At 42.6% G+C, this 70398-nt stretch overlaps 7 protein-coding genes across 9 annotated transcripts; 3 read left to right on the forward strand and 4 right to left on the reverse strand.

The window, feature by feature from the left end:
* Positions 1-17054: 17054 nt before the first annotated feature.
* On the reverse strand, positions 17055-27518 carry LOC129580712 (uncharacterized). The gene is made up of 8 exons (XM_055471372.1): positions 27343-27518; positions 26825-27090; positions 24831-25033; positions 24393-24472; positions 24153-24325; positions 19937-20067; positions 18040-18397; positions 17055-17874 (listed from the first exon to the last, which is right to left on the reverse strand). The coding sequence occupies exons 1-8, from the start codon at positions 27450-27452 to the stop codon at positions 17183-17185; spliced, it is 2013 nt and encodes a 670-aa protein (XP_055327347.1). The 5' UTR covers positions 27453-27518; the 3' UTR covers positions 17055-17182.
* Positions 27519-30392: 2874 nt separating this feature from the next.
* Positions 30393-31773, reverse strand: LOC129580630 (uncharacterized). Its single transcript, XM_055471241.1, has 2 exons — positions 31580-31773; positions 30393-31021 (listed from the first exon to the last, which is right to left on the reverse strand). Exons 1-2 carry the CDS (start codon positions 31659-31661, stop codon positions 30576-30578), a joined length of 528 nt encoding a protein of 175 aa, XP_055327216.1. The 5' UTR covers positions 31662-31773; the 3' UTR covers positions 30393-30575.
* Positions 31774-32249: 476 nt separating this feature from the next.
* LOC129581012 (uncharacterized) lies at positions 32250-33487 on the reverse strand. The gene is made up of 2 exons (XM_055471830.1): positions 33265-33487; positions 32250-32968 (listed from the first exon to the last, which is right to left on the reverse strand). Exons 1-2 carry the CDS (start codon positions 33344-33346, stop codon positions 32523-32525), a joined length of 528 nt encoding a protein of 175 aa, XP_055327805.1. The 5' UTR covers positions 33347-33487; the 3' UTR covers positions 32250-32522.
* Positions 33488-34762: 1275 nt separating this feature from the next.
* On the forward strand, positions 34763-40424 carry LOC129602714 (uncharacterized). Of its 2 annotated transcripts, none has more exons than XM_055501828.1 (4): positions 34763-35608; positions 38147-38348; positions 39108-39139; positions 40068-40424. In XM_055501828.1, the coding sequence occupies exons 1-4, from the start codon at positions 35497-35499 to the stop codon at positions 40217-40219; spliced, it is 498 nt and encodes a 165-aa protein (XP_055357803.1). In that variant the 5' UTR covers positions 34763-35496; the 3' UTR covers positions 40220-40424. The 2 variants fall into 2 exon arrangements, with proteins under 2 accessions (XP_055357803.1, XP_055357812.1); XM_055501837.1 differs by having other exon boundaries at positions 34767-35608; positions 39108-39135.
* A 1243-nt stretch (positions 40425-41667) lies between these two features.
* LOC129598261 (uncharacterized) lies at positions 41668-46103 on the forward strand. 2 transcript variants are annotated; one of them, XM_055496118.1, is made up of 13 exons: positions 41668-41798; positions 41997-42029; positions 42684-42899; positions 43004-43015; positions 43075-43203; positions 43278-43478; positions 43713-43844; positions 43905-44117; positions 44436-44552; positions 44622-44831; positions 44917-45030; positions 45104-45283; positions 45402-46103. In XM_055496118.1, the coding sequence occupies exons 1-13, from the start codon at positions 41747-41749 to the stop codon at positions 45956-45958; spliced, it is 2166 nt and encodes a 721-aa protein (XP_055352093.1). In that variant the 5' UTR covers positions 41668-41746; the 3' UTR covers positions 45959-46103. The 2 variants fall into 2 exon arrangements, with proteins under 2 accessions (XP_055352093.1, XP_055352173.1); XM_055496198.1 differs by having other exon boundaries at positions 43078-43203.
* A 3109-nt stretch (positions 46104-49212) lies between these two features.
* On the forward strand, positions 49213-50642 carry LOC129595726 (C-C chemokine receptor type 8-like). Its single transcript, XM_055492851.1, has 2 exons — positions 49213-49907; positions 50375-50642. Exons 1-2 carry the CDS (start codon positions 49213-49215, stop codon positions 50640-50642), a joined length of 963 nt encoding a protein of 320 aa, XP_055348826.1.
* Positions 50643-52684: 2042 nt separating this feature from the next.
* Positions 52685-57043, reverse strand: LOC129580902 (uncharacterized). Its single transcript, XM_055471660.1, has 5 exons — positions 56683-57043; positions 54974-55620; positions 54154-54466; positions 53225-53529; positions 52685-53163 (listed from the first exon to the last, which is right to left on the reverse strand). Exons 1-5 carry the CDS (start codon positions 56884-56886, stop codon positions 52809-52811), a joined length of 1824 nt encoding a protein of 607 aa, XP_055327635.1. The 5' UTR covers positions 56887-57043; the 3' UTR covers positions 52685-52808.
* Between the last annotated feature and the right edge of the window lie 13355 nt (positions 57044-70398).

Here is a 70398-nt window from a genome sequence, read left to right on the forward strand (position 1 = left end):
AAGCAGTCGAAAGAAATGATGCCGCTACCTTGGCATTATTCTTTTACAAAAGGATTTTAACAGTTTTTGGAATGCCGATACACATTACGTCGGATCGTGGCAGTAATTTTATGTCAGAAATGTTTCGAGAGCTTCTCGCTCTCGCAGGTGTTGCTCACGCACCGACAGCGTCAGGACACCAACAAGGTAACGGTCTTGTCGAAAAACGAGTAGGAGAAATCAAAAAGGCGCTAGCGAAATATGTTAACGAGCAACAAAGCGACTGGGATATTTTCCTCCCGGCACTTTGTGCTGCGTTTAATAGCAAAGTCGTGGAACGCACGGGCCGCACACCATTTTTCATGATGCACGGCACTGAGATGCGCTTACCAGTAAATAACTTCCTCCCTTTTGAGGAAGACTTTGTTGTTCCCGCTCACGTTTATGTACAGCAGATGCAGCGCGGCCTTGGAGAGGCTTTGGATTTGGTAAACGCAGAGGAATTTCGCCACAAACTAAAAGATAAAATCGGTTATGATGCGAATGTCTCGCATGTTATTTATAAAACCGGAGATCAGGTCCTTGTGTACGTACTTCACAGAAAGGTGGGTAAAAATCCATCTCTTATGCCCCGTTGGACCGCCGGATGGGAAATTGTTCGCCAGTCAGGACCAGTCCACTATGTAGTTAAAAGTAATCGACGCGGGAATGTCAAAGTTGATACAGTTCACGTTAGTCGTTTAAAGCCCCATAACTTCCGTGATGTTGATATTATTTTACAAGATGAACATTTACCTAAATTGCTTGATTGTGTGGAGAAGGAATGTCCTGATGAAATCGTTGAGGCGCCCGCGCCGCCGCCGGTAATACCTTCACCGGATACGGCATCGTCGCCACTGGATGCGGATTATGCAAAGTACTTGGATGATCAGATGGACAAAGTTCCGTTGTTGAAGACCCGCTCTGGGCGTGTGGTCAAGCCGGTGGAGAGGTTCATTAATGAAAATAACGACAAAAAACGTAAAAGAGATCCATCGGTGGATAATAAAAAGAGAATGACAACTAATGGTCGGGATCCGCTAACTCTGAATGTATCCCAGCCTGGGGAGAATAATCCCATACTGCCTGAAACATCTGCAAGTAATACACTGATTACTTGTAATGCTATGGAAATCGTGCTGGTACAACAAATGGAAATCCTCCAGTACCTGTGGTAACTTCAGAAGAGCCCCGGCTTGGGCGTCATTTCAGCCCCGGCTTGGGCGCGTCCGGTTGAGCAGTTCTGGCCCCAGGGCGTGATCACTGACGATGTTTTGGACAAGCAGGAATTCTGGAAGTATCGGCAAATGGAGTGTAGCGACACCATGTTGTGGGACGCTGTAATTGATGGAGACTGCATCTTGGAGGAATCCCTTTATGCGGCTTGGCATCTTCCTTTGGTGCTGAAAGTAAATGGCATTATTTGCCATTACGGCGAAAAGACTGACATTCCTAAACGAATTTCGAAAATTTTGATTCCCTTTCAGTGGCGTAAAATAGTAGCGGAATCCGTGCATCGCCGACTATTACACAAATACAATAGCTCAATATCGCCATATGATTATCTTTATTCTAAGTTGAGATTCTTTTGGCCAGGAATGAAATCCGATTTAGCGAAATTCAGTCGGAATTGTACCTTGTGTAATTTGGATTAAATGGCTGAGCGGCCGTGTAAACTTGTACATTTATTTTATTTTTAAATTTTAAAGATTGAAATTTTATGCCTCAATCTATTAATTACCTGGAAAACTCCCAAAAATTGTGTGTACGTACAGTTTGAGCGCGCGCACTCGCCATTGGATAGTCTGCGGTGACGTAGCGTCGTTGTTTCCATTTCGAATGCTGCTGGTTGAAGTTGCGGGAAGGTAGTTCAAAGACGAAATTTATCTCTGTAAAGTCAGTGTTATTTAATCGCCGTTCTTGGTCTGGTGCGAGTCTGCTCTTAATCACACTGACTTTACGGCTTACGATTAGTGGCACTCAGTCGAAATGCATCGCCCAAAGGTACCGTCACATCCTTCCTATCAGCATGAGGATACCACCAGTTCCTCGGAGGATTCAGTGCAGGTTTTGGCAGACGTTTCGGCAGATGTTCAACCGCCAATCTATCCTGATCCTCATGTCGGATGGCCAGAACCAACATTTGAATGGTCGACGCGTATGGTGGACTGCGGCATTCCATCGTCTCCACATGACTATGCTCGTGGAGGAAAGAGTTACATCCCTCCGTCTGGATTGATTCACTGCCCCTACAACCCAGACACTGATTACGTCGAGTTACATCCGGAGACTCTACTGCGTTTCCGTAGCAAGATTTATCAAAATGGATCGCAAATGACGCTGGACAAGTATAACCGCTTCGTCCACACCTTGGATCTGTCAAAGGATGCACATTATGCTTTACTCCGTTACCTGCGGGTGGATTTCCGTCAAGGATGGCTCATTGGGCAGATTGTCTGCGAACTTCGTCGGAATTTCGGCATCAATGTTGTGCGCAACCCTGTCGAGTTCCTCACGGCGTTGGACTACGCCCCGGGTGAACTTGGTGATCGCGGTGCTATCGTCACACTCGTGGATGTCTACAATCAACATGCCAATGATCCTGTCTCGGACATTGACTTTGAGTTGCAATTGGAAGCGGAAGAACGCTGGCACTCAGCCCACCGTCGTTCGGATTACCTGCAGCAAGCTCGTTGGCTGACGAAGGGACAGGAGAAACGTGGCCCTGGCAAGTTGGATGACTTGATCGCTAAACGCCACCATCCTGACCATGATGACGATGAAGACATGACTCCTGCGGTTTAACCGTATATGAGTTTTTATCAGCATTATATTCTTCTTATAGAAGGCTGTATAAGCTTCGGTTATTCTAGTTTAAATGATTCGTCCTTTCGTTTGAAGCTTTTGTATAGAATTCGTAGTTCTTAGCTTTAGTCTCGGCCTTTTACCAGCATTTACATGCGTTGTTACAAGGATTCAAATTCTTAGTAGTGTCTTGCGTACCCTTTTTGTATTCGATCGTGAGATCTCTCCGTTGTGAAATAAATCCAATCGCAATCCATTTCAGTCCTGATCTAACAGTATAATTTAACTTATTTTCATGGAAACATCGCAGATATGGTCGAAAAGAATTTACTGGGTTTAGAAAAACAAATTAAACTTTCAGGGTTTCACGTGTAAACACGTTGGATATGGGTGTCGTCTAGCAACCGCCCGTATGTCGTCAAATGTTAGGGCAGTGCCACTTTGGGGCGCTCAGCTGTTTCCGGTTGTTGCAGTGCGTCAGCAGTTTTCTTGCTTTAACTCGTCAACATCATTCATTCTTCCTTATCTGATTCTTATTACCTAATTTTCTTGTTCAATATGGAGATGGAATTTTATAAAAGTGAGCGTGGGCGCATGATCTGTGCGGAGCAGGATGAAAAGAAGCGCCGTAAGTTTGTGGAATTCTCTGATGTGGTGTCGTACTTCACGGTGAACCAGGAACACATCGTGAAGTTTGTTTACTTTTGGCGTTCTCTGGTCGCTCCCTATACCTCTATTAAGGAGCTGTGTAAGCTGTCTAACTCCGAAATCATGGCCTTGAACTTTGCAGAAGTTGAGCCATCGGATTTTGAGGCTCAGGTGGCTTTAGCCATTGCGGATATTCGCGCTTCAGAGATGTTGATGTATTACGTGAAGGTGGGCTTTGTGTTGTTCCCCGACACTCCGGTTCGCCGTGAAGCTGCTGAGCGAATCCGTGCGGAGTTCGGCTTGCCGTCTCTGCTTAATCCACCGGAATCTCCGCGTACGCGTCGCCGTCGGGAACTGGAAGAAGAAAATAAGCGTATCGAACACGATCTCTGCTGTGTGGAATGTGAGAATTATGGGCCAGGTACCTGCGGCCGTATGTTTCGGACTCCATATGAACCACCTGTCCCGAAGCTATGGGGATCTCGCGATAGGGAGGATTCGAAGAAGCCTGCCTCAGATCTTGATGACTGGTGGGAACAGAACAAGCTGGACATTCCAGACCCACTGAAGGTTTGGCCGGAAAATGCGTTGTGGGTGGACGAAAAACTTGGTATTGAGCAGACACCCAAGCAGAAGCGTAAGCTCATCGTTGTGCAGCGTCACTCTTTGCGTGGCATTCCTTATAATTACTGGAAGTGAAGAGGATCGCCGTCTGTCTGCACTTTTTGAACGGCTTAAAATTTAAATTGTACAGGCCTTTTCTCTCTAAATTCCTGCCGTTCTTTCTCTGCGTGTTTAGTTGATCTCCGGATGTGGCATCTTTGACGTGTATAAAGGTAGTGACGCTGCATCTTTAATGTTTAAACGAGTGATGCTCTTTCCCTACAGTGTGATCAAGCTGCATGGTTGTTATGGCTTGTCTTTTTCGTGAATCCTCTTGTGGCCAAATGATTTTGCCCGTCTTCATAGTAATTTTGTAGGTTTTAAATGATACTGGAAAACAAATTGAAATTATTGTTGTAGCGTGCCGTTGGTACATATTACAAACCCTAATTTGACGGGTGTATATTGCTCGAATATACCCACTCTACTGAACATGCTGACAGAATCGGAAAGTGTTGCTGCACCTTCTGCTATATACGCACTCTGCCGTAGAGTCGCGTACGGTAGTTTTCACTGCACTACATTCTCTCGTATACTGAATATCTCCCAGCTCTTGTTCTCCTTGTTTTGGTATTTATTTCCCTTAAATCACACTGAATAAGCTCTTGTTCTGTTTTATTGTCATTTCTGTGACAATCTCGTTCACTATGACTCCCCCTGCATGTGCGCAGAAGGAAGCGGCCAATCAGGCGCTGCAAAACCGTGTTTCGGAATGGACGGCATCTGTTGCACAGAAGATGGCTCTACGCACTGAAGCCCAACATCGCTTCGAGCGGAAGAAGACTGCTGTCAAGGAGGCCGTCTCCAAGCTTCCGCTAAAGAACCCGTAGTGTTTCTTGAACTTAATGGAGTCTCGGACTGGGATTCGGTCCTTCGTTGCTTCAGTATGGCAAACATGTGGATGTTGTGGCTCTAGTTTCTCGAGCTCTTAGTTTTTACGCTAGGTATTCAGTTGTATTCCGGCTGTATATCCCTTTGCGATCTCATGTTTCTCGGGTCTCTTTTAGATATTTATCTTTCGGGTTGTCCATATAGCTTGTGTCAGTTTTTGTTTTGTTATGTGAGTTCCAGCTGTGCTGTTTTCCGTGTAGATAACAATACGGCTCTTGCGTTTTGTTTTTCCGTTCGTTCGAATGGTTGGCTATTATGCGGGTTGCAAATTCAATAAAATCTACGTAGTTGCCGTTTCGGCTGTTGGTCCACGAATTTTAGCTTCTGCAGCATGCAACCACACGATAGACTACTTCCGTTAATGTTCGTGCTAGTTGCACGGAGTATACTACTCGGGCGGGTAACCTACACGCAGATTATGCATTCTTGTTATGAGCAGTGGTACGTTTTAGGCGCTACAATTACCCTATGTTTTGCGTAGAGCGACCCTGCTGGTATAGTACTGGCTCCCGTTATTGGCTTCGTGTTGGTCAGAGGTTCCAATCCATATAAAAACGCGATTTTGTAAATACACTTTCCTTTTTGGTTGTATTATTTTATGCTTTCATATTTTAGGACACGGGATTAAATAATGTGAATTATGGCCTATTCTACATTGAGAGCGACCGTTACAAAGTGGAAACCTTAATGCAGTTAACGGTACGATATTCCGTGGCAGTAGTTTCGTCGATGCCTTGCGTGGCGTAGTGGACTAGACAAGAGGACAATACTAGGCGACTCTCTGCTAGGTCCTGGGTTCTAACCTTCTATAATTCTAAAAGTGTTTTCATAAACCTCCTTTTTTTTGGGTCTATATTTTTCAAACGGATATGCCTTATGTATTTTGTACGTTGGTGCTAATTTTATTGTAAGCATCAGTGAGCGGCGCACAATTGTACAGTCCGTGACGTTCCGTTTTGGCTATTTTTGTCGAACAAAGTGGTAGTGTAGTGGTCGAGTGGCCAATTTCTGTGACCACCCGGTTGATTTAAGGCCTTGGGTTCAAAACCCCCATAATTAATGCACAATTTGTTAGACCTTCTTTTTTCGATTTTATATTTTTATACAGTAACATATCAATGTTTTGGTGCGCTTCCTTTAAATTTTGTCATCATAATGAATGAGCGAAGGAGTCGGATGTACGGCCGCGTAATTATTATATACACGTTGGCGTATTTCCGGTGTCAAGTTATAATGGCGGATATTCTGTGGTGTAGTGCTTAGACCGATTATCCACGCTAATCAGCTGTGGCAAGGTCTAGAGTTCAAATCCCTAAAATTAAGTTCTGTATTTTGAAAATCTTCTTTTTGGGTTTCATATTTTTACAATAGCACAGACCAATGCGTCGCCTATGATAAACCTAATCCTACAATCATTTCCGATGGAAGAATTTAAAAAATTAACACCGTAGAACGCCGTAGTATAGTGCTCCACACTGTTGAACTACAACAATGGGCAAATTTGAAGGTTTCAGGTTCGAAACCCGGCTAAAATTAATTTGCGATTTTATACAACTCACTTTTTGGTTGTTATATTTTTATTCTTGCCTTATCTAAGACCCTGGCAGTCGTAGTTTAAATTCCGTGACTGCTACAAACGTACGGTTTTATAAATCCAGCGGGTATTATGCTGTGGTATTCTGTTGGATGATTTCGTAGTGTGGTGGCCGAGTAAATAATCAAGGAAATTACTTACCGAAATCTCGGGTCCACTTGTAGTGAAGCATTTGTAGTATAGCGGCTCACTTGCAGAGTCACAAGAAGGAGCTACTCCATGCTTTTCAATAGAAATGCTTGAAATTTGTACTTACAAACCACATTTTTCGGTATTTTTGTGCCTGAATACTGAATTCAGCCCTTGACGCTCGATTTTATTTTATACACATTTATTTTATACACGACATAGCGCTTCCGGTGTCAAAGTTAACTGGGCTTCTACGTAGAGTACCTCGTAGCGTAGTGGCTCGGCCGGGAACTCTCGTTCTCCAACTGCTTCACAGGTCTAGAGTTCAAGTCCCTAAAGTTAAAATTGCGAATTTTGAAAACCTTCTTTTTCGGGTTTATATTTTTATGATAATGTAGAATAACGTGTTGGCATTGACGATGATAATTTCGCGATCATTTCGGTTGAGCAACTTACAAGTACCGTCGTGGAATGTCGTAGTGTAGTGCTTTGCACCGTTGAACTACTGCAACGGGGAAACTAAAAGGTATTGGGTATTGGGTAAGTCCCTCACGGTTGATTTGCATTTCCTGGGAAATCTACTTTTTCTTGTCTTATATTTTTATAATCGCTTTGAAAAGTACTGACAATAGTTTCTGGACTTGCAGAATTAAATTGGAAGAGCGGCGCATGTATGCGTATATTCTTGAAGTGACAATGCGCATGCTCGTGTCTTCACTTGCAATCGAATGACTTCGTAGTACGGTGGCTAGGAAAGATGGCCATTCATTATAATTACTACCTCTTTGAAGTCTCAGGTTGCATGTTGCATGTTCAGAACTTACCTTTTTCCGAACTATTTTTATGTATATTTTGGAACGAAACTATTCCAGAGAGAGATACTTAACTCCGCGACTTAACTGGGAAAAACAAACGTATAAGTTGTTCAACGCTTTACTGTAGCGATTATATATACACATGGCGCTTCCGGTGTCTAAATAATTGTTTGGAAATGTGCGTAGTCACGCTAGCGTAGTGGCAAGAACAGGATGTAGCCGTGCAGCTAGTTCTCAGGTTCAACTCCACGTTAAGACCCATTTTGTAACTTATAAAATTTCTTTTTATTTCTTTTTGGTCTTTGCCGACGCTGATTTATGCGGATGTTGTTGTATCTTTGGGAATTAAATTTGTACCGATTACAAGTACGGTTAATTTTCTTATTAATGTACTACAGCCTAGTAATGCACAAGGTCTACGGCTAAAATTCTTTTAATTGATTTCGGCAACATTATTACGACCGGCAATTACACTCTCTTGATAAAAATTCATGTTAAACTCAAGGGCGAGATCTGTACGACCAGCATAATCAGAAATTATATGAGCAAAGTTAGCAAAATTAAAACTCAGATCCAAAAGTTAAAATACAACCAGGATACAGGAAACACCGGCTGAATCACCAACGAATTATTTAGACAGCCACCAGAGATGTATAAAACGCCAGAATCTAATCTAAATCCACGCTTTCCTTGGCATTGTTGATGTTGGCCATGCGTTGTTCCAAAGCCTCCCGTACATACTTCACGTGATTGGCATCGGTGTACACACGCGCCTTTAAGGTGTTCACCAGTGCCTTACAGTTCTTCATGATGACCTGTTCGCTCTCCACCATCTGCAGCAGTTTATCAATGTCGTTGGTGTTGGCAATGCTCTCGTCGCCCGGTTTCTCAGCCTTCACCTTGGGCTTCTCGGTTTTTGCTGCCTTAAGCTGTTCGCCCCTTTTGGCTGCTACATATCGTGGACGGGCATTCATCTCTTTTAGTTGACTCAACGTGATAATTGGCTCTCGCTTGATCCGAGCATCCTTGTTAGAGCGGACAAGCATATTGACTCCGATAGTGTTGTTTTTCGCTGGCTCGATGGCGTCCAAGCGCTCCATCACTCCGTCAATGATTAGCTCGACGTCTTCGCCCACATAGCCGAAACTGGCGTCGGTTACATGTTGTTCCGATTCTGCTCGGCTCTTTTCGATCTTCAGACTGGCCATCTTCACGTCTGCAACTTGGTACAATTATGCAAATGTCCGAAAGTCAGGCTGCGTCTATTCTGCATTTTTGTGTACACGATTGTACACAGCTGACTTACAGTACTATGATCTTGAAATTAAACTAGGAGCTCCTTTTTGTTATCAGTAACCGCGCAAAATACTCACTGATTGTCTGAGCCAAGGTGTCACAGAGACAACATCCGCGAATGCTACGCAGCCACAGATCAATGCAGCTGTGGACATACAGGTTCCCATACACCATCACGATTTGTTTCTTTTCCAGCAGCCGATGTAGACCGCGGTTGAACCAGTACTCGTAGTTTTCGATCTGAAGGTCGTAGGTTCCAGTAGCCCATTGCTGAATTTCTGGTCGGCTCATGGCGTAGCGGGCGTGGTAGAGAATTGCACGAACCATACACCGAAGTTTGCTGTAAGTATCCACGATTTTTACCTTGCGGTTGTTATACACATCTTCTGCGACTTCCAAAACGAAGCGCCCGTCGCGTGCCATTTTCTTCAGTAAAATTCCAGCATTAATCGCATCTTCTAGGAAAATTTCCACACGATCGACAGTAAAGTCCGTGTGCATATCCTGTATGAACTGCTTGATGTTCGCGATATCCACATAGAAACCGGTAATATCCGCTTCGAGAATGCAGGCGTGCGCGGCTGTGTGCATAGCCAGTTGACGACGGCTTTCAGCGGTCTCGTTCTCCACAAAAGGTGCATCCATCGCAAACTGCACGGATTCTCGCGTGCGCCTTTTCCAATACCGAGCGTGTTCAATCGTATCTGTCTCTGCTGATGGTTCTCCGGGTAGTGCAGCCATTACACTATAAGATTGGTTAGAATACGAAATAAAATAAAGAAAGAACAGAAATAAACAAAGAAAACCGTCACCACAGAAGAATAAAATATGGTAGGGTTCTTCACTTTTGGGTTACGGAGTGATGAACAGCTGATATTTCTTGTACTTCCGATGCGGCATTCTGTCGCTTGTCAGCCCCCTCGAGGTGTCAGTTGGCGCGGAAACTATGCAGTTTCCGGTCTATGTTCCGAATATTTCCCAGCCGCGTGTTTTCTCTTTCCGTTTGCATTTTTAACTATTTGTTATGCGGTGCAGATGCATATTGAGGAAAATCCTAGTTTTTATACTTTTATTTTACAAATTCTCGGTCGACAAATCAGTTGAGATTTTTATTCAGTGTAGGCGCCTGAAGTGCTGGAAACTCGGTGAAATTAAGCGTGTCGCCTGTCAACCGCCAACTTGTTGGTTGCCTGAATTTCGCACTTCCGGTGGCGGTGCCGGATTAACCGTATTGCAGCCTGGTCACTTTTTATTGTGGTTTTTCGCCTTGTGCATATTTCTGCATTTTTGCCTTTTTCTGGCATCTTTCGTTCCTCGCGCTAAGAGTTGCAGAAATGTCGTCCACTCCGAAGAAGCTCACTGCGACTGCGCGTAAAACGGTTACACCTGTGGCTCGCTCTCGCAGAGAAGTGTCAAGCTTGTCGTTTGGTTATTCGCCTGACAGCGATGAAGCTCGTTCCTCCAGCAGAGTCACTCGATCACAAGTTTCTCGGCGCACGTTAATGCAGCCAGCGTTTTCTGCCCAGTCGGCTGAGCCATCGGGAAGTCGGACGGCAGCAAAGAGTCCTAAATCTTCAACTAGTAGGACGGAGGCCATAGTTGGTGCGCTAAAGAACCGATATCGCGAAGCAAAGCGACGCACTATTGCTCGACGTAATGCAGTTGTGGTTCGCCGTCGTGATCGCCGCGGATCATTCCCTGCTGATCCTGATGTTGAGATCCGCACGTCAGCTTTGAAGAAAGTGCACAAGAAAGCGGAGAAACAGCTGGGCACTCCAGATCTTACTGAGGAAGAGCCATCATCTTCTGAAACCCCGTCTCTCCGGGCAAAGCGAGGTACTTTCGTAATATGGTATTACTGTGGTTCCGTCTCGGTATGTTAACAGTCGGAATGGTACCCTGTCCAGTTCTTCCTATATTCATCTGCTTCTCATTATCGTCTACGGATTTATGTTGTACGTTTAATTATGATTAGCATTTTCCCCGTGTTGTACATTTGTAGGGTGTTTTTCTACAAATTTTATGGTGTACGATCGTTTAACGTGTGCTTAGGCTAATGGTTCGCCTATGTTATTACTAGATGAAGAACATCTGAGTCGTGGTGGAATCTTGTACGTTCCGTATGATCCTAATGCGCCGCGGCCGGTTTACAAAACCAAGCAGACGGCTCGCAAGCGAGCTCATTCCGGAATATTTCCCAGAATGGCTATGCCGAACAAGAATGGTGAGGATGTGGTTATTTCGCAGGCCTATTTCTCTGGTCTTAATCGCTTCCATCCCCGCTATTCGGAATTGTACCTATCTCACTTTTTATATCCGAATGGAACTTTAATTCATCGTTGTGATCTTTGTTCCGTCACTTCTCGATTACCTACGCCAATTGCACGTGGAGAAAAGCGCAAGTACAAGGAGGTTTCGCCGTCCTCGTCTTCACCGGAAAGCGAAGTCTCGGTTTCGGATGACGGTGTCGACCATGACGATCCATCTGCAGTGTTATCCGCTGATCAGCATGATGACGTCGAGGCCGACGAGAATGCTGATATGATAGTTGATTCCGATGGTGACGGTGGATCTGATTTGGATAAAATGGACGTGGATCCGTTGCCGTCAATGCAGCCAGTCCCACCTATTGTCCACGAAGATTCGCCTGAATTTGCTGAACCGGCAGTTTATGATAAACAGCAGCCACACTCGGAGGAGTTGTAATAATACACGACTTGGAGCTCTGTTACTTTCCGTTGTCGTTGCTCTTTTTATTGGTTTCTACTTTCGTGTTGGTTGACCCATATTATGCACTTATGATCTTTATACCACTATGCTTAGCTTGTTTGTTATTGTTGTCTGTTATTGATTTTGTTCCTGTGTCACTGGTCTTCGAGAATTCGTAAGAATACCAGCCGATTGTTTTTGCGGTCCCGCTTGTTTATTACATACTTCTTAAAACGGCACAGTAGGGGTAATTCATAGTTCGTTTCCTGGATCCTTCGACCTCCGCCCTGCCAAACCCGTGGACTCCCGGATGCCTCTTCGCCAAGGATTCCACACACTAACTCATTCGGAATCGCGGCGTACAGTCACATCGGGCATCGGATGGACACGTGGATTGTGCGGTGGATCGGGATCAGGATGGATGGAAGTGCACAATCGCACTGGGATGTTGCGGGATGGATTGTTTATATTGGCACGGCCAAGCATCGTTCGTGGGGGTGACGTGTGGGAGTAGGATCACACGCCGGGATGTACGTACGGATGCTGACTGTCCGCCTTCCACCTGCAACATAACAGATAATCTAGTCAATCTATGCTGTGATTTGCTGTTCTCTTTTACTAGCGGTGTATGTGATGTCATAACGCGTAGTCTATATAAGTTCTGGTTACTCCTAAAATCGGCAGCAGTCACTGATCAGTAGTCTGGGATTTGCTTCTGAGACTGCTTGCTAGTTACAGTTTCCTTGTGTTGTGGACTACGAAGTGTATTAATAAAGAGACAGCAATACTTGTTCCTACGGAAGTGCATAGTCGTTCCCGGATTATCGCTTAGTATACAGGTTTGCTCCTGACACAATCGTCCTGGCTCTTGTTGATCCTCGTAGAAACTGCGACCGGAGATTGCAGCTGGACTCTTCGTTAGGGATTCCTGAGTTCCTGGGTTCCTGAGTCGTTCGACCTATTTCCACCGTAGTTTATCTGTTACAGTTTGAGATAAGAGTTGCCTACCGACTGAGCATTACAGGCGTGGAAGAGTAAAGATTGTTCATGGAGCCCTAACCGGCGTGAACGCTTATACACGACAATATCAGATAGCACGAGTGAGCATATCGCTTAAATGAATCAGTAAACAGTAGCAACATCATAAAAGTGAATCAGAGCTGTCGCTCAATTATCTATATAAAAATCATTACGTGACAGTATACCAGTTTACACCACTGGTATACCAGTTAATACCACTGGTATTACCAGTAATACCTGGTATTCTAAATATGCTATGGTATTTGGCTTTTTTCGTTGAAATTAAACTTGGTATAAGCTTTAACATGAAAAAACGGTTAACTAATCCTTTCCGCTCTCGAACAAATCACAGAGTATTTAAAACGCGGTCGCTTATTTAATAATTTTCTCACATGCGGGCAAGAATCCAGTGTTCTTGATGCGGGTCAACCCACAACCAGTGAATTAGAACACTGAGACTGATCGTCCGTTTATTCGGACTCGTTATTCAGTCATGCTCGAATATGTCCTGGATTTGCAGCTAGATTTATTACAGGAGCTCTTAGTGATATCGAACGGGTAGTTTTGTTTTTGAAACGAACACAAAATAATGATTTCTCATTACAGTAGAATTTCTGACTGATATACCTCGTAGATGCTGATGCAGAGCGAATGATGGATACTTCTATCAAACTGCATGGTTGTGAACGATAATACTCGTGGCATTAAGCACAGTAAGCGACAGAGACTGATTCTTAGAACACCAAATCGTACCGCTGGCAGTAGATTTACGATTTTCTAAACCTGCTCCTCCATCTCCTGCAGTCCTGCACTGCAAATTAAATTAATTTTTGGAAATACCATACGCATTTTGGTATACCAAACTTTATCTGGTATATCTGGTATTTAATTTCACCATTTGACACCTGCCTGATATACCATTGGTAAGTGGTATACCAGCCGTACCACAATACCAAATACCAAATGGTATCAACAACCCTAACAATAAGTACCCAGGGGGAATCGCTTACGTTATCACAAGCTTAGTGCAAGATGCTGTATGATTTTACTCTGGGCGGGGTGCGCCATTGGCGCAGCGCCAGTGCGGATTAAAGATACGTAAAACACGTTGACATTCGATGAATGCACCGATTATGGAACATTTCTAGGGCATAATGGCTGTCAAGTTAGCATTATCTATCGCCTGAAATCATGGGGACTCGGGTCCCAGCAACGTCGATGCAGCCCACACGGATACTGCTGGAACAAAATACGCAAGAAAGAAAAGCATAAACGGTAAATCAAGTCAGATCTCTAAAGAAAAAGGAAGATCGAACTATTTAATCGTAATGACATGAGAACCGCCTTTAATCGTAACGACTTTGAGATACAACAAGAAACCTGAATTTGTCCTCTAGCTATAGTAAAGAAAGCATCGCTTTGCTCACACGCGTACGGGTTTGATCGTAATTTTAATGTGCGTCCTTGTTAGTTTATGTAGCAGCAATTTCGCGGAACGATAATGGTGCGATAATACTCGTACCTCCCCGTGGAATCTGGATGAGAGCTAAGCAAAGAAAAGCTAAGCTAAGAAAATGTTAAGAAAATGCCTGTAATAGCTAATGAAATGCCCGTGGATGGCTATTCTCCGTTTGGAAAGCAGCTAAGGAACTCAGTCCTTGGAGAATCCAGGCGATCCGCTTAAATGCAGGAGAGACAATAATAAGCATTATTATTTCCTTTGGAGCTGACTTATGGGAATACCGCTAATACTACTAAAACAGACTGAGATACAACGATGGAGAATACTATCCAGAAAGCATGAAAATGCAGCATTGAATTACCAGTCAGTTCGGCGGCTATCATAATTAACGGAATGGAAAGCCCGTGGCCGTTTTCATTTGAAAATCTTCTCCCTTCCAAAAGAGCATCACCATCTTTTGTCTGGGGAATTTCAGACGCAGGTAACAATCATACGGATATGGAATACAAAATACAGCGAAACACTTTGGATAGCCGGTTTTGAATGGTACAGCCTGTAATTATAAGGGTGGTATCGCATGATGCTAACATTAGGGAATCCCACGCTGGAACACGCGTTTCGACTGTGTTGGTTCTCTTCGTCAATACATTGTGCAGCAGGCCATGTTTTCCGGTGTTGTTCCTGCATTCGGAGCTTTGTGAGATGTTGTCTTGATGAACAAAAAAGTCATATATTTTTTATTATTAGTTTTTCGAGGGCGTCCGGTCGACAATTTGATTTGCTTATAATTAACACGCTAAAACTGGAACAAAAGAAATTTTCACCGAGCGCTCTTGGAGACCGTTGAAATCTTTTTCTGACAGCATATTTGGATTCAGCGTTGCCGATTCACCTAGAATAAGTATTCAAAATGCAGAAACAAAGTTTTTCGTCTTTGTCTCCACTGCCACCACCCCAGGCCATTCTGGGGCACTGGGGGGCCGGCAGTCAGCATTTCGTTTTGACCTTTTCTAACTTTGAAGGATGATTTCTAGCTCAGAAAAATGCGCTGATTTTGAATCTGTAGTCGGTTTCGGTTAAAAAACAGAGGTTGGGGGGTAGCGTCAATTTACTAATATCCTTACGAAGTCCATGGATTTAATCAAATCATGCACCAGCAACGTGGCGCATATCAGCAATTATCTCCAGTTCCGTTGGGTTTTCGGCGAGTACTGGTGCTTATTTGTTATCTACTGTGCACAAATTACCAGCGCTGAGCGCGTGTATTGTCTCGGTGCACGTCCTTATCAGCATCAACCGGCTCTGGGCGGTCCACTACAGCTATCGCGTCCGGTACACGCGGAAATTGGCGGCCGGACTGATCACTACAGTAATTGTCATCATCAATGGGTTGTCGTTGCCGGTGTTCCTCGGTCACGATTGCCGCGGCGTGGACCGGGCCTCGGACATTTCTGCATCTACAACTTCGGCTACGACTACTTCTACCGTTCATTTTATGGATACATCACACATCCTTTGCCGCAGGCACTGGTCACCGTTATTTATCCGGTCGTCTTCTGGAAAACGAAAATTCTCCGCAGAACACGTGCCCATAGGGTTGTACAATCACTCCAAGGCGCTGTAGGTTCCATACCACGATATGGCGATGTGACGCATACAGTGATGAGTGAACACTCCTCGAAGCAAAGTACACGTCCAGAACGACAGCCGTGCCCAAAAGCGCAATAAACATTTTGCGGTACTCACCATCCTTTTCGTCAACTCTCTGTTGTTCTGGACGCCGGGTCATATCGTGTTTCCCTTCATGATGACGTCAACCACCTCCTTGAGTGTGACGACATTTGCGATTGTTAATATTTTTGTTTTCGCTGGATTGCACTCTGAATCCGTTGTTGTGCATGTTGGATCGAAGCAATGGCGTCAGGCCGCTGGGCAATGCATCCACCGCCTGCAGATTGAGTCACGGAAAAACTATCAAAGCGATGTCTGAAGAAAGCCACTTAATTTCCTTGCCCATGCACGTGCCATCATGAGGCTTTTTTTTTCTTCACAACACGACTGTTTTTTATGCTATGTCAACATCATGTTAGAGGCTCAAAAGCCCATAGATAAAGTTGTCGCCTCCCGAAATGGTTTGGCCAGTATTAAAATCTTACTATCGCAAGGCTTTCACGGTAGCTTTCATTAGTCGGTACTCAGTACTCAGTAGTAATCAGTCTGTAAAAAACTAGAGGCTGAATGCCGATTTTCGGAAATATTCCTACGGTACATGTTGGTTTTGCTTTTCATCAAAAAATTATGTTCAAGCAAGCAACTTGGCAGTTTTATGTTTGTTTAAAATTGTAAGTTTTTCTAAGTATTTCAGCAGTTTCCCTTTTGTGTAGAAAACAACAGGAGAAAACTAAACATCGGAAATCTGGAGGATAATATTGTTATGATTAGTAAGCATGGGCAACAGCGGTGGTAAACAAATACTGTACTGTAATCCGACTGTTATTACGGACAAACTGGAATTCGATGACGGTAAAACCAAGTGGAAGACTGGAGTGAGGTGAGTAGAGTGAGGCGGGCCTTTAAAATACCGTTTATTCACGGCGCTTGGTTAGTCAAATACGGAAAACGCTCCGCGCCCGCACTGAAAGCGGGAAACCTCTTGCGCCAAACGGGAGTGAGCGAAGGCCAGGGCCCGCAGCTGCTTTTTAGAAAATTTATTTTACACAACTGCTCGAACTTGGCGCGGCACTCCTGTAGTTGCAAAAGCTATGGTTAACTTTAACTTAACAACCATCCGTTGAATTTTTAATTTGGCCGAAATTTGAATTGCTCACCCACATAAAAAAAACGCTTGCACTGACAGGCACTAATTGAAATTATTCAAAATTCGAACACGAAACATATCCGATGAAGCTGAACATGTTTGACGAATGTCGCACCATTGCGGTCATCAGTATGTATGGAATGCTGAGGAATACAATACCTAGATAGGCTAGAATCCAGCGCGACGTATAAATGATAACTGAACGCTACATTAGATGCCACGTGAATATAGCATTTAAAAGTTTTACGGTTAACGTCTTAAAAGCTTCCAGACATCGGAAAGTGTCCTAGAATACTTAACAAGAAGTGCATTCCTCAGACACGACGTCCAATCTTTGAGTTCAACAGCGGCAGCGTATCCGTGTTAGCGGTAGCGGTGGTACTGTCCACCAAGGGAAGAAGGAAGGTTCTCAAAGTCTCTGCTCTGGGTCTAGATTTACTGTTCGAGATGAGGCACGCCTGGAGGATATTTTTGTAACATGGAGCCATGTGTTCGTTTACCACCGGCGCGAAACCTTCCATAATTTTCATGGCGTATGATGCGTCGATCGTATGGTCAAAAACAATAAAATCACTGCAGCCTGCTTTGCCCAGTATTCTCACGGAAATTCCACTGGAGCTGTCAAATAAATCATGCATTATGCAACCAAGGCTCCAGATGTCCGTTGCTCGCCCCGGGGGCGGCGTCTCTTCCTCGCCGAATCGTTTCAGCATTTCGGGAGACATATAGCGAGTTGTGCCACGCAAATGGGTCATGTCGGCAGTGCTAGTGATGTTGCTCTGCATGAGTACCAGGTTGTCAAGGTCGCCGATTAAAACCGTATCATACTGCCCGGCATGATCTTGCAGAAACACATTTCCTGGTTTCAGGTCACCATGGATTAGTCTGCGGCTATGGAGGAATTCGAGTCCGTTGACAATCTGTATAGCATAGCGTAGAGATCGTCCCCATTCTAGGCACGCCTTGTTCTTTCTGATTTTAGACAGCGCTGTCGATAAGTCACCACCTGAAGCGATAGAAGTGGTCTTTGCTTTACCTGGTTCACATACGCAACAGCTTATCAAATTTTACAAGACTGCAAACCGGCAAACAAATTCGTCGGTTTGAATCGCACTTTTGTGCTCTTTGAAAATAACTGCCATTTAGTGAAGCAAAACATAAACCGACATACCGGAACAGTAGTCCATTAAAAATTCAACGGAAACGCCTCTTCTTGCTCGAATGATAGAGACTTTGTGGTACGTCACAACGTTATCGCAGCGTAATTTAATCAGCATTCTCCACCTGGCCAACAGTTTTGCCCACTCTTCATCCTGGACTACAAAATGGTCATTGCGATCGAAGTGGGTGACTTTAACGGCTAATTCCTTTTCACCGGTTGCTGTGATTGGGTCGTTTATTGTCGCAATGTACAATCGGCCATAAGAACCTTTCGCGAAATAATCGCTTGGTCGGTAACTGTAGACGCAATCGCTCCCGAACGATTCGCGGTCAGTATCGTCAGTTTCTAGCCGTAAGTGTTCTGCAGCCTGCATAATATAAAACATATTTTTACTGTGTTGGTTATAGGTTGTTTAATGCTTACCAGTAAAGTTGAAATCAGCGCATATTGACCAAAACATGAGACCTTGTAGTATAAAATCTGCAGTATTTAAATAAGTTTTTTGTTTTCCGGTAAGTATTACTAATTTTGTGTAATAATCATCCAAAGTAAGTATGGGAGAAACGTTCGGTGACGTCTACGCACGCACATCAAATATGCGGGTCGGCCAACTTCGCCTTTGCCGTCCATTTGCCTTTGCCGTTTCAGTTTGCCGTTTGCAACTTTACCTTTACCTTTGCCTTTGTCGTCGGAAAAGCCGTTAGCGTTCCAATTTGCCGTTTCAGAGCGCCGTCTGTAAAAGCCTTTGCCGTTTGGAAAACAAATTACCGTTAGCACATTGCCATTTCTAAACTTTTTCTGCGCGTTTCCGGTTTCACGGCTTTTCACATTATTCTGCATACGTTATGTGCAAAGTCCGCGAAAGTTTTAAAGCTTTTGATATGTTGTTTCGTAAGATAATAAGCTTAAGCTTACAATCTAACATTGTACACTTATAAGTGTGTAGATAATGTTGTTGGTGTGCCGATAATTTTAGCTTAACCATTTTCTGGACTACGGTAATGATTATGCTGTATATATTGTTACGGTATCATTTTCTACCATTGTTGCGCACCTTGAAACTTAATTAGGGCGGTGTATACAGAAACAAAATATCAAAAGCTTTAAAACTTTCGCGGTCTGTGCACCACGTATGCAGAATAATGTGAAAAGCCGTGAAACCGGAAACGCGCAGAAAAAGTTTAGAAATGGCAATGTGCTAACGGTAATTTGTTTTCCAAACGGCAAAGGCTTTTACAGACGGCGTTCTGAAACGGCAAATTGGATCGCTAACGGCTTTTCCGACGGCCAAGGCAAAGGTAAAGGTAAAGTTGCAAACGGGCGAAGTTGGCCGACCCAAATATGCCGCCCATCGCGCACCTTTGATAAGGATCATCTCTAATGCTGATCGCGGATATGCTGCATCGCATGGTTATCTGTTGGCAGATCATATCCGCTGATTCAGTGCGAGCTGAAGTGAAGTCAGCTGTATCTTCTGAGCACTGAACGGCATAATTTTTGATTCTGGTTCGTAGAACCAGAGTAACTGCAATTCGAAGATTTCTAAACTTAAAAACTTGTGAAAATATTATTAATGTGTCGGCGCCCTATGTAAAACGAAAATTAGCGAATAAAAATTATTCTTTTATCGCTAACGCACCTGCCGTATAGGCAGGCCAGCGCTCAAGATCAGAGTGAAGATCGGTATCTCAGGTGCGCGATGGGCGGCATCTTTGATGTGCGCGCGTAGACGTCACCGAACGCTTTCCCATACTTGGTTTAGATGGTTATTACACAAAATTAGTAATACTTACCGGAAAACAAAAAATTTATCCAAATACTGCAGATTTTTTACTACAAGGTGGTATAAGTCTCATATTTTGGTCAATATGCGCTGATTTCAACTTTACTGGTTAGTTATACGTACCTCTTCGGCAAAAGCATCCCTTTGCGTCTGCAGTCTAGAAGCTTTCATTTTAGCCTTTCTGCGACAGTACAAAGACGCCGCAATTATAACTATCAGGAAGACGCCACATCCAAGTGCGACGGGAGCTATCACTGCAATCGTTAACATCGTAAGCACTATTCACTGCAGACTTTTCTCGTTAAAGCAAAAACAGGCAGCACCGTCCGGCCACGCTTGAAATTTCCTGCAATCCCTAAACACATTGTGCTGCTTCGCATGGGCTTCCTTTTAGACAACACACGTCTTATCCGAAGAGTTACCGTATCTGATAAAACGCTTTACATGTGGTATCCGTTACAGGATGCACGCTGGCCGTATATATTTAAGGTAACTGTGAATCGCGTTGTCTGTGCGACGGTCACTGCCATCAAATGTACGTATGCACGGTGGTATTTGTTACCAGATGCACACATGCACGGTAGCCGTATATACTCAAGCCACATGCAAATCTTGGTGTATGTGCGTCGGTCTCCTTCACTACACATTCACGGGAACGTTGGCTAAGGAATTTGTTGTGAATTTTTGTTTTTTATTGCCGGTAACATTTTGTTAAAGGTCACTGACTTCCTTAAAAGCCAGCTTTCGCGTGCAAATAATTTATGTCACTAATACTATTAAAAGATTACCATTTTGGTGCAGTTGTCCGTGGAGCACTGAAAAAACGTCCGGGGGAACGTTTTTACCAGCCCTAGACGATGTTTTTTTCTTACCATTTTTAAAATGGTTAGCACAATCTGCGAGCATCAATACACCTGAGTTTTTCTGAAGATGACAAGGACTGAAGGTGAAATACGGCAATGCTGCTTTTTAGATCCGTCGGTGGCCCTTTAATACTATCAAAGACGTTACGACATCCAGCATTCCGGACCGTATACCTAGCGGCAAACACCGAGCACCGTCCATATGTACCGTGTACAGTTCGTTTCTTATTAAATATTTTTAATACATACATACTGCACTTAAGGGAAGTGGCCCGATACATGGTACCAAATTCGTGTACATGCACGAAATCTTTCACTTTCGCGCACTCCCAAACCCTTTTTTCTCTTGTTTTATGACATTCTGTAGTCAAATGATTTGTATACACAGGCCTGAAGACCGTTTGCGCGCGCAACATCCGGTTCGGGAGTTATGGCTGTAAGAAAATTCCCAAAAGTATAAATGCTTTCAGGTGTACCAAAAGTCTCATTATGTACCGATCTCCTTCAAATTTTGCATGTAAATGCACATGGCCATGAAGATCGTTTTTACACCGATCCAGACTTCCACGGTTTTTTTCAAATTTTAAAATGAATTTTAAAATTTTTGAAATTCATTTTAAAATTTGAAAAACATGCTAGAACAGTGGATCGGTGTAAAAACGTTCTTCGTGGTTATGTGCATTTACGTGCAAAATCTGAAAAAGATCGGTCCATAATGAGACTTTTGGTACACCTGAATGCATTTAACTTTTTGGAATTTTCTAACGGCCATAACTCGCGAACCGGATGTTGCGCGCGCAAACGGTTTTCAGGCCTGTGTATACAAATCATTTGACTACAGATTGTCATAAAACACGAGAAAAAAGGGTTTAGGAGTGCGCGAAAGTGAATGATTTCGTGCATGTACACGAATTTAATGAAGTGTAAAAACGTTCTTCGTGGTTATGTGCATTTACGTGCAAAATCTGAAAGAGATCGGTCCATAATGAGACTTTTGTTCCACTGTTCTAGCATGTTTTTCAAATTTTAAAATCAATTTCAAAAATTTTAAAATTTATTTTAAAATTTGAAAAAAATCGTGTACACGAATTAAGGGAAGTGGCCCGGTACCATGTACCGGGCCACTTCCCTTAATACGTTTTCGCGCCGTGAGTAATTTCGAGCAGCAGTTTGAAAGGTAAATACTGTGAAACTCCTCTTAACATTCACCTTCCTATAACATTCACCCCCTTACTGCATGCATGAGGCTGGGAACCAAACCGTCCGGTAGACTATAACACAGGGGAAGTTCTATGTATAACATTCATCTCTTTACAGCTATAACATACACCTTTTATGGAACCGGTAACATTTTTACCAGCTTATTCAACCCCTGCGTAACATACGGTTGGCTAGGCTGGGGAAACAACCATTTCGGTGTCTCTAAAGAAATTTCCGGCTTCTGTTTTTAATCTGTTTAGTACCGGATCTTCCAACTCCAAGCATACAAAAGGGCAGCAAAACCAACATTCAGACCGCATAATGTCCATACTCTGATATTTTGTTAGTTTTTTTGTTAAGGAACACCCACGGGGGCTGTGTCCCTGAGCCCCTGAGGGCAGTGCCCCTGGGGGTAGTGCTTCTGTATAACATACACCCCTCTGTAACATTCCGAAAGCCTGGAACGGAGGATGCATGTTGGAGAGAAGTTTCACACAAAGAAAAAGCAAATTACAGTACACAACACGTACTACTGAACATCCTTGGGGCGAACAATATTCTCATATTTTTGTTTAGAGGTCAGGGGCTATTCGAGACCACCATCGACCATGTACTATTTTTTTAAGCCGAATCTGACCACGTATTAATGATCAGCGAATTTTTCTGATCTAGAAAGTATTTTTTTAAAATTTTTTTCGGAACAAAAAAATTCTGACTCCCAGGTCCGTAAGCCTCCCACAGTATCCTGGGCGGTAGCAATGGGATCAAGGGAAAAAATTTTACTTTCGTGTTGTTTTCACTGTTTCTAGATAAATCAATAACGCTGAATTCGAATTTGATGTTAAAAAATTGATAGAAACAGTGTGGAAGAACTTTTTGCTGAGAAGGGTGTCGATAATCGATGTTACATCAATTGTGTCAAAACTTGTTTGTTTTACGTAAATCTTTTTATTTTTAGCTCATATTATATTTTTAACATCAAATTCGAATTCAGGATTATTGGTTTACCTAGAAACAGTGAAAAAAACATGAAAGTAAAATTTTTGCCCTCGATCCCATTGCTACCGCCCAGGATACCGTGGGGCGCTCAGGGGGCTGGCAGTCAGAATTTTTTTGCTCCGACAAAAATTTTAAAAAATACTTTCTAGATCAGAAAAATTCGCTGATCATTAATACGTGGTCAGATTCGCCTTAAAAAAATAGTACATGGTCGATGGGGGTCTCGAATAGCCCCTGTTAGAGGTGAAAATAAGGGGTGTGGCTTACACACAGCCTTACAGAGTATGAGAATGTCTCGGCTCTGTGCGTTCACATACAGTACTCTGTACATCCATTTAGATTAAAAATCATCGTGCAGCGGATAGTAGAATGTCTCGGTTGGCAGAATTTTAATGCGAAGACAAGTGGAATCATGGCTTTTGGTTGGGTCAACTTTTACATAGAACTTGTGAATACTTGTTAAGAAGTACAACAAGCACAGTGCGCGTGCAGATACAATCACACTCGCTACAGTAATTGAGCCAAAAATTAAAAAAACGGACTGTACAAATGTACCGTGCATAAGATTTTATGTACCGTGCATGTATATATGTCTACCGTGCATATGTACATTTTTTCGCGGTGAGCAAGCACTGCACTCAAGCCGGAATTAATTTATTCACGAGAAGCCGTATACGACTATACGTTTTGATTTTTTGCCGTTATCTTAACAAGTATTCACAAGTTCTATGTAAATGTTGACTAAACCAAAAGCCATGATTCCACTTGTCTTCGCATTAAAATTCTGCCAACCGGATTGAGAGAAATGAAAAATTGAAGAACCACAGAATAGAATAAAAGGGGGTCTCAGACAACCTTGCCTTTAATATACAATTACACCTATGCTGTCCCGCTACGCTTCGGTCATGCAGTGCCCGCAAAAAGCGAATGCACTTTCCTAGTTATTGCAAGGAGTGCGTTAATAAGTCGGAATAAGTAGGTCCCTATTTTTTTCAATTAATGTCCGTAAACTTGGCTATTATCCAGAATCTCTACTTCGTTGATTTTGCTAAAACATATTTGATGGTATAATTTCATGCGGGTAGGGCAAAAGCGTTCTGCGGAAAGTTTGTTATCCGGACGGTTTTCCCGGGTACACACCCAGCATATATATTTTTTATTATTTCATCTTTTCCAGCAATAAGGATGATTCATATGATAGCATCATCTCTAACTTGGATAGGAATATCCTTGTAATAAACCGTTACTGCTGTGGTTTTCGGTCTGGCATACAGTACCTGCGGAATTATTGATGTGCAGACTGGTTGATATTCCATGGTCGGACATAGTGCCATTCCCCACAACGCGAGCTTTGGTATCATATTCGAGCGCGATTACGTCTGTAATCCAGTCTATATAAAAGCTAATGTTCAGGTTTACACCAAGATGTTCTTGTTCTCCGGTTGGCTCACTGCAAAAACAACATATATACGCCCTCAAACACGATTGGCAACGTGGATGTCAAATTGCCACCGTACTATAATGATCCGGAAATCACTCCGAGCAACATAGGTTCCTTTCCAGGCAGTCTCAATATGACTGGGCCCCCGGAATCACCCTATGACATAAGCTCAAACGTTTTGGAAATTGTCCAAGTTTCCAAAATCCTAGTACGTGCAGCTTGTAGTAGTTACTAAGATGTTTCATAAATCGAACAATGCTGGCGGCGCTTCCATAATTTTCGGATTTTACTAGAATATCTCAAAAAGACCACACTACACCGTGAAACTGATGATGCTTTTGAGCCGGTTCGCATACAGTTATGTCCATAAAATGAATACCTGAAATTTGTTCTTATTTGTGTCGGCATTTTATCACATTGCGAAAGTCACCAATCAGCGCTTGATATCGCTGCATTATCTTTTGTATGTTTGGGTGTGAGTCTAAATTATCCCAAAAGCAGCAGATGTACCAACCTGTGCCGAACCAGCAGGAAGGCCATTCTTCGATCCGTTGTCACAGATTTGTCTTCGCTCATAGTAATTCAGCTCATCAAAATAATCGAAATCGACCTCATCCGACTTTTTTAATTGGTCATTATGAACAGCAATACGGCACTCACTGAGGGGCATCAAATCTACTTTGACTGCACGCAAGGCTGGGCTTCCAGTAGCAATATCTGCGAAGAAGCAAACTTTAAGTTTAAGCCGTAAGGCGATGCTCAACATAATTACTGGCAGACCGAATTATTATGTACATACGATACGTTACTAGCGCATCTAAATAATCCCTGTACTTGCTGCCGTCACCCGCCTGGAGTGGGACTTTACGGCAAATACATACAATGTAGATCTAAATACCGAATAGGCATCTTTAATTTCCATAACGCGATAACAATATCAAGGTTCAATTTCACTTAAACATATGGACTAAATTAATGGTCACATAGCCCCATACCCAGCATTCTGCACGCAAGCGGTGCAGTGCACTTGTACCAAACGGATATTTTGAACTCAGTCGCACAGTGCACTGCACTGCATGCGTAGTGAATGTGGAGAAGTTGGGTATGCGACCAGTTCGTCCTAGCTGTATGGCTAAATCTGGTGCGATACATAAGCATCATGTCTAGCCACAACGTCACAACGTCTAGCCACCAGCCGGCTGACGGCAGCAAGTACAGGGATTATCTAGGTGAGCCAATGACATCCCCCTTATATGTACGTACGCATTCCTGCACCCAGAATTGTTATGTACGTATTTTTTCCGAACGCTATCGTTCTTCTCTTATTCTTACAATTAAGGGTTAGTCCACACTCACCCCCTTTTGCACCATGTTTTGCTATAGGCAGCCTCTTTTTAATAGATACTATAGCCTATAGGCACCCCGCTTTACCGCGGACCACAGGCACCGACTTTTTTATTTTTCACCGAAGACTGACGTATCTCTTGGGAACGTACTTCTTGGATACTGTTTGAAAGCAGGATGGGATACTTATTCTTGGATACTGTTTGAAAGCAGGATGGGATACTTATTACGGAAGTGTCCGACATCATTATTACGTACAGAGCCGTCTCTGCTGCAGAACCCAGATATATTACAAGAGAGAAAATTCTGGAGCCGGTAGTGCAGCGACTATCTGAGAATTCTCTACGGTCAAAAAAATTCGACCTTAAAACACATCAGCGGACATTAAGAGGGTGCCTATACATAGCTTTCGCACGCGACGGGATGCAGGGATTTATTAATCGAAAACGGGTGCCTATAGTCTAATTGGGTGCGACAGGGGTGCCTATAGATATCTGAGGTGAAAGGGGATGCCTATATCAATTTCCTATGTTTAATATTTGAAGGAATAATATAGGATGTTAGCATTAGCGTAGCTGAAATTTCGAGTGAGTTTACCTGGTTCGACAGTGACTATCATAGATATTGCAGGTGGCCCAAAATGTACTGCCACTTTTGAATGCTGGTTACCAGTAGTGTCAGGATATTTCAATACTTCTCTAAAATTGAAATTTTATCACTAGGTAGGATAAAAATCTACTACGCTTCCTGCGCAAACCGTAGCCGAGTGTGGGGGAGCTGGAGAAGCTGACCGGAAGCGCGTGCAAAGTGCGTGAACGCGCGGGCTATCTGACAAGTGAGCACCAGTACAGGGCATCCTGTCCGGATGGGGATTTCCAAAAGTAAATAAAGACCATGAGCACACAAAAATTGATGACGAACCCGGATGCTTCCCTCGTAATTCATATTGCCACGGTATTTCATATTCAATAGCTTTCTGGTACTGAAATATTCAAGAACCTATATTCTAGCTGTAATCTACTGCACCCGCAGAAACTGGCCTGTTTTTTGAAGCGAGTTAGTTTTTCATCTGCAGCATGCAGTGCGGTAATAATAATTATAGAGTTTTACTGCAAGCAACAAAATAATCTACTCAGTTATCTTTTTCCAGATAGTACAGATAACCTATTTTTCCCCATCCCGCCACTTCCACATCCTTGGACGACACGGAGTCCCACGGAACATGTCGGCAGTTTATCGGGTAGCTTATCTCGTTTGGAATAGGGGCAGCTAGCTCCAGTAACGCAACGTTATCGACTGGTACTCCGTAAATGGAGCTGTCACAGCTAAATCCTGGATGGAAGTGCACCTGTGATATCGCACGCAGTTGTTCGACGTTCACATCTGTCCCGCGCCATGCATAATATGCCGGGGCTATAGATATTTTCTTTCTAGAACCCACAACATTAGGATGTTTCAGCATTTTCAAAAAAGTAACTTTTCCACCTTAAGAATTCGAAGTATGCCGCTTAGTAAACAACGAACTGGATATCGAGTATTCAGCAGTATTTAAAGTTAAAAATTTAATGTGTTACTTAGAATCATTTGACATTCGCACCGAATGTACAGGTTATAGGACTCCTCTTAGTGTTAAGCTATTGCATCTTAAGCAACAGTCAGCTGCTGTATAAATCATAGCTTACCGCATGGGGAACGTTCGATCACACAAGCACTGAGCAGCCGTAAGCACAAAAGACGGATCAATAATAATTCCACTACATTTAAAAGACATGTTTGCAAACAACTTAGCCATGAAGGAATATTCTTTCCATGACTGAACCTCATAGCCTCCAATGATGCAGAAGACATAAGGAAAAAATGTCAAAAGAACGAAACTTCGCAACATCGCACTACTCATAATTTAAGAACAGATCATTCAAAAATTACGAAAATAAATAACAAAATCTGAAACTTTCACCAAAAACCATGCGATTCACTATTTAACACTAAACGAATCCGTGCTCCTGATGGTGTATTGCAGTTATGCTAGATTCTGACTCGCTGCTAAGCGCTGGGCCGCTACTAATCACTGTTAAAATTGTGCTACAATTACTTGATGTTTGTAAAATGCGTTATCTAACTGCATTCCAGGGTTTGCTCCTGTTTTGTTTACTCACGAACCATATGCATGATATGAACTCCACGATGGCAATAATTCAAATAAAACCAGCGATAACATTACCGCACGGACGAGATTCCATTGGTATGCCTTCATTATCATCTTATTATAGCAATCAAGCAAGCATGACCGCATCAGAATACAAAAATGAATTTTTTGTCTTTTGCTTCACCACCCCAGATGATATTAGAGCTCTGGGGGCTGGCAGTCAGAATTAGGTGACCTTTTCCAAGTCTTGGTTAGTTTTTGTGGGGACAACATCGCCAATAAAGTCGATGTTTCCGGATCGTTTCGTCGATGGTGCGTATGGCGCCAGTAAGGGCTTGCCCAAACAAAATTCTACAGTTATAGACACGCTATGCTATAGCCAATGCATTTCTGCGTACGTTATTGAGTATGTAAACGATATAGGGCGGGTCTTAGGGTTCCAAACAAATACACTTAGGCGCGATTCAAGTATTACGTAACGGCTCAGGGGGTGGGGGGTGGGTCGGCTGGCGTTACCCGCCCATAAGTAATACATGGATAAAGGTCACAAAAGGGTGGGGGGTGGTCGAAAAAGTGGAAAATTTCCGCTACGTAATACTTGAATCGCGCCTTACGATGAAGCACTAACTCCTCGAGAGGTGGCAACGCGTATCGTATACCCCCTCGTGCGGTTCAGCAACCATACCAAAGCCAAATTCGCTTAGAACTTGAGCAGCTACTTCGTATGCTATTGTACGAGCCTTATGTGCGTTTAATATTAATTGTTTCTCTTCACACGTTTCTGAGGCGGGCTTGTAAATACTTCGGTTCCCCTTGCAAATTGGACTTCACTTGTGCTTTACGGTTCAGCACATTCAGCACACTAATCACCCAACATACAATATAAATCAATCAGCATGTATGTAGTGCGCCACATGGGGCGGCTGGTGATCCATTGGCTGATCCGCACTTTTTACTATGCGGCTCACCTAACCGAGCAAACCACCCTTGTGCCGCATTACGTATCTGTCGACCTGGCGTCTTTGTTGAGTTCGTAGTTGAGCCTTTGTAAGTATTTGTTGAGTGAGTAGATTGTTGTCGCCACACCGCCACGATATACGGTCCGGTAAACGATACGGTGGAACACCGTATCGTGACCATATCGTCAGCACAGTACAGTGATCGCAGTCATCGTAGCCCACAAACGGTATACGATACGGTCGATTCTTGCCTTCGTAGTGAAACGTGTGAAGTTTCAATCAGCATTGGAAGTTCTGTATGTAATAAACTGCGTTCCACTGTAAGTCAAATGAAAACTAAAATTCCAAATTTTTTTTTTGATACCAAAACGTTTACATTTGAGCGCCAATGAACCTTTCTATCAGCATTTGTAATTAACACAGGAATCTACGGAGTCTGAGTGAGCAGCTCGCGCAGAGTACTCCAACTGCTCCGTAAGCTTAGCATGGTAAACGCAAATGGCTGCAGAATCGTGAATCTTTTGACAAACCGCTTCCACTTAGTATCAAAAAACTTCAAATAATTTTGTCCTTCTTTTGATTTACTGTGCTGGTTAATCAAGAATACTTAGAGCTTACTCTAGCTATTCAAAACTTTCGAGTTTTGGCAACTGCAGCCGTAGTTATGGAGGCCACCGCCACCGCGAGTGGTTGCTATATCGCAGAGCACAACGGTATGCTTGACGATATCTGAGCCTTTTACCGTCAATCCTATCGTCAAACGGTCCGGTAAGGGTACGCTCTGATGACGTGAAAGAGCCTATCGTATATCGTACCGTCTATCGTAAGCCTTTTTCGGCGTGCGACTACAATCTACTAATTTGCTGAACACGGTAAAGTGCAAGGACACTCCGCTCGAAAATTGGGCCGAATTTTCGAGCGGAGGCGATTAACCTGTTAAATATAGGTCACCCTGACCTCGAATTTCGTGAAAGCAGCATTTATCTTACGAGCCGATAGCACGAAAGAAATGGAAATATTAGCAACAGAAGCAACAGATGAAACGGAAGTACTGGAAGTTTCACCTAAGTGTAAAAAGTCTTTGTTTACTGAGTTTGGCTACTGTTGTTGCAATAATAATACCAATAATAACACAACATGTTAACTCACGCCCAAGGTGAGGTGTGTTTGCTCGCACTCGTGATGCCCGTTCATCCGTCATCGCCAAACGGGTTATTGAAATACTGAAAGCCTGTGGACTATACTTCTACCATTACGAAGTTTGAATTCATGGTGCTATCTGCACAGTCTCACAGTGGACTGATGAAACGCTTGGCCCTTGGGGAGCGGCGGCCATCGCCATCATCAAGGAGCTGGCTAAAAGACTGCGACAATAAACAGGAGAAGTACGCTCGCACGAATTTCATCGACAGCGCTTGTCGATTGAGATCGATTGAGATTCAACGGGGGAACGCGGCGTCAGTACTGGGCACCATGGATGGAGTGGATAAGCTTACAGAGATTTTTTGTTATCGTCTGAGCGGTTCTGTTTTATATTACCCACAGTGTAACCAGCAACGAAATCATAAAAACTATAGAAGTATTGATGAATAGTTTTTTTCTCAATGCTACAACATTTGACGAAAACCTAAGCTACACGTCTTTACTCACGGAATTGGGGAATTCTACCAGGAGATATAACTGGAAATGAATAATGCTCGTATTTTCCGTGCATGGTCAAAATTCAAAGCGATGGTAAACTGTTCGTATACACAGATCAAAGCACACAATTAGAACCCAGTTCGCTCCCACAAAACATTCATCTTATCGGTCAAATTTTGTTCCTCTCCTGTGCATTATTGACCATGCGCACCAGTACCAACCCGGCCAAGCAGGTGATAAGGTCAGCCATGGCGAGCCCCAATGTTAACCACATAATGTGCGCCTTGATCCAGTAGGCGCTGCAGTGGGGCGGTCGGTTCCACAGATAGTAGCGCGGCCACATGGGCATGTTGTGGCAGTCCGTGAAGTTGTCGGAAAAATCCGGGTCGTCAACGAACCAGCTGAAGCGGATGGCCAGGTAGCAGACGATCAGCAGCGCGTAGAATATGGTCACGAACAGTTCCGCCACGCGCAGACCGCGGCTGTCTTTGTCCCGGCAGTATATAACCAGGGTGATCACCGCCAAAATCCAGTCAAGCGCACCCAACGCGAAACCGGCTTTGAAGAAGTCCTCGGCGGTGTTCTTCGTGTAAAATGCGGAGCTGGCAACCTCCGCTGTGAAAATTAATTTATTATACATCAGTGTTTTGCGTACTGGAAGCGTAATTCCTGTTTCGCTTTATTAAAAAAAACGTTCATCACACAAAATTATTATCCGCACTGGTGCACATAATTAAAGAATGTATTAGCAAACTTCAATAATTTAACCGTGGAGAAATTTTATTCCAGAGCTCAGCACACGGAAGCTGGATTACTAATAATAGTACAGTAAAATAATAATGAAATAAAAAATGACTGAATGCAACTGGTGCCTTTCGTCACCGGGCGTTATTCAGGTAGCCACGTGCTATGTTGCAGCAGCTGAGTGTTTCTAACGTACTGCATGCAGCAAAAGCATTTCAACTGCGAAGCAAATTGAATTAATTTATTAGCTTCCAAGTACTCAGCTGTTGCAACTTTGCATAAAACTAAATGTTCGTGGGCGTCAAAGCATACGAAAAGCAGCAAACGGCCGTAAAAGAATAAATTTTAAAAAAAACTGACCAAATTAGTGATTGTTTTCTGCATATTTTTTCTGGATTTTTGGGCCTCTAACGCTTCATAGTACCTTACCGATTATCTGCAAGGAGATGAAGCAAAATCCAAAAATAATATGCAGAGGTCCCAGAACCATGCGCATTCGATCGGTCTTCATTTTCGTAATATTGTAGAAAAACAGGACGCTGCAAGTAAATATTAAGCCTGTGCAATTCACAATAATTAGAGCAGAAATCCTCGACTGCTGAACAGTACAAACGAGCAGGCTTTGCATATAACCGATCACAGCCGGCACGGGTGCTGATTAGTGTTGATCAACACCGGGCGAACAAGCGTATCGCACGGCGTTAGCACGAAAGTCTAATAATGACCAGACTGATAAACGGTGTTGCAAGAGAGATAACGCTGCACGGAATATCGAGTGTTTGATTTTCTCCATTAAATGCCCGCTATTAAGTACGAAGCCAGTAAATCACCGTAAGCGTTCGTTTAAACCGCGCTCTCGCAATATGAATAATGCCGATTTAGATAATTAATTAAAATATAAAATCAGCCATTAATATTATACGAGTACGAACAATTTAATTTGGGCAATGCCGCAATAGCCAGTACGCCTATCGATACGCTTGCGTATCTAGATTTAAGCTAATTAGATCGATAGAAATTTAATCACGGAAAAAATGTCAAAATTGCGGCAATTATAAATAAAAACTCGATAAAATTTAGCGGTAAGTTTTTTGTGATTTTTAATAGATTTTGTAAACAGTCTGATCTACAAGCAAAATCAAACGCAAATGCAACTCAGTTAACGGCAACCTTGCAATCACATCAACAACACTGCAAAAAAACCCCACTTTTGAGGTTTATAAAACGGTTCAATAAAAGCTGCACGGTAACGATTTACCCAATTAAAATAAAATTACAGTACAATATTACGTCAGATCTTGATTAGAGATTTCGCTTATTGCATACAACCGCAATTATTTGATCGATAGGGCGGCTTGGTTAGACCAATTGCTTAGATTTTATTGCGCTCCTGAGCGTTGCTGACCACCCGCACCATGACCAGCCCGGCAAAGCATGTGATCAGATCGGCCAGTGCAATCCCGATGGTGATCCACATGATATGCGCTTTAATCCAGTAGGCACTGCAGTGGGGCGGCCGGTTCCACAGGTAGTACTTGGGCCATGTCGGCATAAAGTGGCAGTCCGTGAAATTGTCCGTCCAATCGGGATCCTCCACAAACCATTGAAACCGAATGCCCAAGTAGCAGATGAGGAGCAACGTGTACAAAATAGTCAGGATCATCTCGGCCACCCGCAGACCGCGGCTGTCTTTATCCCGACAGAATATCACCAAGGTAACCGCGGCCAGGATCCAGTCCATGCCGCCCAACGCGAAGCCGGCTTTGAAAAAGTCCTCGGCCGTGTTCTGCGTGTAAAACGCCGCGCTGGTAATTTCCACTGCGAAAAAGATGTTTTTCTTAAAGGTTCGGATTTCATTAGAAATGTTTTCCCGAATATTATGACTAAATCAACGGTAAAAACCAAAGCCGGGAGCGAGAAAGTCGCCTTTAGTCTACGTTTATAAAGGTCACTTTTGAAATTATTCATTTTTGGATTTTTAGTTTAGTCAATTTGGTAACTACGCTTGATTACCGTTTTTTTCGTTTTGTTTTGTTAAGGGTGACCTTAATCTTAACATTATTTTTTTTTAAATCATGCGTCCACAAAAATGCTGTACTTTACATCTTTCTTACCAATAATCTGCAGCGCAATAAAGCAAAACCCGTAAATAATATGTACTGCCCCCAATATCATCCGTATTCGATCGCTCCGCATTTTCGGGATGAAGCAAATCGTTGTATATCTCGCAGTTCTCGAAAAATGCCTACAAACGACGTGGTCCACTAGGAAAATACTCTGCAGATGACGGTTTATGTGGATATGACAAATAATAAGAAGGCAGCAGTCTTTTGCGTATTGACAGATTTCACAACGTTTTGAATGAGCAGGATTTGTGCTTGACCAAACACCAACTGCCACAGAAGGCATCGCGCGCCGTAACCGAAAAACAAACAACACCCAGACTGATAAAGCGTTCTCATGTCAAACATTGTAAACGTACAGAGTAACTGATTCTTCTGTTCATCACGGATTATGCAAGGTAGCCTATCGCATACTGTAGACATAGGCAGTTTAATATACCGCGTTTACAGTCAAAGTTTAAACAGTGTTTTTAATGTTGCTGTGCATTCAGTGGCCATCCTCGACAAAATGTTTTACGTACTCTGTACATTTGCTCATTAGCGTGATAAATTGTCATGTGTGGTACCGTTGATAATTAAAGACATAATTCCTTTCCGCGACATGTGATTTTGGGTTATTGTACTTAGAAAAGCTTACACTGTCCCAGTCAATTATTTTTTGTTAGTGAGGCGGAATATTTGTGCATTACCAAAAAGGCAAAAACTGTATCGGTATTGTAGAAATGTCAGGCGGAATGAAGCAAAACTGACATCAACAGGCGTAGTTAACCTGTGAAAAGTTTTTGCACTGTAAAGCCTGGACGTGGCTCGATTACGCAGATCCCGTGATTGTGCCCGGTGGGGGAGAGAGGCCAACCGATGGGAGGCACTCGAGTACGAGTGCCCTTGACGCTGCCGGGTAGAAAACAGCAGCAGTCGATATGCAATTATCCCCTCTTGTTCCTCCATACTCACAAATGATGGCTTGTAACGGTGCACTCACTGCGCCGTACAGTAGCAATCCTCTTCAAGATTGCGCTTATCCAGGGTTGTACCATGCGCACTCTCTTACTCTGTGTACTTGGAGTGTGTACGTACTCAACTAAACCGGCAACTTGACGTTCAGAGTTCAGCAGATTGACCGTACATTTCACCGCGTTCCTGCCGAATAACTGAATGAAATAACAACATAATGCTTTAAATTACAACATCGCGAAAATCTTTTTTAAATAGCTATGCCTTATAACACTGGCAGTAAACTTTTCCCGAATAAGTTGGAAACGGTTACTGGTTTTTGCACCCAAAATAGAAATCGCTGCACTGAAATTATGCCAAGAGCAAAAATTTTATTAGATTTCTGGATGATTTTCGGGACTCATAGGCTTCTTAGGATTAGTAATTTTTATGTTTTCGTATGCTCAGGTTTTTAGAATTCGAAGTCCTTAAAGTTCTTACACTTCCTAATTATTACGGCACCAATGAAGTTTCAACTAAACAGATGTTTAAAAAGTTTTCATATGTTTCTCGGTTTCTGTGGCCTCGGTGGTTTTCCAGGCTATCGGAAGCTATCACCGGAACCGGACCAGCCCGTGACGTCACAACGTAATACGAGCGTTACGAATTGTGGAGATCCCGTGTTGTGTCCAACAAAGAGCACTGCGCTTCCACAGTCAACAGGGAATCAATCGATCGTGCAGACTGCAACTGCGTGTATAGTGACTATACGTTGCTGGAGGCGGAAACGGCATATGCGCACTCCAGTATCCCCGCGACTGAGTGCAGTGCTCGTGTGCAACAATTAGCCCGATGTGGCAGGTGGCTGCGGGCGGTTGCGCGGGCTGGCATCCCCACTGCTGCGCGCTCTCGCTCACTAACTGTCTTTCCTACCCAGGAAGAAAGCCGAGCCACATATGTTTCCACAACATTGGCCAATCTAATCGGGTTGATTACGCACTGCACTCGCTTTTCCGTGGCCATTCCGCTCGCTATGCGCATTATGCCGGCAGCCACGATCGTCTAGCGTGATAAACAAACCCGGGATTATTTTATCCTTCCGCGCATGACATATATCTAACCATAAACACTGAAGCGTAGATGTTTTGCTGATCGATGGCATGGATATGTCCGTATATAAAAAACCCGGCGTAGCGACGAGGGGATGATTGTGGCGATCATGTTGCGGTTGTGAAGAGATCAGTCTTTAATGATTGATGCAGCAGGCTACTGAATGGTACGACTGTGTGTATGGCGATCGGCGGAATAAGTTGGTTAGCCGTGCCGGCTCATGCGGCATCCCTTTGGATTAGACTGGCGCGTAAGGGGATCTGGGGGATTATCCTGCTCCTCGCTGCACACGGTATGTTGCCGCTATGAACCATTAATCAGCACTTGTAATGCACAGTGTGTACATTTTGTCCAGTTGACTCTGTAGTGCCGTGCTGTAATCTTTTTTCGAGGCATGAGTGGGTAATTTGATCGGAAATCGTTGCATGGATGTCTTGGTTTGAATAATAATTTTAGGAGATATTTAGAAGTGCTTAGAAATTTTTTGACTCGCTCTTTTAGTATCAGCAAAATAAAACTGCTTTTTCAGTATCAGAAAAATAAAATTGGTTTGCGGAAAATGGCTTGAAAAATGCTGCGGAAAAAGTATCACTTTTTTCCATCGCAACTGGCGTTTTTGCGTTAGTATCTACACTCGCGATACATCTTTCTATTTGGATATCTTTGAATTGCTCTCCTGGCTTGGAAAGCTATTTTAGAAATATTTACAATAATCAAAAATCTCTGTGCCCATAAAAAAAATCGTTTTGATAACAGCAAAACACTGTACCTATTTTTCTGTTGACTCATTTAAGAATGCACTGTGTATGGATTTTTTTAGGTAGGATCGGCACTTAATTTTTAAAAATATTATGCTCTCAGTGCTTATGGAAATAATGCAGCGTTTGTTATTTTGTAAAAGCTGATAGAAGGCGCAATGAAAATCGGAAGGCTTTTTTTAAACAAATCTTTGATGATGGTGTTGCGTGAAGCGCGCGTTTCGCGCGTGGCCGAACGAGAGAAAACATATTAGGCCGGAAATTGTTTATAATGGATTATTTCAACATTGGCCCGGGCGCCTCTTGCACACGTTCGACAGGAAGCGCCGGGCGAATGCTTGGCACGGTTTTGATTGCCGGGTTAACGACAAATCGACCGGTTTATCTTTGCTAATAAAAGAAAACACCAGACGCCAGCCGGATCATTATACGCCAGCCATAAACGGCCTGACAATGCGCAGCGTTGACCTTCCTAAATGTACAGTCACGCCAACAGTCATTTATTGTTTTTGCAATCGATTTCCTTGCATTCAAATAAAATATAGTTTATCCAGCTAACATTATGTAAATAAAGAAATACTCCGAATATTGATTTATATTCCTTCCTAGCTCAAACATCAAACTTTTATCTTGCACACCGTGGTTTCTTGCAAAATAATTGCGCTTAGATTTAGCTTATAAATTATTATATATATATATATTGATTAAAATATACTAGATTCATTTTTTTTTCGATTACTAAATTCGATAAAAATTTTAATTTTTGCATTAAATTTCAAGTTAACGTTATACTGCATTTTAAAAACATTTTCTAATCACGGCGACACTTTTCATAAAGGTCATATTTTTCCGGTATATACAATACAAAAGCTGGCGATATTTCCATAATGAAGAATGACAAGCAGCTAACAGCAAAATAATCGTCCAATTAATTCCCGATCAGCCGGTTTTTATGGGATATTTTGGGGCGTAAGTTTTTAACCAGCGGAAATGATCCGTTGCCGGGTCGGAGAAAATGTGCCGGGATTAGAAGCGTTGTTTAATTGATCGACGACAGTTTTGTCGTTGTTAATCAGTGAGGATGAATGGCGAAACGGGCGCCCCGGCTTCCGTAATATGCAAGACAGCATTATACAGTACAGCAGCCGATCCATTTTACGCGGCTGCCAGTGCGCCGATCGATCCCCGCGACCGGAAACAATTTAATTTGGCCATGATGGACAAAAGGCTTGGAATAATACTGGACCAGTCATACAAGGGCCTGGCGCAGAACAGAAAAACGTCTTCCTGCTTTGGCGTTAATTGAAACGAGACGTGCGCTTTTCAAATCGACGATAAACACATGGCGAAGCGGTTAAGCGTGATGTCAATTCTAATTAGTGTATCACGGCCGCTGCGGATAGGGCGCCGGTGTGGCGTGATCAAGCCGGTAGCTGGCATTATTTATTAGGATCAATTTTTACGTTCGATGGTGTCTCCGAAAATTGACCTCGTTTATCGGAGGAAAAAATCTGGATTATCGATAAATTGATTATGCGAAAAATTTTGCTAAGCTGTTTGTTTCGAAAGCCGTGCGTAGCTGGCTTCGTATTACTACACGAGTCTTTTTAGAGAATATTTACAAAAATAAAAAAGCTGAAATAAAAAATTAGACAACAGTAAAAGTGTTCATTATTATACCTAAAATTGCGCATAAAGCAGCTATTATTTGATATCATTTTAGCATGATTCAATAAACTAAAGATTGCAGATCCCATACCTAAAACAAGGTAATTTTAATGTTAACTACGATAGCAGTTATTCTTCTTTAAATACCGAAAATTATGAGCGCTGTTTTTCGGCTAATACATTTTTCTTTAAAGCATTTCTTGCTCGATCTGTTTTTAATAAAAGCGCTACGATCGCCTAAGTACGTAATCGATCTTGCCTTATTTGTGGGGATGAAAACCATGCCTTCAGCTGTTGGCACATCCCTGTCAACGTATGCAAATCGTTTGCGTATACATAGCGCTAACCCACGCTGACACAATAGTGTATATAAATTGTGTATACAGTATGTTTGGTAATCGCAGCACGCTCCGCCCGCGGCTACGACGACCAGGAGGCCTGCCGTTTCCACGTCGTCAACGAGACAACCGGCCTGTACGTGTCGCACTACTTCATGTGCAAGGCCCCCTTCCCGCCCTACTGCTGCGGTACGGATACCTTCAAGGAGTGCTGCCGGTGGACGCATTATGTTATCAACCGATTCGGAGGCGGCAGCACCGGACTCGGGTGAGCAGAGGATAATAATCGTGCTCCGCAGAAATTTACGTCATAACTATTTTTGCCAAGTTATTGTCCCGCAAGAATGCTTAATAATGCTTGCCTTTCTAATCGCAGGCAGTATAAAAGAATTTCTAAATTCCTTCTGTTTGCTTTCTCAAAATTGCTTTTCTAGTATCACCTATTATTAGAACGGATTATTTATGTTCCAAGAAATCAATGAACTGCTTATAAATTTTTCAACTAAATACAACACACCTTAGGTTATCGGATTACTAAAATGAGGTCACTTTCCAAGCATGCATGTCTCTAAGGTTTTCTGCTGACGCTTATTAATTTAAGACTGGTTTAGTTTAAAACAGAATTTTCTTGAAGTAAATTTACATCTACATCTATTTATAAATTTTTCCAATAATTTTAATGACGTAGCGGATTTTTCATTTGGTAAATAAAAGTCTAACAGTAAGTGATTCTTCCGGCTCTAGATTATCAATTTAAAGCCGTTTGTTTATTTTGTTATATGTTGAAAGCGGATTACACAAAATAAATTTCTATTTAGTTTTTCAGGAAATTATTTGCTAGCGCCATTTAGCCGCTTTTTAATCCATGACGTACCATGACCTTTCGGACTATAATTACTCGAGTGTAAACCCTGCTAAATAATCTCCAATTCTTCAGGGAATCATGTAATCATCGGGTGTGCGACGTCTTAATTATTCGCCTGCGCTTGCGTTGCATACTAACCGATGCCGGGTTTAATTGTTGCAGGGTGGGTCTGCTGGTTGGACTGGGATTTGTAAGTAAGCATTAAATCTTTGAAGACCGAGGAGTGCGCTATAACCGGCGCCGCTGATTACGAACTATCTACATGATCGGCGGAATGCCGGTTCATAGAGACATTACACGTATCACAGCTGGAGCGTAATCGAGGCGGTAGTGTGGCGCAGTGGAGCGCGAAACGCGTGCCGATCCCGGCCGCCTGGCCGGAAGTCAAGCTGTGGCGCTGGGCCGTGCGGCACGAGTGCCGGGTTGCCGAGAACGCGGGCCACTTATGCCCAATGGCAACGCCTGGCGCTGACTAGGGTGCAATTTACAAACTGAGGAGTGCTAATCGAAATAGTAGATTTCCCATTTCAAGGCCGTTAGCGTTGCCACGGGATGTAAAACAGGGAACGGGTTCACGTGATAATTTATTAATGGAGATTGCACTTTACTTACTTCTCACGTATTGATTTTATTTCCAAGATATTTTTTATTTTTTTAACAAATGCCAGAACCATTACTGGGATTTTTTTAATTTTTAAGGGGCCTTTCTTTTTTGCACAAAAAAAATTACGGGATAATTAACTGACATTGTGTTTAGTGTTTCTTTTACGCAGTTGGTTATTTTCGCAGAGATTATCTTTATGCAAATACTGTATTTCAATTTTCTTGTCTCGCATCCGTTGCTGCAGTTGTTTATTATTATTTTCATTAGTTCATTAATAAATCGATACTGTCTTATAAATAATTGTTAAACACTGCATTTTAATATTTAAGATAAAATACACATATTTCTGGAGGGCAACCATGAAAAATAGGCAGGCTTTAACAGCGCCCAAGAAAAAGTTCTTGCAGCAAACATCGAATCAGTACTTTGGTTGTTGATGGCAGTGTACAAAGTTTTCACCGTTTGCAATTCGCCGATTGATTGTTGTTTCATTTTTTTTAAATTTGTTGTTTTTGCAGCTCACTGCCTTTGTGATATTTTTGCTGGTCTGCCTGGTGTTCCGGTGTTGTGTGGTGTCGCGATGGAACCAGGCCAGCGAGCGGAGTACATCGACACCACAGAAACGTCTGCACGACAACGTGGCCATGTAGAATGTAATAAACGACCTTGATTTTGTCTTTACTAAATCGAAAGGAGACTGTCGTGATTGGACCAAAGCTCTTCGGTACATTATAAGCTGTTCTTTTGAATACGAGCGTTTTGTGCCCTTGATTTGCGTGCGTTGCATTGTTAAGCTGACAGCCGTTAATCTTTCTAGAAATATTTCGCATAATAAATTAGTCTGTTGATCTTGAACAGCGGTGAAGCGCATGAAACTGCCGGCAATAAACAGTTGGTTTGTAATCGGTACCGGTTCCCATGAACTAAATGCCGGTCAATTTAAAAAATTTTAATTAAGAACGTAAGACAATGTTGTAGAAAATATTTGTACAGAAAATGTATAAGAAAAATATGTAAAAGGATCAAATTTAAAAAACAATTCGCCAGATCCTAAATTAAAACGATTTTGCAAAAGAAATTATGTTAATAATACAGAGAGATCACGGCAAAACGGGTTTAATAATGATTAAACACATCAAAAGATAACCGAAGAAAATTATTTAGTTTTGATGTTTAAAATTAGTTAATATGACAAATACTATGCAGTTAATAAAAATTACTCGTAATATAATATATGCATCAAATAGATATATTCATTAAAATTTTTATAATTATATTTACAAAAAGTATTATTATTTAGTGGTATTCTTAATATCTGTTAAACTGCTTTATTATTAAGCACTGCAATGTTTCGTTGCTAGATATCAGCATATCATTTTAATTAGATTTTCCACTTTAGTAATATTCCACTAGGAATACAAATTACGCCGAGGAACAAAATGTCGGTATAAGGTGTGACACAAGTTGTGCCGGTATTATGCAAGCAGGCGCGCCGGGAGATTTTTGTCTTGCCAGATGAAAATAAAGACTTCCGCTAGTATTACACAACACATTTTGCGAGGAAGACAACAACAATACGATGTCGCGAACTTGCTAGTAACTCGTAATGGTCTTACAATTTTATTATCGAATCCTCTTGTTAACGAACAGCATCAACTGCAACACTTGGCAAAAGCAGCACGTCAGCCACAAGCGACAGCTGGAGAAAACACATTATACAATGAATAAAAATTATTAAAGCATAATCCGCTTAACACGTAACGTAATCGAGACACGGATATTAATTGATACTGACGTTAAGATCGATGCACATTGTCGCGATAATTAGGTTAATTAATGCGCAGCTGCGGTTTTGTAGCGCAATTAAAACACCCGGCGTTAAATTACGCTGTGGTTTTTTATTAACAACGAAGATGCTCGATATGCGGTTAAACAATTACGCCTGGCAGCGATTAACGGCCAAGTTATGCAGTTAATTACCATTTATTAGCATGGTTTCTCAACGGAAGCTGAATTCAGTCTCCACACAGTGCCGGGTGTTTGCGCAATAATTGTATGCAGAATTTCGCCATCAGCGATTATATGGATTAATGGCCATGGCGGTCAACAAGAACAAGAGTTTTCGCGCATTTCTGCTGTCATTCGGTGTTTCACCTGGGATCGGAATTATCAGCTGCAGTGATTGTAGAAATTTATTATGCGGTTAATTTTCCTGCTGGTTGGTGTTTGCGCGTACGGCGTCGCAGGCGGTACGTTTAAGCTGAATGAGGTCATCCCGATAACAGTCCTTATAAATCGCTCCTGCGGTTCTTTTATTCAATGCCAAACTATTTTTGTTTTATGGCTTATATTTAATTTGTTATTATTTTAATTACATTTAATTTCTAAGGTAATCGTTTATTTATTCGTTTATTTATTTCGTTTATTTATTTCGCTTGTTATTGCAGTGCACGGAGAATGCCGGGAAGTCCCTGATGACAGTAAGTACAAGTATAATTTAATCTAACATTTTATTTTAGACCTTAACCAAATATTATTTTAAACCTGTTTGAATTTCTACTTAATTTGAACAGCTCCGAAAGCTGCCGGGAGGTTATTAAATTACATGTATATATTTAGTGGTTTAGTGGTATTTGAAACAAATGTATTACGGCATCTTTAAATTAAATACCGCCACTGCACCATACTTCTCTGTTCTTTTACATGTACAACTTTTTAATCGTCCCTAGGAACAGTGCCCCTACCTAACATATACTCCTTTGTAACATTCAGAAAGACGCTCCAGGAACAGAGGGTTTACTTAGTACTCGTACAGATGTTTCACTATATCTGTATGTCGTAAAGGTTGGCGGTGTGTAGCAATTCAGGCCGCTATTTTTCTTTTATTGTAACTTACGCCTTCGATGCCGGTCCCGGCATCGGGCTGGACCGGCATCGGGCTTGCCAGCGGTGTGAGCAATCTGGCCGGCCACACCATCGATCGCCGGCATCGGTGCCAATTCGGCGCGGCGCGGGTGAAGTGCCCCCCGCATTTAACTAATATCGAAATTCAATTTCAGTTTCATTAGCAATATAAATTATTTTTCATTATTGTTATTCCTGTAGTATTTCATGTCTCTTAAACTTTGGTGTAGAAAGCGTGACCGGTGGGCAAGATGCGGCGGGCTCCCAGACCAAGTGGGCAGATGAGAAGGGCAACCCTTGCGAACCGGCTGAATCAACCGAGGCACCAGCCGACGCAGCCACGGACGCGGCAACCGACAGCGCCACCGAAGCCGCTAACGACACTGCTACCGAAACCACAACCGAAACTGCTACCGAAACCGCCACTGAATCTGCCACCGAAGCCGGTAGGTACTTGCTGAATATATTCTTTAGCTTTTTTTTCTTTCGCTTACTAAAATTATATAAAACGAAGACGCAAACCTGTCAAGTAAACGCGCTGTTTTTGCAGCAACAGAAGCCGGTACGTAACACAAGTTTCGTAATCAATCAAAACCGTCAACGTGTCAATATGTCCGACAGCAGTCGCAGTATCGGCGAAGAAACCTACCGGAATAATCACCCATACTATAACCATGACGTACACCAGCGATGCACAACGCGATGCGCTGCTGCAGAAGATTCTGGCCATCTGGAAGATTGTCATTACCAGTAAAGCTTCTTTTTGAAAAATTCTGCATTTCATTTCAGTATGGTTGTTAATGTTGCGGTTAATTTGCTTGTAGCGCAATTCAAGGGTTCGGATGTCAGTATTAAATTTGTCAGCGCGAAACCCGGCGCGACGGCTAATTCCAAGACTGTCACGTACACTATCTCCTTCGCTGGACCCAAGCTCGATACACAACTGGTGCTGCAAAAATTCAAAACCCAGTTTAGTTCCAGCAAGATTGAGGGCGTGACGCTGACTGAAGACACGCCCACAACCAGTAAGAATCAGTAGTCGAAAGTCGCAGTAATCAGAGTTTCTTAACCTTATTTCGCAAAAAAACTGAGAAAATTTATTAGACTAATTTTTTATTTAAATTCATCAAGTTAAAAAATCGGTTTAAAAAAATTAAAATTGCCGTTTTTCCAGCAAAAAAAACGTTTTCATTGGACTAACATTTTTTTCATAATTTTTCCTCAAGAAAAAACGCATTTGTCAAATAAATTTGTGACAGGCACCAGCAAAGTCGCCGTTGGTCCGCCGACCATGAAGACCCTGCGTCACACCATCTTGATTCGCTATGCGACACCGCAGCAACGCGAAAACCTGATGAAACTCGTCATGAAACTGTGGAGCACCGTTCTCAGTTAGTCAACGCTTTAATTCGTTCTACTGAGTTTTGAGATCTGATTCGGGGTACTTGCAGCGACCTACTATCAGGCATCAGAAGTGAACTATAACTTCATCAGCGACGCACCAACTGATATGAAAGGCTACAAAGCGGTGACATACGATGTGCTCTTCACCACCACACTGCAGACCATCAACATCCAGGACATTCAGCTGAAATTCCAGGCCCAGTATCAAATTAAAAAGGTCCCGGGTACCATGCTGCTGGAAGGCAGTCCTTCTCTTACCGGTACATGTTGGCCATTTTTCAAATACAAAAAAAAGATGAAGACAAAATTATTATAAAAAAATGTATATCAGTAATGCATAGTTATATGTGTTTACTTTTAAAAATCCAGAATAAATATTACTTAGATAAATCTAATTACAACCAAGTGTGGCGTGACCTTTAGAAATACCCGGAACAGACAGTTTTTATATCGAATAAAATACCAATAAAATTTATGAAAATTTGTGACTTTTGAATAGAAGCGAATTTGATAGCATTAACACATAAAAAATGTTCCAACAACAATTTATAAAAAAGATGCGATGTGACCTTTAACAGGTAACGTTAAGATCGAGAACCAAACCATCATCCATACCATCATTATGAAGTATGAGACGGAAGACCAGCGCGATACCATCTTGAAAATGATCCTGGATGTATGGAGGCTTGTCCTGTGTAAGCTCTTTGGTTAATCAGTCAATTTTTAATTATTAGAATAATAGAACTGACTTTTTTGGTTTGCAGTGAAATTCGGCGTCAAGGATGTCCGCGTGGAGTATGTGGACGAAAAGCAACAGAAGATTAGCTCGGCCAAGATTATCACCTACAAAATTATCTATATGGGAAAGAAGGTGAAGGTCAGCTATAAAGTCTTGCTGGACATGTTTGCGGCGCAATTTAAAATCCATTCAGTTACCGGTGTTACGCTGCTGACGGATATCGCCACCGCTTTAAGTAAACTACCTCCCTATTACATATTACGATTATTAAAGAAATCGGCTAATTTGACATCATTATCTTTTTCGGCAATATTATCTAGGTACGCACACCGTCACACAGAGTTTATTAAATACGCTGGGCATCAGCTACACAACCGAGGAGCAACGCGATGAAAAACTGCAGCAAATTCTGCAAATATGGACGGTGATTCTCGGTTCGTACAGTATTTCGAATGTCGGCACCATCGCATGGTAAATATCGAAAGGCGACCTTCTAATAAATTACAGCCCAGTATGGCTACAAGAATCCTCGCATCACGGTGGTCAGCGAAGAACCCGTACCCACCAAGATCCTCAAATACAAGATCGAGTACGAAGGCGACGCCATTAGCAACGTTACCGATGAGTTCAACGCCGAGTTCGGCATCAATCTTTTCCCGAATATCATGTTGGTCGAAGGCAGCAAAGGTACCAAAAGCAGCTACATACAACTCAAGAAATTATTCCCTTTCCGTCGGAGAGAGGAAATATTGCCCGAAACTGGTTGTTTCGATAATGATTGTTAATAAAATACTATATTCCACAGAAGTGAACACCACCACCCAACCACCGCCCACAACCACCACCAAAGTCTCCATCGCGACACCGAGACGCAAACCGACCACCACCACAACCGAAGCGCCTCCTCCCGACACCGAAGCCCCATCGCCACCTCCCGAAACCGAGGCCCCCACTACTACTCCGACGGAAGCGCCACCGCCTCCGGATACTGAAGCGCCGACCACCACGGAAGCGCCACCACCTCCAGATACCGAAGCACCAACCACCACGGAAGCCCCACCGCCGGACACCGAAGCCCCCACCACGACCGGAGCGCCTCCTCCACCCTACCCGACACCGGCGCCCCCGAAGTCTACTCCCAAGAAGACACCAGCTCCACCAAAGCCCACGGTGAAACCTACACCGAAACCGCCAGCACCGACTCCGAAACCCCCGGCTCCGACACCGAAGCCACCGGGTCCGACGGCGAAACCGACACCGGCGAAGACCCCGGCGCCGCCACCCAAGACACCGGCTCCGCCACCCAACCCCCGTCCGACGGTACCGCGTGGCCGCCGCCGTACGGTGTTCGATCGCAAATAAGCCGAGGATTCGTTTGCGCGTTGGTATTAATTTTCTCGTTTCCTAAACTTTTTTGTCTGTCTTGTTAAGGGGTTCAAACTTTATTTTGGAAATGTGCCGATCAATTCACGGCATAGCAGTCGTTATTCAGTTTAATGTTCAATAAAACTGCACAATAAAAAAGCTAATGCCACTACACCGCACTATAAAACACTAAAGTAGTCACTACAGGACACCACATAATTTGACTAATGGTACTACAATGGACGCCAAAATTGTCTTACACTTATGTAATCACAAAACGCGCGCAACCAAGCACTTTTCTGTACTCAAACAGCCAAATTTTTTACTGGCCATCGGCCTGCTGACATTTACACTTACACCTTGCGCATTTCCCAACGAAAACCATCGAACAATATCTCAAGCGAATGAGAAAAAAATTTCAAGAATTTTGATACCAAATAAAAGTTGTTCTTTATAAGATCTAAGAGACAATCGAGGCATCTAAAGTTTCTCGTAGACATAGCACAGGTTTTGCATCCGCGGTTTGGTTTCAGTTTTCACACACAAATCGTGTGCTTTGCCTACGACAAACTAAAATGGCTCGATTTTATTCGAGATCGCATGAAGGATGATCTGTTTAATATCGAAATTCTTGAAATTTTTTTGCCTTTCGTTTGAGATATCGCTTGATGGTTTTCGCTGGGAAATGCGCCAGGAACAAGTGTTCGTATTCTTGCGCGTTTCCTGTTTATTGGTCATTTGGTCCTGGCCATTTATTTTTATTGGTCATTCGGTCCCGGACCGAATGTAAGACAATTTTGACTTCCATTGTACATTTGAATCGTTTGACTTCTCTTTCATTTATACTACAAACTACAGTTGGCTATTGGCACTGCTGTCCATGCAATCAACTGACTTCCGGTCGAAAACATACCAAATGCTGAAGCTACTACACAAGTGATTCGAATGTACGAGTTAGTTATAAAATTAATGTTAAATTAAGTGATAAATCAATGTAAGTTTATCCTTATAACGAGAATGTTAGTAATGTTAGAATGTCAGTACATGGTAAAGACACTACAAAAGGGACTTATTGTTAGTTACAGCGGAAATGTTAGTACAGTAGGATCTGACGCTTTCGCCATGATCCCATTGACACGAGGAGATGGGGTTATCAAGCCGCTCATAAGCCCTATGGGGGTCGATACAAATTTGATAATTACGGTATGCCGACTTAGATCGACCATGCGCAAAGTGTACTGCGACAAATTTTCCTGTAATTTGTAATCAAATCCGTAATTAGATTTTTAATTTTGTTGGTCATTGAATCCGGGAATTACCTGCAGCGAATCATTAATAAAATAAATATTGTTAATTGATCACTAATAAATTAGAGTGCTGTAGTGCAATTAATAGACTCCAGTGTATGCGCACAACAGTCAATTAATTAGTCTACAGAGGATGTTTCCGCCAACAACTGGAAGCGAACCGACCACCACCAGCGCCGAGAACGCAGTCACGGGCTCCAACGCTGCACCGGGGAAGACCCCGTCCAAGATGCCGGCTCCACCATTCAGCACCCGCCCAACTGTTGGGCGTGGCCACCGCCCTACGACGTCCGATCGCAAATAAACGGAATACACGAAAAATATTCCGAAATTGGCGCAGAAAAATTTCAAGCCAACTTACAGCATAGCCTCTTAAATATTATTCCTAATGATATCTTTCCAGTCTTCTCTTTTTAAAAATGAGTCGTATCTCAACGTTGAGCTGTTAAAAAAATTTCCGGTAACTAACAGCATTTTATGATTATTGCTTATTAAAAAGGTCAAAAAACGATTGTGAATTAACGCTCAATTTGCAATGTGTATCTGTCCACATTATGCTACCTGTTCTGCAGCCTGCGTTGTACGTGAGCGTGCGTGTATATTTGTTCTGCAGGTAGTAGATTAAAATCGCCCACGCATGACGTAGGCTTAATATTAAGAAATCAGTGGGGAGCCCATTCAGCTTGCACGGCTTCTTCATTAATCTTTCATATATGCACTGCGCATGCCGAGAGCCGAACATATCACCGGCAGATCACATGAACATCATGAGCCAATTATAACAAATCTTTACAAGAAATTAATCCTCCTTCGTGCTTCCTTTGACAATTGACACGACTGGTATGGAGCTGTTTCACCAAATTTTTACTGATGTGATTTCACGCTTTCCATACCGGCTACGGAGTGACTTGTTTTAAAAAAAATTGCCAAGTTTTCATTGAGGCTAAGTCGCCGAATGTAGCACGCTTCCAGAATAAGAGTGCTTGATTCCTAATGACTGCTTGATTAATCTTCTTAGTAATCGATCGACGCCAATATTTTTTGGGTTATTCGTTCTGTTTGTCGCGGTGGAAACTTCGGCTCGCGTTAAGGTGAGGCCCACCATTACGGAAGGTAATCTCCATAAGGGTTGAAAATGTAGACTGACCGTTTCACATTTCTTTTTTGTCTAATGCGTTCTAGCAGCTTTACGATGGGATTTCGACTAACTTTTATAAAAAGCGAGAGGAAAGCTGCACTGTACTAAGCAAGCCGGAAGTAACAACATCGGCGAATCCTATGCGACAGAGATGGTCAGATAACATGGATCAACAATAATATTAGCCACCGTCACCGCACTGAAAGGATCAACACGCTACGTAAAGCGTTTTTGGATTGAGAGAGCGGATCATACCAGATGAACTGGGATGATTGGCTGCTAACGTCATCCACAGCGGACGATAATTAATATACTCCAGGCTTCAGCTAATCACCAGGGTTAACGCGTACTCAACAATTCACAATCAGCGTAGACCATAAACTTCGAAAATATCCTGTTTTCGTCATTTTATTACGCGAGGCGCTTGGTGAGAGTCTGGCTTACCTGCCGCTCCTTTGGGTAAGCCTAGAGCAAACATTTATAGGCGTCCTTATTCCTCCATTCAAAGACCCATGCAGGCTGCATTTTCTCAGCTTTGGGATTCAAAAAAACGCCTACGTTTCAGCCCGAATTACTGACAACGCCGGGTACAACGACAGTCTACGGGGACATTTTTAAGACGCTTACAGCCTGAAACGTAAACCGAGAGGAAAGCGTGACTGCGCTAAATTTTGACACATCACTAAATAGGCATTAAACACTGCGAACACGCCCAATTTGGTCCTGGTGTACCGAGTTGTCCGATCTGAAGGATTTGGTTAAACTGAATTTATTAGTGATCCCTTTTTTTTCTCTGCAAAAAGAGCATGAACAATTCCACGATCGACGCTCATATTGTACAATGTACCTGGAACAACACGGCCATATTTGGATTATTTGTTTTCATTTCCGGCCTTCTCACTAACGGCACCGTCGTCCTGGCCCTCCTCAGTCGACACGCGATATGGTCACCGTTTATGGTGTACGTCTTTAATTTATTCTGTGCCAATATTCTCCAGTCGTTTACCGGGGCGCTGCTGGATTTTATTAATTCTTATTGCTCGGTTTGGTTCCTCGGCCGGACGTTGTGCTTCGTGTATAATTATGGAGAATGGACAGCGGCCATCCTGCAGATGCTCTGCCATCCGTTGATCGCTCTTAACCGCATAACGGCCATCTACGCACCGGTGTTTTACCGACACACTCACACCTACCGAAACGCGATATTATTGTGCGTGTTAACGTGGCTGTTGGCGCATATTATCACGCTACCCATGCTCATTATCAACACCGCTGTCGATGTACGGGATGTCTGTCATGTGGACCTAAACGAGCCGGTGCAGAAATGGTGGGCGTTCGTGCTGGATGTGGTGTGCGTGCTCTGCATCGGTATGGTCGCCGTGTGCTTTCCGGTTGTGTATGTGAAATATCGCCGATCGCGTTTGCATAGCATGCGCGTCCGACCAATCAAACCGGATAACGCGTCGGACCAATCCAATCGGCTTGATATCGGTGTTATAGGGTGAGTGAAGCTCTTGCTGGATCAGCTAGGCTTCTAGAATTGAAGATGCCCTGTTCCTGTTTTTGCCGTTAACAGGCTAATATAGTTCATATTAAAAAAATACAGCCTTTAAGTTTTTAACCTCTTATGACCGGCTGAAACAAACAACCATTTATGTAGTTGCATTTTTTCTGTAACGAAAAAAAATCCATTTTTTTCAAATCTTGCTTTGGAGGTGACAGCACCGCTGTGAAGACTAAACTGAACCGAAATCAAAGCGCCAACATTTCTTAAATCTCGGAATTTATAATTACGGCAGGTATCTGTACACCTGCACCACTCAACTTATGTATTATAAACCCGAAATCTACAATCAGTCGACGGTTTTGATAAAAGTTGTAGATTATCAAGAAAGTATATGCTGTACGTAAAATCTTGAAAAATCGGTACTGTACGGACATAATTAAATAATGGCGCTGTTCTTCCAGAGACGCTTTATCGCGTTCCCAAATGTTTTTGCTACTGCTTCTAACGATCAGCACCCTGATATTATGGACACCGGGCAACCTTTACGCACTGTTGTCTGCAATCAACTTGTGGGCGGATCCGGCCGCCGAAGCCATCATTATTCCCTTGTTCGCCATGCAAGCCATCTTGGATCCCATTATATTTATCCTCAGTCTGCCTCCCTTACGGATGACCGTCAGAAATTTCTTCAGGTGCAATGATTCAGCTCACAGTCAGTTGAAAATTTGAATCAGATTTTAAATTGAGGTGGATCTGAACCGGTACTGTGATTACAAAGAGTGGTGTTTTTTATCGGGAAAACGCGTGAACACGCAAGTGAGTAGAGTCAGCTGCTGACGTAGACGATCGGCTTGCATGGCTTTAGATAGCCGCAGATCAATTTTAGTCGGATATTCGCGTGATATTAAGGTAGCTTTGTGGTTCGGTCAGTTTTATTCGCGTGATATCAACTTTGTGGTTCGGTCCAACTAATTCCATTTCTCGATAATCGGTGTTTTCTGGATATAAAGCAATGTATCGTTTGATAGATAAATGCTTTTAGCATTCCCATTTGCTGTCCTCACACACGGAAACTTTCGTTAAGTTGGTTTCGTGCAGAGTATCATATGTTCGTCAAAACTGGGCGTCAGATGTTCAAACAAGTACTATCTCATACAAACATACTGAAACACTCAACATTACTTACATTAGCACACTTTTCTGGCACAATAATAGTTAGCGTACTTCGTAGGGGTCCTCTAGATTTACCCTCACACGTTAGGGGAAATCTTGTCCCCCCCGCAGCTGTCGTTTACCATTAGTTGCTTACATGCGCTGCGGCAACACGTCTGCCGTATTTCTCCGCTCACTAAAACTCTCTCATTTGGTTGCCCAACGGATATGCCGATCTGGCCAGAAACCGGTTTTAAACTGTACTCGTATTCAGTTCTAAGCTGCTTTGTGTAAGCTGCAGCTGTGCGCGGGAAAAGTAGATTTCCCCTAATGTATGGCAGTATAAGCAGAGCGCCATCCATCGTAAACCGAGATGCATCCGAAAAAGGCGCCGATGCGGGAATCGAACCCCGGCTACATCGTAAGATCCGCGTAGGCAGCACCAGGGCGCAAAAAGTTGAAAATCCTTGAAAAATATTGTCGCTGTACGTGTGCCGCTTCTCCGGTTACAGTAGTATGAGAGGAAAACTAGATGAAGTACGTTATTAGAAGTCATACCCAAGACACTTGTAAGACTACTTCATAAATAAAAAGTTCCCATTTCTCATACATTTTGACTTTAACAATACCTGTACAATTCAGTTTGGGGCGCACACACGGGTGAAAAATCGGTCTGCGAGCTTCATCCTCGAAATTAGGCAGAAATTCAGAAAACTAAAAAGAAAATCCCGGAATTGTTGCTTAGCTTGTTCGTCACCTGTTATCTACATCAAGGTTCTTGTGCATACTTTGCCATTGGCGGACGTAACGAAGCATGTGACGAAAACCGGGTAAAAATAGGGCTTAATGCGCTAATTCTAATTCCTGTACATCGCCTGGTTCGCTACAGCGACGAATTGCTAAAAATTTCGATCTAGCTTAGGGTTTACACCATTATTTTGTTTCCACGTCTGTATCAAATGCCATAAACCTATTGACGATCATAGGCATTGTGGCTCATCGAATTCCAGCTCTTTCTCCACCGGCTGACACCGGCTGGACTCAACAACCAGCATTGTATGTCGTGCTGCTGTGTCATCCGAAATCCCAACAGAGCTAGAAACGCGCGGCATTTCACACCCGAGTAAAACGTAATTATTAACATAGTCCGGACGGATGCACAGCTTTCGCGTAGAAGAGGCTACGACGCTAACACTTAGCACGGGACGTCTTTGTGTCGACTTCGTCACTGCTTCCCACATTAAGTCGTCATCGATAAAAGAGCTTGGATTTCCCAGACAGCAATTTCAAGTGAACACAGAAAGGGTAAACGTGGCCTCAGTTATACCAGTTATAGGTAATCAGAAGGGGCGGAAGCTAGGTAAACTCTTGTTAGGATATCTGGAGTAGATTTTCTGTCCTCAAAAGTTTAATTTAGTGTTCAGATAGCCGCGAATTGCTAAAAAAATTGATTAAAGTAATGATACCGAACTGGGAGAGGCTGATTGCTTGTTACAAATGTCATCGAAAATTTAAAGACACTTGCCAAACATTTGGCGCAAGCGCACTTCATAAAAACAAAGATAATACTAAAGGTAAAATTAAGGTAATGAAGGTAATAAAGCTAAAATAAAGGCAACCATAGTATGTCAAGAAAACACTTAACTTAAGCAGCACTCGCAGAATAAATATTATGTAGACTTCACCATTTTGATACTATCTCAGCTACGGCTACGATGATTATATGACAATCCGAAAGTTTCTTTAAGGAACCGGTATTCCTCGAACGCGTGAGAGCAATACGGCATCTTCGGCCAGAAGGGACGTTTCCACATCGTCTTTGTACAGTGCCGCCAAGCTTTTGCGCAGAGTATCATTAGCACGCATCTGCCGTGTGAAGCGCCATCGTTGTATCAGGGCTTGAATGAATCCCCCGTACAGCCAAACAACCGCCACGGTCATCACACCGAGAAGGGCGGGAAATTGGAATCGTTCGGGCAGGCAGAACTTCACCAAAATCGGGGGAAGGATGTCGAACATGAGCATGTACTCCTCCGCCGCAATGAACGACGTTGCAACATTTACCCACGCACGACACCAGCACTTCTTCGCCCTTGACCTTTATGGAAAGACACCCATGTTGAGAAAGATCGTCAGTAATGTTCATGTGTAAACATTACCTGGTTCTGGCAGCATTAGGCTCCTCCTCGTAAGCAATTCCTTCTTTCTTGCTGATCGCATTATAGCAGCAATCAAAAACCATGTAAAAAAGCACGTAAAAGATGAAGCAGTGCATCAGGATCATCCAGACGGCAAAGGGGAAAATGCCGAGAAAATTCAGCCCGGCGGTCCAAGCGGCCAGTGCACCACGCGTTGCGGGCGACACTGAAGTGACATTGAACAATATGTCGCTTTCGGTGCTCCACTGCCAGAGAGGACCGATATCGATCCAGTACGAGAGTTTTGCCGTAATATCGTTCAGTCCCTAAACGGTGCAAAGGTCAACAATCACTGTAACTTATTCGTAGCGGAACTTCGACATTAATTATTACTACGCGGTATTTCCATTGATACTTCACAGACGTTACGAGGTCAAGGCACATTGAGTCAGTAGCGCATTTGTTTGAGAACGCCGAGGTGAACACCAAGTCCCCTAGCGGCTGACATAACCGTCAGCCGTCATTAATAATCATTTGTACCCGTCAACCGTGGATGGCTGCCCTCTAATACAACCAACGACTGCCACGCTCCAACCATTCACGGTTGAAATTAAGTCAACCTCAATGATCAGCTCAACGTTCTGCAATATGTGCGCTACCAACTCATTGTACCTCCTCCTCTCATGGAAATAAAGAGTACGTCAAATAAAAATCCGCCCAGTCGGAAAATTCGATGGTATGGTAATTTCAGCGTGGCGAAAGCGTCCTCTTAGCTTTGATTTAAAATTAGCTAATTGAGAAAGATTGCGTTATATCCATACTTCATTTTGCACTGCAATCAAATTGATGCTAAACTTCAGCGCCTTTAAATTCCGCTTAACCAGTGACGCAGAAACGGTAACTAAGCTTAGCAGATAGACAAGGGTGTACTGAAGTACGGTTGCGCTCACCTTCCAAGAGGAAGAGCGCTTGCCCGTCAGCCACTCTTCCACAAACTTATCGATATTGTCCAGGGTCAGTGGGTCATCGGGAAACACAACAGAGTACATAGGGTGAATGCTGAGCCACATGCCGGCACAGCCCAGATACAGCGCAAAATTCCTCCTTATTAACCGGTTGCGCAGGATATTTCCTCTGCGCATTAGGACTGCTTGTTCGCAAGTGCCACTGCTGTCATCCGCGTCCCCACTTGTTCTATCAAACGGCAGGAGTATTTCCGCGGTATGCTCCGGCATGTCGGTGACCAATTCGGTGCCACAGCCACTAGAAAAAAACGCAAAACACTGCGACAATTTTACACTTTCACCATTACTTTTCCTGTGCCATAGAGGGTTATGAATACGAGAGCTTCCCGAATGTGTGTGAAGTGTGAACAGAGCGCTTAAATCCCACGGGTGTTAAATAGTCGGACTAGTTCGTGTCCAACCGAACGTCTGCGCATTTAGCCTCTCCAAAAGTTTATCGACAGATGTTTGGAATTCCTTTCCATAGATTTTGTATACAGAATTCTTTGTTCAAATCTAATGTTTTTCTGAAGGCTTGATTCATTTTAAAACAATTTATGAACCGTGGTATAATCGAATGATAGAGGGATGTCGAAATTTGGCTTTGCGTTTCGTCGGAGTGAAGGTAACAAAAATCAAGCTTTTCATATACTGTATATACAGCGGCACAATCGTGGTGAAACGTTGTGAGCTTACGACCAAGGCGGGTATTTCATGGCATTAGGAAGTTCTCGTATTTGGCGGTTCGGTAAAATTTGGTTCTTACCGCAACTTTTCCGAGACCCATGCACGATAGCCGGTCGTCATCCACAGCCCCCACAACCTTCCGCTAGAGTAAATAGCGAACAAAACAATGAAGACGACATAACATGGAAACACCGCTTGTACGCCGTATTTAGAGATGACTGTTCGCACGACCACCACGCCGAGAATAAGCGGCAACATGGATACCAACAACCACAGTATGAACAGAGAGATGAACAACAGTCCCGCGATGACATGGCGAAGCGAGCGCAAAGCGCCAGCGCAGTAGTTTGTTGTGGTCGAGATTCTTTCGGCACTAGTGGATTCCAGGTTGTCTTCCAAACTAGTAGAACCCGGCGCCTCAGCGTCGTTATCAGTTGGCGCTGTCCCAGGATCCTGATGGAACCAGCCACGGGCTTTATGCAGCAGAGGAACGTGCGCGGTGAAGTCTGGCAATTTCCATTCGCGATTCACGATTATCGAGCAAAGAAGGGATACTAATAACACCGCAGTCGCCGTCAGCACACAACACGCTCCGGCGAAACCAACTTGCAGGGTTTGAGCACTGGGCATGCGGTCCAGCAATGGCAAAGAGTTGTTTCGACAGTCGGTTCCGTTATGCGATGACCAGAAGGATGTCACTTTATCCCAATAGCATCCTCTATTTTTCTGTCAAAGAATCGCCCTTCAGGTACGAAAACGTTTAGATGTACTCGTATTTAACACGGTGGTAGTACCAGCACATGCAGGACAGATACAGAGTAAAAGCCCGATGATTAATTTGCTCAGATTGTGGTTACGTAAAAGCGCAATGTCGGTAGCAAGATAGCAACACACTGAAAACTGGCTTGAAATCAAACACAAAATATACGGAGGGAAGTGCGTATATTGGACTTGCGTTTTTCCGTATACCAGACATTGTGGCGGAAATCTATCGGGCGGTTACATTACATGTACAACTTTTACTTGTAATAATCCGGTACATTGCATCAAGTTTGTGAAGCTGCATGAAAACATTGTCATGCAATTTTCAAAGCGTTTTTGCATCCCAGTACAGTATTGTTGCGATTTATTCATACACAGACCACTGGTATGAAAAAGGCCTAATAATTTGTATACATTCCCGCGAAAACCGTATGCGCGTGCAACATCCGGTTGAAGAGTTAGGGCAAGGCGTCTACATGCAATCAAGTGTATTAAAAATTGGGCTTAGGTCTTACAGTCGGGGTTTAGGACCCACCTTATTCCTTTATGCATGAAAAGTAATTGGCTTATGAAGAAAAGTGACTGTTCTTACACCGAACCGGAGCAGAAACTTTTTTCGCAAATTATAAAGTGACAATAAAACATTTTTGAAACGTATAAATACTTATAATCTAAAAATATTGCTCTCATCAGGTGTAGGAGCAATCTTCTACGTTTCCGGCGCTTCTGAACAGAATTCGAAAAACAGCGACCCGAACTGAAGTGTTTTGCTCAACCTGATTTTTGCCATTTTTTCCAGCCATAACTCCCCAACCGGATGTTGGGCGCAAAACGGTTTTCTCGCCGATATATGTAAACAAATCGTTTGCTTCAAAGCCTAATGTCAAAACGTATAATTTTTAGAGTGCGCGATAGCGAACATCCTCATGCCTGAATGCAGATTTGGCACAGCGTACCAGGCAGCATTCCTAAGTTTATTGCTTTTTCGATGCTTTAGGGAGAAAACTGATGTTCTTGCGTACTTACATAGCCAAGGATTCCGTCGATATCTACCAAACCAACACGGTAAAAAAGCGGATCCGTGCGAGTGGACCACCATGCGGGAAAAAAGCGTTCTCCAAGTTTGATGGAAATCTGAGCGCTCCACCAGGTGACTATGAGGGCTTCCAGTAGGATCTCTGGATAAGACCACGATAAATCTTGGCTTAGAGCCGAGTGCAGTCCTTTCATTATTCCCAACGCATCAAATCAAGTATTGGCGCAAAAGCTTCGATTTAGATTGTGGTTTTGAGATTTTACCCAGATTCACCCATACATTGCGCCTATAGAAAGGTCAAGGTACGGTATTCCAACGCGTGGACAGCAGAGTAGAGCGATTGGCGGAATGTTATCGTAACTGCATCAAACGGGAAACCGGCACCGCATTCCGTGATTCCATATCAATGCAACTGCACCGTGAAATTGTCTGTTTGTATAATTCCAGTATGGATGTGGATGAAAAGAAATCAATAAGAGGAGATGGAGCGGCAATATAGTGATGTGGCTTGGCAAAGATTACCGTGAACGCAGGAATCATGAGCTGTAAAGTTCAGCCGCAGGTAATCTACCAACCCTGCATGTTTCTTACCTGCGCGCCCACCCTCCTTTGACGTCAATCACCAGCGTGATGCGTCGACGCAACGATACTACGGGCTTTGTGGTAGAACAAGAAAAAGAAAATCTTTCTGTTAATCGGGTAAAAGCTCCCGCTGCTTTTGTGTTTATCATCTTCTAATCATTTTTCGAATATGTCTCGAGAAACTGGTCACCGAGGCTTTTGTAATCCAAATGGCCTTTTTTTAATATGCTATGCTCTTAGAAAAATCAATTCACAAACTACAGACAACCAACAGTTCTTCATAGACAAACACAATAAATTTAGAAAGACGAAATACAAACTCGAGACTACTGAGTAGATGGCGAAGTATACGTAACCGGCGATTGAGCAGGAAGCAGTTTTCAGAAAACATAGACTTAGGAGTAAGCAAAGTGACCGAAATAATTATGATAAATCAGTCGAAATATACGCAGCAAGCAGTACGTTAAGCAATTCATTAAGATACGTTGAGACTGTTGACTAAATAAACCGTTTACGTTTAGCTGTTCACACAAGAAGTGTAAACAGCTTGTTCATGGTAAAATGCGTAAATTTATAACTAACTTGTAAATGAAAATTGATGAAATTAACCGCAGATGCCCTACTTGGAGCCTTGTCTGCTGTACTGAAGTAGTGGAGAAGGTACTCTGCATAATAAACGGTGTGCTCGGAATACCAAGCACGCTCCGTTCACGAAAGTCTGTTCCGTCAAAAATAATATTGTTTCCTCGGAATATCTCCCCTGTGGCACAGCAGAATATTAATCATAGTCAAAGATGACAACCAGTATGTCGAATCCCAAACGTGGCGGTCCTGTGTTGTCGATCCGGAAAAAGCTTGCTGGTAAAACGCGACGCCTACAGTTGGCGTAAGCAACCGGCTTGATTGACTTGAGGGTAAAGATAGATGCGCATTTATCGGAATCTCTCGGTGTAAAGTTACTGTTTGTACCCTAGGATGCAGCTAATTCCGTACTCTCATCCCCTTAATGGAAGTGATCCAGTACATGGTACACGGTACCTGTACACGGTACAATACTGCAATGTAAATGTGCATGCACCAGTGATGCACATAAACTTTGTTTCACGCACTCTCATACGCTAGAGTAGTCTACATTGTTTTATGATGGTCTAACTTTAAGCACTGTGCCACTGTGGTCTGACTTCAAACACCAACTTTAAACATTAAAATCCGGTAAACATTTTTCGTATCCAAACTCGGAAGACTGCACAGGCGTTGCTCTTGAAAACAAGAATTTGAGCCAGGCCACTTCGTAAAAAATTGGTAAAAACTTTCCGTTAAAAAACTTGCTTGTGGATTTCATGAGAATTCAAGATGCGCGGTGAGGAGTTCAACTGTTTTTTTGCCAAACGCAGCTGCTAAATTTCACAGGTATCTATAATAAAAAAGTCAATGGGGCCCTCTCTACTCGTTTGAGTAACGTGACATCAAATAATCTGCTCAGCTGAGCAAAGTGCAGTGCGTAAACCGTAGAACGTTGACCTTAGGAATGCTCATGAGACGGTTTCTCAAGAGGAAAAGGCTGTAATGAGCAAGACTGTATCAGAACAGGCTATATGGTGAGACGCAGTAAAAACATCATAAGCTGCTCTTTCTTCAGAAAATTAACTCAAAGCTCGCGATTATTTGTTACAAATTTACCAGCAGTGCTGAACGGCTACAGATTGTGATGGACACGTTCCCAGTGAAAGCATGATTATTTTTGTCAAGATAATCGCTAGAGACTATAGTGTTGTAGTTGCAGCTGTCTGGCTTTCTCAAAGATTCTCTCCCCAAATTATGGGCAATGAATTACGAAAGATCACGGGCAATGGCACGCCACGACTGAACAGTTGTACTGCGAGAACAACTGTACACACATACCTAGCTGATTTAGTTCTACAGTATAAATCATTACAACACCGAGCAACAGACGGTATGTGACTTATGTTCATAACAGGCCTGCGTTGCAATTGTCTGGTTATACCCCGGTTTTATCAGGGCCACCGATACAGACACTTGACGACGAGGTCTTCGTCGTGAAGTGCTTAAATCAGTCGTACCGTGCTTATATCAGTCGTCACGAGAGGACCGGTGGTCAACACCTTCCACTGTTTCTGATCGTGCAGCAGGAGCCAGTCATCGTTGCACCGACATAATCTGCCTCCAGCATCCTTGTACGCAGTTGAATGCAATTTCCTCATCCAGACAGCATCCGCTTTAGAAAATAGTGCAAATCCCACAGACCGCTCTTTACAGTCTACCGGCATCGTGCGTTGTCCATAAGACACCACGCCATACTGGCCATACTACGGCAGCCACAAAGCCATTGTACAAGCATCATCGGCACCCAGCAGGGCCAAATGTTCGGTCCTTTCCGCGGTCGGTGCCGGGCAACGCCCACCCGGCATTGGACGCAGGCCAACGACTGGGCGCCCTTCCTGCTACAGTGGCACTGAACGTTCGTTTGTACGATTCAGCGTACCGCCTGGTAACGACAAACAATTTCAACATAACTTCCAAAACGATGATATTGCAGCAACAGCCTATCTGGCTGCTGTTCTAGTGGGTTGACGGTCAGCTTTACCACGATTATGCGGCTGTTGTGATGAAAGGTGGCACGACCGGCAACGATGCTGGCCGAGGACGCTCTTACGGTACTGATGTTACATAATTACACTGGTGGTTCCGATTGGGATGACACAGGTTCATCCCAAGCGGTCAAACGCAACAACGTAACTCATTAAGGCATGTTTAATGACAAGGGTGTTCAAGAAACGGAGCAAGAGTTTAGGATAAGGTTGATCAAGTAGATGCAAGCTGTAGCAAGCTGAGTACAAAACTGAATTCTAGAAATTCATGAGAAGGCAAACAAGCCGGCCGGTAAAGTGGGCATAATTCATAACGCGATGGAATGATGAATCAAAACTGGGTGGTCTTATTGTTCGTTCAAATACTATCGCTACAATATACTGAAGTCGTTCACCATGGCCTACCGGCAGTAGCACAGGTCTTCACGGCATTGCATGACTGTCCTGTCCTGACCATCCCGGGCCTCGGTAGAATTCCCACCGGACATCGCGTCACAAGAAAACCGCCCAACCCTGATGGGGTAATCGTCAGCCTGCATTTAAAACTGGACGATGACTACCTGTCATGTTTGCAGCAGCGGTATAATACCTTTATTATAATGAATATTATGCGCTCGCTGGCCAAGCAAAAACCAGCTAAAATAGACATAACGTAGATATGCTGGTACTTCTACTACCGGTTACGCACACATCACAGTGGATATCGGACATTATACACATTCACAAGAATACACATCGCTGCTCTTGTACGTAAGTGTACTTGCACTGTACACTACACCACCGATTAGGTCAGTGCAAGCTGGCCAAGGCACAGAAAATGGCTTCCGGTAGGGTATTAAATCAGGCGAATTGGCCTTGAAGTGTAAAAGTCAGGTAGTGCGTAGCAAAACCGGATGTTTGCATTCCGGCGCCAGCTAACGACTTATCAGCCGAACACATGCTACAAAAAATCATGGTTTTCATTAAAAATCACTGGATCGGCCCCAGATACCACCTGGCATAAATTCTAAGTACATCATACTCTGCTTGTAAGTACATCGTATTCTGCAGTTTCATCCTTCTCAGCGCAAAACATATACAACTGTAAATTACCAAAATATAGACAACCAAAACAGTTTTATAATGAACACTGGGTACTCAGTTTCTCGTCAGATGCACCTTTGCGGTGCAGTTATGAAAATAGCCAAGGCAAAAGAGCACAGGTGTTACCGAACGATAGCGGAAATAACATTGACTGCTTCACAAGGGACACTTTTCTATATCCGTTCACTTATTGCAAAAAGTGCAGCCAACAAAAGATTATTCATTATGCATATTATTATTTCTCCGGCGGCAAAAAAACTTTGCAGGCCAGGGACGCCCCGCTTAATTCTAAAAAAACCAAGGATTCAGCGATTAGGGCTGAAATCAAAGTTCCGAACATTTTACATTTCATTCTTACATCAAAATAATATAAAATCAAACGGGGCTTTGAGCGCATGCAAGCGTCTGAAATGGAAGAAAAGGTTTTTAAAAAAAGAAATATTGTTTCAAGGTTTTCTGGGTCGCGGAGAATCTTGCGTCAACGGAAGATTCGATGTGATCGATTCACATCTAAAAAAGCATCGCTCATTGTAACAATTGAGTGGATGTGCATTGTTAGAAACAATGAAAATCTTCAAAAACAATTTCAGGTTTTAGAGATAATTAATTGTCGCTTTTTCTCACTGCTACCCAATAAGCATTTGTATTTGCAAACACATTGTGCAAATATGCAAATCATGAAATTGTGAGAAATAGGCAACGGCTGTTGGAACGCACTATACGGCAAGATACTGTAGCCGCTAGATGAAATGGCACTACGTTTAGATCCGGCCGTAGCTTGCCACCAGATAGCGCACACGCTACTTAGAATATATTCTCGACATATCGATATATATCGAGCAGCGTGTGCCTCGTTATCCGTGCACCAGACTCTGTGCTGCCATTTCATCTAGCGGCTTCAGTACTATAATCTCAAAATATTCGCTATAATCGCAGTACTATAATCTCAAAATATTCGCTATAATCGCAGTACTATAATCGCAAAATGTACCTGGAAGCGGCGGGGCGGGTTGTCCGAGCATACGAGGGCCACATAACTGGCCACCTTATGATCGGATGACCCTCCACGCCACCATTCTGGCATCCACGGCCGATCGTGGATGCAAACTGTGCAAGTCGCCGCCGTTCGTTAGGGGCTGTTTGCACTGGCGAGTCATCGCCCGCGATCGGCCCGGGGCAGATGACGAGCAAAAACACGCCGGTATGCTGGTGCAGAACCTCCAAAACTGCTCTCAGTTATTTGCGCAGTGCATTTGTGTAAGCACCAGCACTGCGCGGATAACTTCCGCATACATTACGCACATAACTGGTTCGTCTGTGTAGTTGTGTATATAGTATACATTAACACAACGTTCAACATGCGTTTTTCATCCTCTCTGGTCCCCCTCCCCTCGGTTAATCAGGGCCACAGGTAACACTCTGCCCATGCAGACAAGCGATCACGGGGGATCCGGTGGCCGACCCCTGCTACTGGTTTCCATCGTGCAGCGGCAGGCTGCCCGCTGTCGCTACCAGATGGAAACCAGTGGCCGGCTGCAGCCAATCATCTTTCAACCCGGCATAATAATCTGCCGACAAAATGCGGTAAACTTATCGAAGAAAATTTTGCCCAACTGACTGAGGCAAATAAGGCCAAGGCGGCAGTGCAATCAGAATCATACATGGCCACAAAATTACTACATTTGATTTTTATTGGGTTATTCTCATTAACATAGGTTAAATGCAAAATTACGCAGTTCATCTAAATTACTTGGTGCGCTTTAGGCTTTACGCAGTAATATGTGACGGCGGACGCAAAACATTTTTCGAAACTGTACCTGGTTGGACGACGGTGACTGTCCAAGATTCACAGGGTCCATTCAAAACTTCCGAGGCCGATTGCTGGCAATGATGCGCAGGTGCAGCGCCTTGGATGCGACACCGCGCAGTGCGAGTGCAACATCCTCGAGATACTGCATCTGCAAGACCTTACACTTGCACTGAGCGGATAACTGCCATTAACCACCCAGGGTATCCAGTTACTGTATATACCACATTACACTACAACACCGCACAATAGGTGGCTGGCTATGCATACTCATAGCAGCTTGATTTTGCAAGGTCATGCGATTTCCGCGGATCGGAAAAAGCCGGAATATGGTTGATACTCCGGTTTTATCCATTCCGCGGATAACAGCGCGTAGATGCCTACAAATAGTCAGATGACGACGAGGAGACCGGCGGTTGATTCTGCCCCTGGTTTTTATCAGGCAGCGACAGCCACTCATCTCACAACGCGCATAATCTGCCGAACAATCCTCATAGTGAAAAAAGGTTTCTATGCAAGCCTACACTCCGCGTGAAAATAATCAATCGACAGAGAAGTTAAAAACTATCGATAAAGCAGTCAGAAATCGAACGTTACAATTTTAGATTTAGCCAAATGCATCCTTCCGCTGCGGTTATAAAGCGGTCTAGGCGAGGTATTCTAGCGCGTAAATACACGTAGCAGAAGGAAGTCAGTTGTCCAAATACCAGCACAGCTGGCATCACGCTTCACTCATATCTGAACCCGTTAAGATGTACAGGTGCACTTGCATCGTGAAATGTGGCTTCCTGTGTGTCTTTCGCTGTGCTCATGCGGAGGGATGAAAATCAATTAGGCGAGATGGAGCAACAATATAATCTTGTAGCTTGACACAGATCTCCCTGCCGAGATCATGAATTGTTGAATCCCGGTCGTAGATCAACCCTGCTTGCTGCTTGCCCACTCACCTTTGCCATTAAACACCACTGCCGTGCATCGATGCAGTGATAATCACACTAAGCACTTTGTTGTTGAGCTAGAACAGGTCTTACTGACTCCCGATATCATAATTAAAACTCCATCCAATTATACTCCATCCCCTTAACAGCTTATCGATTTTTGCATACATACATGTTTCCGTCTTTTACAGAATACGTCTTGATTAACTGGTCGCCCTGGTCTGCCAATCACCTGATTTTCAAAAATAGTCGTTTTTGTTAAAACCGTTGTATGCTTGTGAAATGCAACAATGCAGACTACAAGGTTGACCAGCAATTTTTCATGAAAAAACGAATTTTGAAAAAGTAATATAAGGGGAAAGACAAACCTAGCCTAACCAGTCCCTTGTACTCTGATGTCAGCCGGCTGGCGTTTTACGTTGTGGCTGTACATGGTGCTTACGTACCCGCGCCTGATTTAACCATATGTATTGCCGTAACGTCGCACTACAGGCGGGTGACGGCAGCAGTACAGGGAAACGGGCCGAATAGACTAGTTTTTCCCCCTATAGGAAGCTCTACACTATATGTAGAAGCTTCAGCAGTTGATGGTTGCTCAAGTAGCGCGCGACATCGGAGGTGACTTGTGACCAATGTTTTTCAAACGTATTGGCAAAATGACCGGAATATGAGATTTAAACGAAGATCAGGCGCATGCTACCAGCAGTGTGGCGTACAGTTTTTGATTGCGTGCTGACCGAAAAAATTGCTCACTTTTAGATGCGTACGCAAGCAGAACACATGAGGGAGTTAACGGTAAAAAGTACAAGTTTATAACCAAAGAACGCATTAGTAAAGCCGCAGTGGATATGAATAGTCTCCTTGATTTGATATTCACTTCGAAATAACCCCAAACGGCCTTACATGCAGTCTTCTACTTTAGCACAAGCGGAGTACTGTATCAGTTACAATTACTTTAAGTAATGTATGGTGTGCTCGGAATATTAAAGGAATTTATAGGCACGCGTGTGTGTTCCTTCAATAATAACACGTCACCTCACCATTGCTGCAGCACAATATTTAGTAAATGGTGTCAAGCAGTAAGCCGCACCAAGCACGGGGGTGTACGGTGTCGCTGACCCGCAGAACGCTTGGAGGTATACCCCAGTAACGCTACGCCTACAATTTACGCAGGCAACCGGCTTGCTTGGCTTGCATAGTGAGTGGCAGATCTGCAGCTACCTCGTGGTGTAACGTTTCTGATTCTACCGTAGGATGAATCTAATTTAACTACAGAGGGTGATTTCGCAATATGCTTCCAGCACGGACACAAAGTTGCAGTAATTCTCTCCCCTGTTCTTTCCTTCACTTCTTGTCGCTTAAAAATAATTCAATATGTGCTTTATAATTCATCATTAGTTGAATTCGAAAAAAGAAGTAAGTGGCACTCAAAAGTGATTTCAAAGCGGAACGCCCAGTTTACCAAACTAAAACAAATTTTTGACGAGGAAATCTTTTTGCCAGTTTCCTTATTTCCTGAAATTTGACACAGACCATCGCACTGGGTGACGCGCAGATGTAGCTTCTTTATCCGGACGGGAGATACAAAATTCCGTGCTGCCACTTTTAAATATCGTAATAACAAAAAATCAAAATTTGGTAAAAAACGAAAACGAATGATGTTTGTTTTCCGAAATTATTTACCGGGACAATAATGCAGTGCATGTAGTCTCTCCCAGTTTTAAAACCACCGTAAATATCTATACTAACAAGTCGCTTAAAAAACTCCTCAGGAAAAGCAGTCTAGATTTGCAGCTCGGGGAGGAACGCAAGGGGAACAGTCAAAATGGCTATCTTCCAGTTCACGAAGCTAACACAGCGTACCAGTGCCTAGAATCTCACGAAGCCAGATGTTTTCTGAAGGCCACATAATGTAACAGTTCACTAAACCTGGCACCCATAGATTATGAATTGATGACGATTTTTTAGCAAATTTTTAATGGAAACCATAGGAAAACGTTTAGCGAAATGTTACAGTGTTGCGCACAGACCCTTGTCGGTTTGCAAAATCCCACCGTATTCAAATTTGTTTCATATTTCTTAAAATTAATCTGTAATGATCGCTAAGAGAAAGGGCTTTCAAACTTAACGGCTCTAAGAATAACATATGCACGGAGAGGATGGCAATAAAATCATAAATAAAGTGGAAGCATATTGCAAAATCACCCTCTGTAGTACCATCTTTTTTTTCACACAAGCAAGTTTATACAGCTTTCAGCAATTGATCCAGTCCACAATATCATTATATTTCATGCACACAAGGTCTCGCGCCTGTTTACCGTACAAATTATTTGCCAGTGCAAGACAATGTCTGGAATCGCGCTAAAGCGGACGTTGCAGTGCACGTGGCACGTACACGAAAATGTTACATACCAAGTACTGATAGTAATTAGTAACATAATACATAATTATTTCTTGCATAGTGCTCGTAGTTTGTGCCGCCGCACTTCCCTTTAACAAAATCCCAAACAGGCTGGGTTGTCTTTTGTGAACTGTACTGAAATCGTTTTATGTGTACAAAGGGCGTACCAACAGTAAGTTTCCCTTTTTTTGCCTCCCTGCCATTTGAAGTAACAGACATGTGATAAGTTTTTTATTGTATGAGCAATTATGTAAACCAACTAAAGAAATAAGAATCAAAAGATTCAGTGAAGAAATGAGAAAACAAAAAATAGAATAGTGAGTGCTACTTTTGCAGCATTTTCCACGGGTTTTTTTAAGCTCTTTCTTTTTATTGCCACTTCCGTCCCTCTTACAATTTCGGCAGCAAATTTAATTTAATTCTGTTGCTCGCGTGTGCTGTAACCGATCGACGACGGGGTTTGCCGGGTATTTTAATGGGAAAACAATGATATACACAATGAATACAATGAATCAACAACGAAAAACACAATGATCTAACAACAAGCACAAACGCCCCCCATGGGGAATATTGAACACGATGAAAGAAAACACAATGAACCAATAACAAGCAAACACCCCTTCCACAGCCCTTCCCAGGAAAAAAGGGATATGGTGGGTGGGAAAATCGCGTTCGACGTGAACTACATCAAAAATCTTTGCAAATGAACACTGAGATGTAAAGCTGCTAAAGGCAGCATGAAACCAGAGCAATCTCAAGGAATACCATCTGACCACCCAGATGGCCAGCAATAAATCTCAACCGCGACAGCACATTAATGTCAAAGGCGAGACAAAATCATACCGCTCGCCAGAATTAACATTCATTATCTCCGATAATTCCTTTTAATTCTGTTGCTCGCGTGTGCTGTAACCGATCGACGACGGGGTTTGCCGGGTATTTTAATGGGAAAACAATGATATACACAATGAATACAATGAAGCAACAACGAAAAACACAATGATCTAACAACAAGCACAAACGCCCCAAACAAACCCCCAAACAGGAACATAAGAATATCCAATCAATGACCAACGTGGCAGCTGCAGCACTGATACGGAAACTGTAGAAAGGAAGGCAATGCTGGTAACAGACGACGCAAACTGCGCTCAAAAAAATTCCGAAATCACAGTGACCGATTATAAAGCAGAGAAATGTGCATCAGCGCCAAATGTCAATTGACAAACAATAGTAGGAATATAGAACAAATAAGTACAGAAACTGTACAAGTGAAGAATCAGCAGGATTAAAATATACTGCACAACCATAAGAGAATTGGTCAGTTTTGGAAAGTAGGATTATACGGGAAACTTAATGATCGCAAAACCGTAAAATGACGAAACTTATCGTCATGACTTATCAATGAGCGATAACGCAAATTCAGACACAATGGATTCAGATACGCTGTGTGACAATGAAGAAACCGCAATGCGGTTTCAGTAAAATACAGATGATATCCAGGGATATAGGCCGACAAAGAACTCAACAGGAACCAATCGCTGATTTCTGTAAGTGCAACATGGGAATATTTGTTCCCATACCGGTATTAACGGACGATAAATTAAACACTTCAGCTTCATTAATGAACCACGGAACACAACGTGGAAAATGTAGGAACTGCAGAAAGCGGCTCAGTGCCCCGGAATATATTTTCGGCATGGACACAAAAACGTGATGCTGGATTACATGTCTGAAGGTAAAATTCGAAGAACTAAATAGGAATAACGTTGGCGTGCGAGATCCGGTTTGGTGATCGGCATATCCACTGCTTTCCATCTCGTCCCATTGCGAATCAGCTAATCCGAGGCGTTAGATACAGTAGGATCAAAAAGGAATTTGAGAACACCAAAACAAATCGGATACGGTTAAGTCTCTGGGATGATAACGTAAAACGATCAAAGTCATGTTTGATGTGAAAATCCCACGGAAGCAATGCAACACAAAATTAGCTGAGCAAAGATGCGAAGTAGTCAGAACGCAAACAACTGAAATCAGAATTTTACGCACCCGGCAAGTTGCCGGACTGAAAGAACAGAGCAGCCGCTGACACGCTGGCAGTCGCAAGTGAAAAGTGGAAATATAATATATACTATAATATAATATATACTGTAATAGTTCGACGTTCGACGTGAATAGCCAACAGGCTCAATACATGGTGATGGACTGTATAAGCAAAATTATGGGACGCAAATAAGATCTCGCACACAAGACGAGAACGCACTTGATATCCAACAAATGTCCAGATCGATCAGCAGGATTAAAGAACAAAACTGTTTAATGACGAGAGAACTGGTCAATTTTAGAATTATGAATCACTGTATAAAGCGATTAGGAGAACTTTATGACTGTCATCAGGCGGCAAGTTACGTAACTGAACAGTATGGTCATCACTGAGGATTGAAGGGAACTGAGATGCAAGCAGAAGGCAATGCATATTGTACACCCAAATAAGAAGCCATCAAAGGGAACCGAAACGACAACAAAGGAATCATGATGCGGGTTTCCACTAAACACATGTGACCAACGGATATAAGCATTAAACGATTATGAGGCATCAAGCGGAACCAAACGACAAAATCATTGAAACACAATGAGACACAATGAAATTAAATTATACAGATAAGAACTGCGGTGCCGCCGAATATGCCGCCGAAACGTTTTCTGCGTAGACACGGAAATGTGATGCTGGTAAACCCATTTCACGGTAAAATCTGGAAATACTAACCAAAGGCAACCAGAAAATATTGGTAATAAGTACCCAACGATAAATACAAGACAGATATGTTACGGAACACACCGTTAATGGCACCAGTGAAATTAATTCAAGAGAGGCGTAAAGTAAAGAAAAAGAATAATATTGAATATGAACAGAGATATAATAAATAACAGGAAAACGAAAACAGGGATAATAAAATACGATTATAGCAACAGTGGAAATGAGGATACAATAAAAAACAGCAGTAACAATAAATGACAATGAATAACACATATAAGACTGCAAGAGTAAAGAGTGTGAACAATAAATGAATCCAGCAATATTCCAGACTGAAAGAACAGGGCAATCGCCCATGTGGTGGTAGTCACAAATTTACTCCGATTTCGAATTATAGAGACACCGTTTACTGAAACTTCAATGAAGAGAACTTAAATAGGACGCTCTAAAGTAACAACAAGAGCAGGGATGTAAGGATAACAGAAATAAGAATATACAAACAATAAGAACCGGGATGCAACAAACAATAGGGATAGAAATAACAGGGAGAAAGAATAAGAATCGCAATAATTATCACACGGATAACAAATATCAGGGATGACAAATAGAGAAATAAATAACAGGGTAAAGAAGATAAAAATAATTCGGATAACAATGGGGATAACAATAACAGGACGAATAAAAATTATAACAACAAACAATAGTAAAACGGGAAGATAATACAGCAATTATAACAATAACGATCATGACCACAGCAAAAGCAACGGTACATAATAATAACAATAGTGTTTTAAATAAAAATAAGAAGGGTAAAATAATAATAACTTTAATATTACCAATAACAACAAATAATGATAAAATAATAATAATAATAATAATACATAAATAATATATATAAAAATAAGGTAAAATTTTGTACACAAATATCAAATATGTATAAGATACAGTATGCATACAATACGATAGAATACAATGCAGTAATAAAATGTAATAATACATCATAATGTAGTACAGTTTAATAATACAATATAATAATACGATAAAATAACACAATACAATAATATATTATAATACATATACCAATAATACTGTATTATATATTATAATACACATAACAATATTTACACGCACAATAGGTACACAATAAATTGTCAATAATAAATATGATAATGAAGTCTATAAATAACAAAATATACAATAATATAAAATATATTAATAATAAAACATAATATATCATAAAATCTATCAATAATTTGTTTGACATACCTTTTGTTAGAAATGTGTAAAACCATACACGGTATGTAATAATAGTATGACAGATCTATACATATTAAGATCAATCCCTTGAAGATTGTGATATAATGATACAAGCAATATAATAATAATATGACAATGATATTGATAATATTATATATAATAACAATATATATAATAACAATATTATTGATGATATATATAATAATAATATTTATAATCATAATAACCAATAATAAAATTTATGTTGTAATGCATATCACAAATATGTAAGCCAACA

This window comes from Paramacrobiotus metropolitanus, unplaced genomic scaffold, assembly GCF_019649055.1.
Source record: "Paramacrobiotus metropolitanus isolate TYO unplaced genomic scaffold, Prichtersi_v1.0 Parri_scaffold0000001, whole genome shotgun sequence".
NCBI classification, from domain to species: domain Eukaryota; kingdom Metazoa; phylum Tardigrada; class Eutardigrada; order Parachela; family Macrobiotidae; genus Paramacrobiotus; species Paramacrobiotus metropolitanus.

Excerpts from the sequence above, each read along its gene's own strand:
- LOC129580712 (XM_055471372.1), bottom strand. The coding sequence starts at position 27,452 with ATGGCTAAGTTGTTTGCAAACATGTCTTTTAAATGTAGTGGAATTATT. Across the intron at positions 25,034-26,824 it reads GGCGGGATGGGGAAAAATAG|ATATTGCTACTGGAAGCCCA; the intron begins GTTATCTGTACT and ends GCTTCTTCGCAG. Across the intron at positions 24,326-24,392 it reads GTGATTTCCGGATCATTATA|TGAGCCAACCGGAGAACAAG; the intron begins GTACGGTGGCAA and ends TTGTTTTTGCAG.
- LOC129580630 (XM_055471241.1), bottom strand. The coding sequence starts at position 31,661 with ATGAAGACCGATCGAATGCGCATGGTTCTGGGACCTCTGCATATTATT. Across the intron at positions 31,022-31,579 it reads CATCTCCTTGCAGATAATCG|CGGAGGTTGCCAGCTCCGCA; the intron begins GTAAGGTACTAT and ends TAATTTTCACAG.
- LOC129581012 (XM_055471830.1), bottom strand. The coding sequence starts at position 33,346 with ATGCGGAGCGATCGAATACGGATGATATTGGGGGCAGTACATATTATT. Across the intron at positions 32,969-33,264 it reads TATTGCGCTGCAGATTATTG|TGGAAATTACCAGCGCGGCG; the intron begins GTAAGAAAGATG and ends TCTTTTTCGCAG.
- LOC129602714 (XM_055501828.1), top strand. The coding sequence starts at position 35,497 with ATGGCGATCGGCGGAATAAGTTGGTTAGCCGTGCCGGCTCATGCGGCA. Across the intron at positions 35,609-38,146 it reads CCTGCTCCTCGCTGCACACG|CACGCTCCGCCCGCGGCTAC; the intron begins GTATGTTGCCGC and ends TGGTAATCGCAG. Across the intron at positions 39,140-40,067 it reads GGTTGGACTGGGATTTGTAA|CTCACTGCCTTTGTGATATT; the intron begins GTAAGCATTAAA and ends TTGTTTTTGCAG.
- LOC129598261 (XM_055496118.1), top strand. The coding sequence starts at position 41,747 with ATGCGGTTAATTTTCCTGCTGGTTGGTGTTTGCGCGTACGGCGTCGCA. Across the intron at positions 42,030-42,683 it reads CCGGGAAGTCCCTGATGACA|AAAGCGTGACCGGTGGGCAA; the intron begins GTAAGTACAAGT and ends ACTTTGGTGTAG. Across the intron at positions 44,118-44,435 it reads AGGCAGTCCTTCTCTTACCG|GTAACGTTAAGATCGAGAAC; the intron begins GTACATGTTGGC and ends GACCTTTAACAG.
- LOC129595726 (XM_055492851.1), top strand. The coding sequence starts at position 49,213 with ATGAACAATTCCACGATCGACGCTCATATTGTACAATGTACCTGGAAC. Across the intron at positions 49,908-50,374 it reads CTTGATATCGGTGTTATAGG|AGACGCTTTATCGCGTTCCC; the intron begins GTGAGTGAAGCT and ends CTGTTCTTCCAG.
- LOC129580902 (XM_055471660.1), bottom strand. The coding sequence starts at position 56,886 with ATGAAAGGACTGCACTCGGCTCTAAGCCAAGATTTATCGTGGTCTTAT. Across the intron at positions 55,621-56,682 it reads TCGACGGAATCCTTGGCTAT|AAAAATAGAGGATGCTATTG; the intron begins GTAAGTACGCAA and ends ATTCTTTGACAG. Across the intron at positions 53,164-53,224 it reads CCTAATGCTGCCAGAACCAG|GTCAAGGGCGAAGAAGTGCT; the intron begins GTAATGTTTACA and ends CTTTCCATAAAG.